At 49.3% G+C, this 55146-nt stretch overlaps 2 protein-coding genes across 2 annotated transcripts; one reads left to right on the top strand and one right to left on the bottom strand.

Moving 5' to 3' along the window:
* Positions 1–2927: 2927 nt before the first annotated feature.
* On the bottom strand, positions 2928–17586 carry LOC136509036 (splicing factor U2AF-associated protein 2-like). The gene is made up of 11 exons (XM_066503833.1): positions 16992–17586; positions 16547–16678; positions 16256–16467; positions 5451–5489; positions 4803–4892; positions 4613–4715; positions 4450–4530; positions 4274–4350; positions 4012–4092; positions 3682–3773; positions 2928–3370 (listed from the first exon to the last, which is right to left on the bottom strand). Exons 1-11 carry the CDS (start codon positions 17089–17091, stop codon positions 3244–3246), a joined length of 1134 nt encoding a protein of 377 aa, XP_066359930.1. The 5' UTR covers positions 17092–17586; the 3' UTR covers positions 2928–3243.
* A 3248-nt stretch (positions 17587–20834) lies between these two features.
* LOC136508676 (amino-acid permease BAT1 homolog) lies at positions 20835–23600 on the top strand. The gene is made up of 8 exons (XM_066503420.1): positions 20835–21024; positions 21139–21399; positions 21672–21690; positions 21816–22035; positions 22170–22351; positions 22465–22754; positions 22852–22981; positions 23126–23600. The coding sequence occupies exons 1-8, from the start codon at positions 20924–20926 to the stop codon at positions 23471–23473; spliced, it is 1551 nt and encodes a 516-aa protein (XP_066359517.1). The 5' UTR covers positions 20835–20923; the 3' UTR covers positions 23474–23600.
* Positions 23601–55146: the final 31546 nt, after the last annotated feature.

The following is a 55146-nucleotide window of genomic DNA, read 5'->3' on the forward strand; positions in this document are numbered from 1 at the left end:
TGAGTGCTAAATTATAAGCACTACGCAACGAAAAAATCCCTGTCTTCTCTGGTTGCCAAGCAACAAAATCCTCCATTCTTCTTGTTGCAAGCCTGATTCTGGAGATGGCATCGACATCTGCAACATTGAACAAAAAAAACTCGACCTACAGGGGGTAAGCCACCCCCTGGGCATTGCTGCAAGAGAGAAGACCTTCTCACATAGGCCGAGAAAACCCCCGAACCCCTGCCCTACCCTGACATAGGGGCACCGTTGCCCTGTGAGAACCGGGCCAGGCCTTTTGACCTGTGCTTTGGCCATGGGACAGACAAGGGGATTTTTTTAGTGCCGCCGAGGCCATCTAACCAGTTCAGCTAGGCACCCTTTGGCGATGGGAACCCAGTGAATCCTGCACCTCCCTCTTCTGGTTGAAACTCGGTGTGAGAATTCTCTGGGGATCCATGGGTCCCTCCAAATTCGAATTTGTCTCCCATCACCCACCCTCCAGATGGCTCCTTTTTTTAGCAGATTTAAACCATGCATAATCGCCTGCCAGATCGAAGAAGGGTTAGAACAAAAAGCTGTATCAAGCAAATGACCGCGAGGGAAGTATCTAGCTTTCAACAATCTTGCACAGAGGCAAGAAACCAAACTGACTTACAACTTACAACAGGAAGTGTACCGTATGCTTTACTTACAACTTTAGCATACGTGCGTGCCAATATTATAATGGTCACCGAACGGATCGATCAATCGGATTAGAAAAATGTGAGTGAAGACTAATTGACCTAGCTAGGGCAAGTGCTAAACCGTAACAAACAAATTAAGCGGTGATCCATATATAGCCAAACAATCTTATATATATCATGATGAGCTCTTTTATGGTGGTTGGGGATGCTTCTGAGGGCCTCTAGGTCCCTACGCAAAATAATCATTTTAGTTAATTTTATTCGCCTAAGGGTAATATGGTTATTGCACAACCCTCACACTCCCCCCGCCCCCCATGCCGAAGAGGTTAGCTCCCCCAAACCCCACGCACTCACGCGACGCAAGGCTGCTCTCTCCCTCGCCCTAGCCGCCGCCGTCGTCCTCGCACGGCGTCGCGGCGTCCGCCCTGCCCTCTCCGTCGCTCGTCATAGCGGCCGTCCTACTCTCGCCCTCGCTAGTTGCGGCAGTCGCCCTGCCCTCGCCCCCATTGCCAAACGCCGTCATCGTGCCCTCGGCCCCGCCGTCGCCGTACAACCTCCCGGCCGACGCTGGTGTCGAAGGCGCATCTAGCTTCGGCACCTACCCAGTCATCACCACTACCGTTGGGAACGACGGTGAGGAGTCCAAGATTTGGAAGGCGCCCCCCAGCTTCGTTGACGCCGCGTACGCCCATCTGCCTTCCTCCGATTCCCTCGCCGACGACCGCTAGGTACGCCCTCTCTAGCCCTAGGTCCATCCCCCTTGCCTTCCCTACCTGCTGTGCCCAAACCCTAGTTACAGGATGCAACCATCTAACCTCAGTTCTGTCAGTGTTAATTCATGATTCTCAGAGTCTAGATGAAGTGCTGTTGTTGTAGTTATTTTTTTCAGTTACCAATTTGTTATCAGTAAGACTGTATGGGGCTGCAACCTGAGAGAATGAGAGAGATAAGACTTTCAGTAGTGTGTAATCCACTTGAAGTGCTGGGTGTGTAATCTTCTACTCATGAAGATGCTGATTTTGTACTGAGATAGCACCTGCAACTTTTCTCAGCACTAGGATTTGGAATTTGGTGTTACTTTGCTGAAAAATTATTTGTACAGCACTAGGACATGACACAAATTTGCTGATTAGTACAGTCAGTACTCCTTACTACATCCAAAAAAACCATTTTAGCATGATGATCCTTTTAGTTCACTCATCATTGACCTGTGATGTGATCCTTTTTTGTCATTAGAAAATGATCTTGGAAACTTGAGATGATGATTCTTTTAGTTCTCTCATCGTTGACCTGAGTTGATGATCTACACTTGGAAGTCATAGCTATATGTTATATGACTGTTATTTCTGATGAATGAAACCGGTCATATGTGCTGGATGTTAGCTCCATTAGAGGATGTAGGTCGCTTCTGTATGCAAAATGAATATGCACATACCATATGCTTCATAGCAGCCATGTCTTTCTTCAATTTGTCTAATTTGTTCTGTGGAATTTAAATTTGTTTAATGTTGTTGATGGATGCAAGAGGAAATGTCAGATCTTGAGTCTTTGCTGGAGTACAATGAAATTGTTAGGAAGATGTTTGCTAATGAAGAAGGATTTATATAGATCGAACCAAGCCTGTATATATTGAGATCAATCTCATCGCTTTATATATTAAGGACAAGGCATATATATATATATATATATATATATATATATATATATATATATATATATGTATTTTGGCGCCTATCTTGTGTTCAGACTTCTGACCAAATGATAGATTGTTCTGACTTCTGACCAAATGATAGATTGCCTAAAATGATATATCATGCATGTTGTAACTAGATGGGTCTATTATGTTGTATCTTGCGCTCCCATCTTATAACGGGAACGAGTGTTGGTGTATGTAGCTGTAATAAATACATCATCAATACAAGACATGGATTTAATTTAGATGTAAAGTACGAAGATAGATAGAAAAGAGGCAAACAAGATCAGCGTATTGTATTGTAGATTGTGTGCATTCCAATATGCAGAGCCCAGGGTATTTTCAAGAGGGCTGTATTATCTCAATTGTAGTAACTGTCTTGAATTTTAGTAAAACCTTTCCATTGAGTTGTACTAAATGAAAAGAAAAGACAGCATGACATGCGTCATGAAACAAAACATTCGCTGATCGAATCCTACATCTTGACAGCCGTGTTCAGGTCAGGCTCCCTTCGGCTCAAGCTGTGGATGTTGGGAGCGGGCTCAATTGTTGTACAAGTCAAACAATTCAGTCAGATTGGAATTTGGAAGGGCGCTATTCACTGCCACTGGTTTAAATTCTCCTGCATCACTAGTAAAAATCTTATCCAGATTTCAAGAAAAAATTATGATACTTTACCAAGTGTTTCATGTTAACATATGCAAAATCGTGCATATCCCCTGTCTCAGTAACAAATAACATTGGAGTATATACCAGCTCATGCCTGATGCCCAACTATCATTCTATTATGAGGTTAATCAAGCAAATGAAAGGCCGAGCTGAGCTAGCATATGAGAGGCCATATGCAAAAACTTCCGGCTCTCATGCTATGTTGGTTATCCTCTACGTGGACTCTTCTAACTCCTCTCCAAACTGATCAAGTCTTGATACCTCTGCATCATAATCACGGATAAGAGAGTGGTTAATGGAACCATCATCTTCGCTTGCATGGATTTGCCGCCCACCAAACCTGCAAGGCCAAGAAAAGGACAACAAATGCTATCAGAACAGATCAATCTGGGAGCACAAATGTCAGTTGCTCGGCATTCGTTTATATAATAATAATCTTCTGCGCTTTGACAGGCAAACATGCACAATTCCAAGAGTGACCATCGGATTTTTAGTTAGATACTTAGATGACAAAATTTTCTCCAATATTTCAGGCTAAAATCAATGAGGAAATGATAAATTAAAGGTTTCTGAGGGAAACAAACAGGAGGTGAAAGCCAGAAAACCCATTTCAGCATTTGTTAACATCACATCAGACATGTGTTGACCTACCATCTTCCATTCATCTTCTCTATGCCTTTGGCACCATCTTTCCGGTCTTTGAATTTCACCAGTATGACACCCTGTGGGTGATTTTCACAGACCTGCAAGCACAATCACATGAATTTAGCAAAAGCAGTTTGGTGAAGGATAAAATAAGAACAATTTGGTGAGTTATGCCTGATCCATGCCAGTTTGGCTTTAGAGAATTTCTTTTTACAAAATGTACGTATCCAGCTCACAGTATATTGAAAGATGAAAAGTTTGTTTTGCAACAAAGCAATTGGTAGAATTTGTTTCTAGACAAGTTCAGAAAAGCAACATATCTGTGGCTAGGTGTACCTTGACATTATCCACTGGACCAAACTTGGCACATTCCTCTCTAACATCTACCTCAAGCTCAGAAAGAAGGTCTTCATCAGCCTGCAAGGTCAGAATATTTTTGGTTAATCTAATAAAAATGAAAAGAAAGTTGCTATGAAGCATGAGCCTTATGAGAGCAATCTGAAATAATCTAATGTGTAAACAAGTACAAGTATGTCCTGTCTCTAGGATCAAAAGAGCGCAGATTGAAGGCGGCATCAAGCATAGTTCAGCTACTTACTCTCAACTCAGCAGGAGTGAACATGTGCCGTAAAATTACTGTAGTAGGAATCATCACCTTCTTATCATCATGTCCACCTAGTTTGAAAAATTATCAAGAAAGCAAATGAAGTTAGATCCCAAGTTAGAGTTACCTAATGATTAAAATAACTACCAAATAACAGCAATCAAAATTACCCCATCCAAGCATTTTGTCTTCAACCTTTCTGATCTTCCTTTTCTTTTGCTTGTCAGTTTTCTTTGCAATGAAAACATCACCTGAAACACATATGCAGCATCAGTAATAAACTTTGTAGCTGATGGAAGAGTATTTGGTTTTAGAACAATTATGAGATTATACCTTTCTGCTGAAATCTGGCTGGACTTACAGACATCAGAGTCTTAACACCAGGATGGAATGATGTCCCATCCAACAATTGAACTGCTAAAGCTACAGAAGGCTCCTGGATCATCCGGGGGAAAAAAAGACATGTGAAGAAAAGAAACGCATAATAAGTCCAAATAGTCTGAGCAGTTTAACAAGGAGATACCTTGAAATATGTCACCAAGGCGTCACCCTTTCTCCTCCCAGTTTCCTTGTCAATATAGATCTTCACCCGAGGCTTTTTAGTCTCCGGGTCCTGTGGTATCAGTTTATCAACATTTAAAGGCGCATGCTTTTAAAACATATTATTGATAAGAGAAACAAGTCAACAACGATAGCTATTCAAAATAAGATATCGAGTAAATATTGTAATATCTTTTCAGTTTACTTAAGCAACCAATAGTATTTGATTAATTAATATTAGCCATCTAAGATAACCAATGGGCGTCTGTGACAATATCTAGTATCATAATGCATGCTGTAAGTTTGGACAGCTGAAATTTGCTAAATGATCTATTCAACAGTGAAATACACAAATTCAGGGTTGAATAGTTTGCAACAATTAACAGCCTTGACATGAATAATTGAAGGCCCCAATATCCCATGACTCTGATAAGTCAAATTACAAAGTTCCTTTAACAGTATGCCGATTAGTTACTTTCACAGATGGTGGCTATATATTAGTCCAAGCAACAATAAAACTAAGTCATTTCACAGGTGTGACGTGTGAAAAATGAAAATAACACCAAGAATAAATAACAGACAGGCAGACACAACAAGTTTGTCTCAGCAACACAACAGACTAAAAGCATACCTCCTTTATTATTCCACACTTGGAAAATACCTCCACAATCTGCAAAAGGAATCCAGTATTAGAAGTTCAGAGCAAGCAATTTTTTTAAAAAATAACCAACTAATTAAGAATGTGTTAAATGATGATTCAAAAGAATGACTTCCATAGGTGATAGGAGAGAAATAAAATGAGGCTACCAAATTAGTTGATACGAGCAATTTACCTCCTCTACTGTGACATCATCAGGCAAACCAGTTACATAGACATGTGTGTTGACTTTGAGATCAAACCAACTGTCTGGAGGTTTGTTAGCTTCCTGTCGGGGACCTAATACCGGGGTACCCCAGAAGGTGGAACCAATAACTACCGAACGTTAAAAACTTCTGGACGGATAAGGACGTCGTAGCGTCCCTTGCTCGAATGACAGGAGTTTGGTTCCGCCTCGCCCGACGCCTTTGAGGTAGCTCTGCCTCGCCCGAGGGCTCAAGGCTAGTCTCCGTCTCGCCCGACGCCTATGGGGAGGGCTCGGTCTCGCCCGAGGGCTGAGGGATAGACTCCGCCTCGCCCGACGCCTTTGAGACAGCTCTGCCTTGCCCGAGGGCTCAGGGCTAGTCTCCGTCTCGTCCGACGCCTTTGGGGCGGGCTCGGTCTCGCCCGAGGGCTGAGGGATAGATTCCGCCTCGCCCGACCCCGGAGGGGCGGGGTCGGTCTCGCCCAAGAGATAGGGATTGGTCTCCGTTTCACCCGACGGCCAGGAACGAGCCTCGCCCTGCTCGATATCTAAAGACTGGTTTCATCTTACCTGACAACTTCTCCCCGTTCCCTCATGATGATGGGTACAGGGCAAGACAAGATGTTCGGGTCAACCATGGCTCCAAGGACTATACCCTGCGCCTTGGCAGGAAAAGTACTGCCAGGGAACGACGGGACAGGAGCTTTAGACCCTTCCGGGCGCCGCAGAGCCCGAAAGGTATTACAGGTGCGTGCTCCTCGCCCTGTAGAGTTGTAGGCGCCGCCTTCAGCTCTGGGACACGGAACCCAACGAAGATATACGACAACCGCTACGCTCCAGAAAAGGATTTGCTATCTCCACGAACGACGGATATTCCGTCACCACGCTATGGACCCAAGGGAGCGGCGCCCGCTTCCCGACCCCTCAGGTCCACCAAGTCAGAAGACCTTGGCCACGGCGCTACTCCGGACCCCGACCCCGCGTCCCTCCGACGAAGACTCATAGGAACCAGAAGGCGTGCGGAGCAAGGCTGGGGGAGGCTCATAAGTCAAAACCACTGTACTGCAGTCCATACCCTACGCAGGGCAGCATTCTGTAACCAACCTGACATTCTACAGAGACATCGACAGCATTGTAGGCGCTTATCTTCCTTCGCACTCATCAGAATGAAGAACCAGGCCGGGTAGACGTGAGCCACAAGAGTAAGTAGAGTACGTATCCTAAAGCACTCACCCTTGTAAAGCCAGCCCCTTCATCTATAAAAGGGGATGCGCTTCCTCCATCAACGGGACGGACTTTTGACCGAACAATACAAGCCACACACACACAGTCAAGCTGCTACCAAGCTCTTGACCTCCTTTCAACCCTTCCATCAGAGACATGGGACCAGTCCCTCTCTCGATCATTTGTACCCCCTACTACGAACCGTTCACGGTGCTAATAACACGAGCAGCAACAAACTGGACGTAGGGACATTCGGCCCGAACCAGTATAAATCTTGTGTCCTTTAGTGCACCATCCGAGCCTAACGCGCATTACTATAAATTTACTTGCCGGTGCTTGTACGAAACACCGATAGTTGGCGCGCCAGGTAGGGGCCTTGCGCGTTCCAAATCAAGCCTCGGATGGCCACCCACGCAATCAGCTGGGCCCCGGGCGCACATGTGCGTTTCGGTGACCTAGATTTTATCATCACACTAGGAGGAGAACTGGCGCTGACCCACACGGCCGCACAGTCTCTCCCTTCCATCAACCTTAGCCGTCTGAGGCTTGAGGGCCCGCGGGGCGACTCCCTTGGACCCCAGTTATCCAGGGAGCCCCCGCGCAGCATCACCCTTTTTCCGGAAGGCCACGTACGAAGCGCCCCGACAGCGTTTCCGTTCGGTCTCCGCAACGCCGCGACGACCGCTGGCCACCTTCTGGCACTACGCATGGTTCAGCCGCCTACGGACAGCGAGTTCGTGGGGGTAATCGAACACGATCCGGAGACACTCTACGGGCTCCTCGCGGAGGAACCAGAGTCGTCCTCCAGCTCTGACTCCAGCAAGGGGAGCCATCACCCTTCCCGGGAATGCTTCATGACGCAAACCCCCGAGGGGCACGTCCAAAGCGTCTCCGGAGAAGAGACAACCCCAACAGGCAACCCCGACGCCAGGATCGAGGCGGAGACGGCGGCTCCATCCCACGTAAGGATGGAGCAACTAAGAGCACGAAAGCTGGAGATCGATGACGCCGGACAACAGCTTGTCCGGGAGTACCGAAACATCGAGGAGATCAAGCGTCGCAGAGACGGTGGGCACGCACGCGCCTCGGCCGTGATGTGCATCGGAGGATCCTCACCGATGATGGGACTCTCCCTCACTTCGCTCAGGCAAGCCAGAACATCGCCGCCGCGACGGCCTTGCTTCACGGCCTCCCAAAGGCCGCGACGTCTGAGGATCGCCGGGCCCACAGGGAGATTCGCACGTTACTCAAGCGCGCGGCTGCACAGCAGGCAGAAAGCTCGTTGTCTCGGCGACATGAGCCCGACACCAGCTAGCGCACGCCCTCGGTACGTCCTGCCAAGGATGCGTCCGTTCACTAGACGCCGCCAGGCGGCAGGCAGCGCTCCGCTATCCCGGTACATCAACGTCTCGGCCACAACCGTGACATGCGCAGCACCATCGACGCCCGCAGGCGCACCCACGGCGACGAAAGAGAAGGAGCCCGTCGCGGCTATCATCCTCGACGCGGCAGACGCTACGACAGCGGCGAGGACCGGAGCCCGAGCCCCAGCCTGCCAGGCCCTCGGGCCTTCGGCTGACACATCCTCAACGCCACGTTCCCCCCGAGGTACCGACCGCCCACCAATATCCTAAAGTATTCTGGAGAGTCGAACCCCGGGCTTTGGCTCGAAGACTATCGGCTTGCCTGCCAAGCCGGTGTTGCGAGTGATGATAATTTCATTATTCGCAATCTCCCGCTATTCTTGGCTGATTCGGCACGAGCGTGGTTGGAGCACCTACCGTCCAACGACAATCAAAGTTGGGCGGATCTCATGGAGATCTTTGTGGGTAACTTCCAGGGCACATACAAACGCCCTGGAAACCCATGGGACCTCAAGAACTGCCACCAGAAGGCCGATGAAACCCTCCGCGGGTACATCCGGCGCTTCTCCCAGCAGTGCAACGAGCTCCCTAACGTTGCCGACGCCGATGTGATAGGGGCCTTCCTATCCGGGACAACCTGTGAATCCCTGGTCCACAAGCTGGGACGCAGGGGCCCGCGGACCACTAAGAAACTCCTGGACATCGCCACCAGCCACGCCTCAGGAGAGGAGGCGGTCGGAGCCGTCTTCGACCGCACCGACGGCAAGGCGAGGCGGGACGAGGCCGCCGACGAAGACGCCTCCGACCGTCCCGCCAAGAAAAAGAATAAGAAGCAACGGCGCGACAACTCGCTCGTGGCCGTCGCCGACCGTAAAGGTGGCCGGAAGCCCACGGAAGGCACTCCGAACCACTTTGAAAAAATGCTCAAGGGGCCATGCCCAAACCACGCTTTCCCGGCCAAGCATCTATACAAGGAATGTGGCCTCATGCGCAAATACTTGTCCGGGGGTCTCAACAAAGGGGAGCAAGGGAAGGAACCTGCCCCAGTACAGACGACGTCGAGGAGAAGGACGACACCTTTCCGACTCCGAACGGCGCCCTGATGATCTTCGGAGGATCAGCGGCCTACGACTCCAAACGCCGCCAAAAGGTCGCGCGCCGCGAGGTCTATACGGCCGAACCGGCCACGCCTACCTTCCTCCGGTGGTCAAAATCCACCATAACCTTCGACCGGGCCGACCACCCGGGTGCCGTCCCACACCCGGGAAGGTACCCGCTTGTCGTTGACCTGATCGTCGGCCCAAAGCGGCTCACAAATGTACTGATGGATGGAGGCAGCGGCCTCAACATCATGTACGCCAAAACGCTCGATGAGATGGGCGTCGACCAAACGAACCTTTGTCCCGTCCGAGCACCTTTCCATGGCGTCGTACCTGGTAGGCAGGCCATGCCACTGGGGCAGATCGATCTGCCCGTCACTTTCGGGGATCGGTCCAATTACAGGACTGAGACCCTCACCTTCGACGTAGTGGGGTTCCCTCCAACTTTTCACGCCATCCTGGGACTACCGTGTTACGCGAAGTTCATGGCCGTCCCCAACTATACGTACCTTAAGCTGAAGATGCCGGGCCCCCGCGGGGTCATCACCATCGACACCTCCTTCCAGCGCACTTACGAGTGCGAAGTCGAATGCTGCGATCACGCCTCTGCGGTCGTCGCCTCCAAAGAGCTCATCACCCTCAGGGAGGTTGCCGAAAAAATGCCCGACGCCAAGACAACAACCAGGTCATTCAAACCAGCCGAGGGCACCAAGGAGGTCCTCGTAGACCCCAGCAGCTCCGAGGCGAAGAGGGTACTACGCATTGGTACTACGCTCTCTTCCGAATAGGAAAGCGCGCTCGTCGACTTCCTCCGCGATAACAAAGATATCTTTGCGTGGAAACCCTCGGATATGCCAGGCATCCCGAGGGAGGTCGTTGAGCATACCTTAAAAATTCACCCAGGCTCCAAGCCGGTGAAGCAACGCCTGCGCCGCTTCAACGAGGAGAAACGCAGGGCCATCGGCGAGGAGATAGCCAAACTGTTGGCCGCAGGATTCATTAAGTATACCACCCAGAGTGGCTAGCAAATCCCGTTCTTGTACGAAAGAAGAGTGGGAAATGGAGGATGTGTGTTGACTACACGGGCCTCAACAAGGCGTGCCCAAAGGACCCGTTTCCTTTACCACGCATCGACCAAATAGTTGATTCCACCTCAGGGTGCGAAACCCTCTACTTCCTTGACGCATATTCCGGCTACCACCAAATCGCGATGAAAGAGTCCGACCAGCTCGCGACGTCTTTTATCACCCCCTTCGGATCGTTCTGTTACGTTTCAATGCCGTTCGGTCTGAAGAACGCTGGGGCAACTTACCAGCGCTGTATGCTCAACTGCTTCGGGGACCTCATCGGGCGGACCGTTGAGGCCTACGTCGACGACATCGTAGTTAAGTCCAAACGGGCCAACTACCTTGTCGCCGACCTTGAACAAACCTTTGCGAAACTCCACGCAAACGGCATCAAACTCAATCCCGAAAAGTGTGTTTTCGGGATCCCGAGGGGCATGCTGCTCGGCTTTATTGTCTCCGAACGAGGCATCGAAGCCAACCCGGAGAAAATCTCAGCTATCACAAAGATGGGCCCGATCCAGAACATAAAAGGGGTTCAGCGAATCACAGGGTGTCTTGCCGCCCTCAGCCGATTCATTTCGCACCTCGGCGAACGAGGACTTCCCCTTTATCGACTCCTAAAGAAATCTGACCACTTCGAGTGGACAGCCGAGGCTCAGGAGGCGCTTGACATGGTTAAACAATTTCTAACTAAACCGCCGGTCCTAGTCCCTCCGTGCAACGGAGAATCCCTCCTGCTCTATATATCGGCCACCACGCAAGTGGTCAGCTCCGCCTTAGTGGTAGAGCGAGAGGAAGAGGGGCACGCCTTCAAGGTACAGCGCCCTGTGTACTTCATCAGCGAAGTGCTATCCGACTCCAAAACCCGTTACCCCCAAATCCAGAAACTCCTCTATACCGTCCTCATCACCAAGAGAAAGCTACGCCATTACTTCGAGTCACACCCTGTGACAGTCGTGTCGTCTTTCCCCCTAGGCGAGGTCGTCCGTAGCTAGGATACTACAGGAAGAACCGCAAAGTGGGCACTCGAGCTAATGGATCAGGGCATTACTTATGCCCCCCAAACAGCGATCAAATCTCAGGTGCTGGTTGACTTCATCGCAGAGTGGACCGAGGTCTAGATGCCACCAACAATCGCCAATCAAGAGTACTGGACGATGTACTTCGACGGATCGCTGATGAAGAAGGGCGCCGGCGCGGGACTAATCTTCGTATCTCCCCTCGGGGTCCGCATGAGGTACATGGTTCGGCTCCATTTTCCCTCATCAAACAATATCGCAGAGTACGAAGCGCTCATCAACGGCCTACGAATTGCTATCGAGCTGGGCATCTGACGTCTCGACGTCCGAGGCGACTCCCAGCTGGTCGTCAATCAGGTCATGAAGGAGTCGAGCTGCCACGACGCCAAGATGGAGGCATACTGACAAGAAGTCCGACGGCTGGAGGACAGATTCGACGGCCTCAAGCTCAATCACATTCCAAGGCGCCTCAACGAAGCAGCCGACACGCTCGCGAAAGCAGCATCCGGCCGAGCCAGTCCCGGCAGGCGTCTTTGCCAGCGATCAACACAAACCCTCGGTACGCTACACGGGGTCGGAACAAGCCGACGATGGCCCATCTAGGCCGATCCCAGGGGCCGATCCGCCAATCGCTCCGCCCGACCCCGAGGTTATGGCGCTTGAAGAGGACCCAGCAGCGGAGTCCGACACTCCCGACGACTGGAGAACGCTTTACCTCGACTACCTCCTCCGCGACATACTACCAGCGAACAAGACGGAAGCCCGACGGCTCGCGCGACGCGCCAAGTCCTTCGTTCTTGTAGAGGGCGAACTCTACAAACAGAGTCACATCGGTATTCTGCAACTCTGTATCCCTGGCGAACAGGGGAAGCTCCTGCTGGGCGACATCCACGGTGGAATCTGCGGTCATCATGCCACACCAAGAACCTTGGTTGGAAATGCATTCCGACAAGGCTTTTACTGGCCCACCGCAGTAGCCGATGCCGAGCAAATTGTACGCACCTGCGAAGGGTGTCAGTACTACGCTCGGCAAACACACCTCTCGGCCCAGGCACTCCAGATGATCCCCATCACGTGGCCCTTCGCGGTCTGGGGGCTCGACCTGGTTGGGCCACTCAAAAGGGCGCCCGGGGGCTTCACCCACCTGCTTGTCTCCATAGACAAGTTTACAAAATGGATTGAAGCTCGACCAATATCCACGATCAAATCCGAGCAAGCTGTGCTATTCTTCCTCGACATCATCCATCGCTTTGGAGTACCGAACTCCATCATCACAGACAACGGCACGTAGTTCACCGGCAGGAAATTCATTCGATTCTGTGATGAACAACACATATGGATCGATTGGGCAGCCGTCGCACACCCCCGGACGAACGGGCAGGTCGAGCGCGCAAACGGCATGCTCCTTCAAGGCCTCAAACCCAGAATTTTCAACCGGTTGAACAAGTTCGGCGCGCGCTGGCTCGCTAAGCTCCCGGCCGTGCTCTGGAGCCTAAGGACAACTCCTAGCCGGGCCACCGACTACACACCCTTCTTCATGGTCTACGGTTCCGAGGCCGTTCTTCCAACGGACCATGACTATGGAGCACCAAGAATCAGAGCATATGACGAACAGGGGGCCGAGGCATCCCACCAAGACGCCATGGACCAGCTAGATGAAGCCCGCGACATCGCCCTCCTCCGTTCGGCTAGTACCAGCAGGCGTTACGACGGTACCACAGCCGACGGGTGCGGGGTCGAGCCTTCAACGTCGGAGACCTCGTCCTCCGCCTTGTGCAGAGCAACAAGGACCGCCACAAACTCTCCCCGCCCTGGGAAGGGCCCTACGTCGTCGCGGAAGTACTTCGCCCAGGCGCCTACAGGTTGAAAACCATCAACGGCGAGGTCTTCACCAACGCCTGGAACCATGAGCAGCGAGGCTCGTCTTCATCGACATCCCCTGTTTCGGCCACTGCTTCGCCGCGCTCACCATCACCAGCTCCGGGGGAGCCCGGGAACACGGTAGCAGCAGCTGGCACTCCTCCACCGGCCTCACCAATGGCGCCATCAGCCGCGACATCATCTTCCCCTACTGCCACACCGCCACCCGCTGATCAGCCCCACGTCGAGCTCATCACGCCGCTGGAGGATGACGAGGATCGTCTGGACATGTTCTACGTCGACGAACCCCTCCGCTACCGCACGGTGACGAACATCATCGGCGATGAGTCTCCACCAGGGCTGGCACCGCATCTCTTCGCCCAGCTGCACTTGACTCATGCTGGCGAGCCAACCAATTACGCCGAAGCGCAAGGCGATCCAGCTTGGGAGGCCACCATGAAGCAGAAGCTCCAGGCTGTGGAGAAGAACAAGACCTGGGAGCTCGTTGATCTGCCTGCCGATCACCGCCCGATCACCCTCAAATGGGTCTTCAAGCTGAAGGACGAGAAGGGGGCGGTGACCAAGCACAAGGCGCGGCTGGTGGCACGAGGTTTCATCCAGCAAGAGGGCGTCGACTACGACGATGCGTTCGCCCCAGTGGCACGCATGGAGTCGGTCCGCGTCTTCCTCGTGCTGGCGGCTCAAGAAGGATGGCGGGTGCACCACATGGACGTGAAGTCCGCGTTCCTCAACGACGACCTCAAGGAAGAGGTGTACGTGCGTCAGCTGCCTGGCTTCGCCGTCGTCGGGAAGGAGGACAAGGTGTACCGCCTGCATAAAGCCCTCTATGGCCGGTGGCAGGCACCGCGCGCCTGGAACTCGAAGTTGGACGCCACACTCAAGGAGATGGGCTTCCACCAGAGCGCGCACGAGGCGGCGGTGTACCAGCGGGGCAGCGGGCGCACTGTCCTGCTCGTCGGCGTCTACGTCGACGACCTCATCACCGGCGCCGAGGAAGAAGAAGTGAAGAAGTTAAAGGCGCAGATGAAGAACAAGTTCGACATGAGTGACCTCGGCCTCCTCTGCTTCTACCTCAGCGTCGAGGTGCGCCAGGATGCCAGCGGCATCACCCTCCGTCGGGCTCACCACGCCAAGCGGATCCTCGAGCTCGGTGTTATGGTTGGCTGCAATCCCGCCCACAAGCTAATGGAGAAGTTGCGGCTCAGTAGAGAGAGCACTGTGGAGGAGGTGGACTCCACGCACTACCGGCGGCTTGTCGACAGCCTCTGGTACCTGGTGCATACCCGGCCAGACTTGGCGTTCGCAGTCAGGTACGTGAGCCGGTTCATGGAACGGCCCACGGTGGAGCATCTACAGGAGGTGAAGCGCGTTCTTCGCTACATGGCCGGGACCCTGGACTACGGTCTGCACTACAAGAGGGCTCCTGGCACGGCGCGCTTCATCGGCTACTACGACAGTGACCTTGCCGGCGACATCGACACAAGCAAGAGCACCAGTGGAACCATGTTCTTCCTGGGTGACTGCTTGGTCAGCTGGCAGTCCATCAAGCAAAAGGTTGTGGCGCTGTCAAGCTGCGAGGCAGAGTACATCGCCACCACCACTGCAGCAACACAAGCTCTGTGGTTGTCTAGGTTGCTCGGGGAGCTTCTTGGCAGAAAGGTTGATGTGGTGGAGTTGAAGGTGGACAGCAAGTCTGCTTTAGCTCTAGCCAAGAACCCAATCTTCCATGACAGGAGCAAGCACATTCGGATCAAGTACCATTTCATCAGGGATTGCTTGGAGTAAGGGAGCATCAAGGCCAACCACATCGCCACTACTGATCAGCTGGCAGACATACTCACCAAGTCACTGGGCAAGGCCAAGTTCCAGGAGATGAGGAGAATTGGTCTGAAGCAGATCACTCAGCACTAGGCTTAGGGGGAGATTGATAGTTAAGCCTAGTTGCCTGTATCTTACTTTTCTGTAGCTACTATTCATTGTCATGTAGTTTTTAGGTTCCTTGGCTTCCAAGTAGGAATCAAGGCATCTACTTTACATAGCAGAATATGCTAAGAGTAGGTAGAGGTAGCAAAAGCCACTTTGCTCTATATAAGCAGTGGCAGACCATCTTGTATCAAAGTATTGCAACTTCATTTCAATCCAAGCGGCTTAGTGGCCAAGCTGCCCTCTGAGCTTTCTACCAAACCTGAGATCCAATTTCTTATGGCTGGGCATCAATAACCAATACAAAAAATAAGGAATTCTAAATCCATTAGCAAGTAAACTGCGATTTATACTGGTATTTGCTGGAACAGAGCATAGATGCTTTTGTCTTGTATTGAAACTTCAAAACAACATGAAAATTAACACAAGCATTGATGTTTTCAATCATCAGCAAACCACAAGAAGGACTATGGTGAAGAGCAAGAAACTAAAGAGAAGAGGTCAACCTTTATGAATTAATGGCTTAGTATCATATAGGCTGTTTCAGAAACAGAGCTTAAAATCTTCCACCAACATAGGTAGTTTTGGCAGCAAGTATGAACAAGATCAATTGAACAGTAAAGATCAATACAGGGCTCAGATCAATTAAACTCCTTCCAAATCTTACGTGAGTGAGAAGACTATAGGTGCCCCCGGAATGTATTCCCAAACTAGTAAAATCCTTGAAATGATAAATAGTTCCACAAGAGCTTCTGAGTCTAGTAGGTGATGCGTGATAATTTCCACTGCTCCATTGTACTAAGAAATGACAGATAAGTTGTACAATTGATATATGCCACATCCAATACAAGTTTCTATCAGATGGTCTATGCTGATTATTCATAAAGAAAGTACAGAACACCTAAGGCTCTAAATTGAGGAGACTATTTCAATGGTGGAAAGTCAAGAAATTCACTGGTGGAACTAGGCAGTGTATGTAAACCTAGAGATGGCAAGGACAGACGAGCAGAACTTACTTGAGGAACCCATGCCCTCAGAGTACGGTCCCACTTGTAAATGGTGCCATCATCGTCAGTAAATTCCTCCTCTCCATCCAGAGGGGTTGCTGGCCGCTCATCATCCTGCGGGCCCACATCACCATCTTCAGCGCTGCCTTTCACTTCCTTCTCGGCCTCGGTAACCTCCTTTTGGAATTTCGCGAAATCATCATCGACATCCGGAGCAGCAGCTGCACAGAAACCCAATGGATGAGAAGGGAGCCTTACAGAAATTCTGTTGCAGGCACAGCACAGGGCAATGGCACTAACCTTGTCCAGATTGATCCTTTGCTGCTGTGACTATAGAATGTAACTCAGGGATCGACGAGAGCGGCATCCATTCCTTCCTCCCTTGTGCCCACAGCATTGTGCCCTCGTTGAGGTAACCGTTTGCAAAATGCTCTGCGAAGGGAGCAAAATTATGCTTCGCGTTCAGAGTTATTTGGGGCAAACATATAAACCATAGAATCAAAATTCTACAAGTTGAAAGGCGTGAAACCGAAACCTTCTGGGCGAGATTATCTACCCAACGATTCCACTTGAGAGATCCTGAATGAATAAAATAAGCAAGAGGCTTGCTTCACCATCAGGGAAGGCAAGCAATTCCGCCTAGCTCACGGACTCAACCCTAAGCGGCAAGGCCCGACCCCAGCAAGAACGCAAGCTCTAGCCGTGAAACGCACTGGACTCCTACGAGAAGGCGGGAGAGGGTCACCTCGCAGCTCCACAAGCGCGTAGGGGCCAACGCCCTGCTGGTCCGGGCCGAGCACGTACCAGCCCACCTCGCCGGCGGCAGCCGCACCGCTAGTCTCCATCTCCACGGGCACCTCTCCAAAGCCGGGACAGAAGGGGAAGCGGGTGGGTACTGGGGGGGTGGACGAGGACGCTATTTCGTGGAAACGGGTGGCCGGCGGCGGGGAGGGATGGTGGCGGAGGCGAGGCGGCGGGGAGCGATGGAGAGGCGGCAGGGGTCCGTCAAGTCAAGCGGAAGCGGAACGACCGGTGGACGGGGAAGACTCGAGAATAGAAGAGAACCACGTGTCGTATCTGGACGGCTGAGATCGCCCCCAGCACCCGCGATCCAACGGTGGTGGGATTTCTGGGCTTCATTATCTGTCTTGACAAATTAGCAGCCCACTGGCTCACTGCTGGTGTTCGGGTTCGCCCCGTTTGGACTCTGGATTAGAAGAAACCCGTGTCTTATATTTGGTATGTTTATTTGAAGTCAAATACCAGTACATTTCGAAAGCTTTTTCTGGCCATCTATTTGTAGTAAAAAATGCAAAAATTATTTGTGCAGATTGTCATGAAGCGTTTCTCTCCATAGTTGTACCAAACATGACCATTATCGATTATGAGATCTTGACAGTTATTAGGATCTAGCTTGTTTGGAATAGAACGACATTTTTTTATCAAATTCATAAAGTCCATTCAGTTAACATGTAATTTATCATTAATTGACTATAGAAAAAAATTGTGAAAGAATTTTCACTTATGAATTGCCCTTTTAATTTAGGGCCGGACAAAAGTGCTCCGACCGAACTCGTTTTCTTTTTAAAACAAAAATGACTTGATTTTGAATAACTTTTGGCTTCTGTCTCTTTTGAAGTGGGGTCTCAAACAATTCAAAAAAAATGATAAATAAGAGTATGTTAATTGTGAAGAAAGCTCGAGAAAAAAAGATGCAGTTGACTTATTATCCAACGCTATTTAAATTGGGCTGGTGGGATGTCTAACATTGTTGCATCACCTAAAATACAAAATTTTCCTTTTTGTTATTTTTAACGAGGGAGTGATGTTTATTTTTCGTGGAACATGCAGGCCAGAGATTCCTAAACACAAGAAATGGAGACCGGTAAACAAGGCTGGATATCTTGGCAAATTCGTACTTTTTTTAACGAATCAGGAGAGCTACCGACTATATTAAAAAGGAGAAACCCAGACTGGGCAAATACAGTAGAGCAACAAAGGCTCCCTAGAGAGTCAATCAACCACAACAACAACAAAGAGAAAAAATCCGGGCCGGTTGGATTGGGACCTCCACACGCGCTAAACTCAAACTCAAAGAGAAAAAAAACTCTGGGCGGTCGGATTAGGACATCAACACGAACCGAATAGAGCCGAAACTCAAGAAGCCGCACACCGCACCGCCTCCAAACCACTATCAGTCGGTCACCACATTGTATCGCCATCCCCCGGACGACGAAGACGCCAAGACGAAACGCCGTCGTCACAGCTCACGCCGTCATTGCCAACGAAGTCCCACACCGAGGTAGCCCGCTACGAAGCAGAGCTAGTCGGCTCAGGCCACTACAAGCCGTGTAGCCGTACCGCAATCGAATCCGCTTGCGCCGCCTCTGAAGACGTTGTCCCATGCCGGACGAGCCACTACCAAGTAGGGCTAGCCGCCGTAGTCTGCTGCAAGCTGCCGACACAATCATGAGCGGCTGCCTCTGGCGCTCACCAAGTCAACCCCGATCACCGAGATCCATACGCGCACACTGTCGCTTCCAGCAACCTAGCTGCCCTACCGAAGGTAGAAGTGCCACACTCCAACTCCAGCAACCATCAGAGCGCCTCCTTGCACCAGGATGATCGCCGCTATGCGGGACCGCCCGTCGCCACTCCACGCAGGTCACCTTGGCAACACATCTGCTAGCCACCACCTCTCACGTCGGCCTCCACGCCAACTCTGTGGGCACCTCACACGCCAGCCTCTTTGCCATCTTCGTGATCACAATTGGCACATGGTCCCGCTAGACCGTCGCCCTCCACTAGCCCTCATTCGCTGCATCAACACACTCATCATGGCTGCCTTCCACCACCGTGGACACCGGTACCTTGAATCCTCAGGTAGGTCTCCACCTTCCTTGCCACGGCACCAGCCGCCGCCACAGCCTGTCAGGGCACCACCTTCCAAGCGACGCCTCCAAGGAGGGGCACGACGCCGTCGTCGCCTGACCAGAAGGTCAAGGTTATACACCTCGGAAGGAACACGCCGTGCAGGAGGAGAGGGCCTTTCGATAGACGCTTCCAAGGAAGTGAACGGCGCCCGAAGGCGTCGCCGTCATCGACCCAAAGAATGGGCAAAGCTTTCGCCATGGCGCCTTGTCCCCAAGCATGACAGTGGTCGGCCCGTCCTCGCTGCGGTAGCCTTCCCTGCTGAGCCCGCCGACAGTGCCGGTAGCCCCAGGTCATAGGAGGAACAGAGGACGCCTTCATTGTCAATGTCGCCGAACTGTGAGAGGCTGGTGTACCCCGCTCGACCGACGTCTGCCTCGCCGCCATGACGCTGTAGACACGAAAAACGAGCAGGACATCGTCGTCCACGCCACCACGGCGCCGACGTCGCACAGCGAGAGTAGCCGCCCACACCACCACGATGTCTGACAGCGCACGCTGCTGGCAGCACCACCATTTGGCCGTCACCTCCGCTCCTCCCACACTGCCACCACCATGGCCTCCGTGTCCTGCACGCCGGCAACGCGCCGTGGCCGTCAAGCTCGGTCCCCGCCTCCTCCATCAACCGTCCATCCCAGCCCTGCGCAGATCCACCCGAAAGGCCGCCGAATCCACTCACGGAGGCGCCGGATCTGGCCCCACGGTGCCCCGCCGCAGCCGGACCTCGCTGCCACCGCCACTCAACAGGCCGCCTCCGCTGACCCGGTCTGTGGAACAACAGATGCCATGGGGACGGCAGATCCGGTCATCGGAGCACCGAGGCAGCCTCCCTCACGCCGCTCTGACGAAGAGTGTCCTTCTGCCGTCCTCATGGGCCTGCACCTCCGGGCACCCGCTCCAGCGACGGCAAGGAGAGAGAGAGAGAGAGAGAGAGAGAGAGAGAGAGAGAGAGAGAGAGAGAGGGAGGACGCTCGACGGCGGCGCGGCAAGGAGCCCCCGTGTCGCCTGCAGGAGCGACGCGGGGGAGAGAGATTGGTTTCGCTCTCCTACCATGCTCAATGCCCCCATTCGCTTCGCTGAAAAAACAAGTCAAAACACTGTTCCAGCTGATTTGTTGTGAGAGAAAAAAAAACTGTTCCAACTTAAAAAAACGGATTAAAAGAGAAGCGGATTAAAAGAGAAGCGAACGGAGCCAAAAGCAAATTCGTACGGAAAGATGATGTCTGTGAAGAGATGGCATACGCTAGCTGCGCTCATCAGGACGTACTGTATGTCAGTGTCAGGAACTCAGGATGAAGAAGATTCTACTCCTTGGCAAACACATACAAAGCGGTAGAGACATTAGAGTAGAGCAGACTGAAAAATGGAAACATGATTGAAACAAAGTTTCCGGAGAATCGGGATCGAGCGCACGATGATCGACAGACCAGACAAATGGCAAGGAACATGGCCCCCCATGACTACGGCAGAGACCGCCTGCACTGGATGTACTCTAGGAGTACTGCTGTTTGGATTTGGATTGGATCATTCAAACTGTCCGTCAGTGTCTCCTGTTGACTGGTACGGGGTAGATAAGATCCCATGTCCCCACCGTATCCGGCACGTTGACTTGTCCTCTCTTCAGGACCAGCGTAACATCCCCGCCGGTCTCCAGTTCGCCACCACCAGCCAACCAAAGTCCACACTCCACAGAGCTCCCTCAGCTCCCACCAACCCCACGGCGTAAGCGGCAGCGGCGGCGGCGCCATGACCTGGAACAACCCCCCTCCCCGTCCCTCCGACGACGACGCCGACGACGGCCGCCTCCGCGAGCTCGGGTACAAGCAGGAGCTCAAGCGCCACCTCTCGTACGTACGCCAACAACGCCGCCGCCTCTCCCTCCATCTCTGCTAGCTACATCGTCAGCTCGAGCGTTTGTTTGACCATTCCCTGCTTCCTCTTGCTTGCTTTGCCGCCCGCAGGGTGCTGTCCAACTTCTCCATCTCCTTCACCGTCATCTCCGTGCTGACGGGGGTCACCACGCTCTACAACACCGGCCTCGCCTTCGGCGGGCCCGCCACCATGACGCTCGGCTGGTTCCTCGCGGGCGCCTTCACCATGGCCGTCGGCCTCTCCATGGCCGAGATCTGCTCCGCCTTCCCCACCTCCGGCGGCCTCTACTACTGGAGCGCCCGCCTCTCCGGCCACCGCTGGGCGCCCTTCGCCTCCTGGATCACCGGATGGTAGGTAGCTACTCTTCCACTGTATGACTTGTTCCTTTTACATTAAAAAAATGGAATCTTTATCTGTGATCATGAAAAATGGTAACTTTATTTGCGATCATGAACGCTGCTTTGATCTTGGCTTGGAGCACTCTTGTTCAGTATGTATGCGTTCACAGTTCACTTGAGAACGTACCATTGTCCTGTTTCCAATTGTTCACTCTGAAACCGCGACCTCAGTTCTTTCTAGCCTCTAACACGTATCGTTTCTTTGCCTCTGTTACTACTTTCAGGTTCAACATCGTGGCACAAGTAAGCAAGCAGAGTATCCCGTTTCTGAATCTCCATTCCTCCAATCAATCAATCTTCAGTCTCAGCTCTCAGCCACTGCTTATTCGATATTCGATCCAATCCACCTCTCTTCTCAATTTCTGCAGTGGGCAGGCACTGCCAGCATCGACTTCTCGCTGGCACAGCTAATCCAGGTGATCATCCTTCTCAGCACTGGGGGCAACAATGGCGGGGGTTACTTGGCGTCAAAGTACGTCGTTTTTGCCTTCCACGCAGGGATTCTGCTGAGCCACGCCGCCATCAACAGCCTCTCCATCACTTGGCTATCTTTGCTCGGACAGTTCGCTGCGCTTTGGAATATGCTAGGTAGTAATGTCTGACTGATGTCTCTATAGACTCTGCATCACTTCAATTGCAAAGGCAAACAAACATATTTTACTAGTATTTACTTTGCTGATGAGATGTGCATGCCATGATATCTGTCTGTCCTGTTTTTTCAGGTGTCTTTATCCTGATGATTGCTGTACCAGTTTTTGCTACTGAGAGGGCCAGTGCAAAATACGTTTTCACCCATTTCAACACGGATAACAGCGCCGGAATCCACAACAACCTCCACATCTTCGTTCTGGGTCTCCTCATGAGCCAATACACGCTGTCAGGATACGACGCATCTGCACACATGGTAACAGAAAGAAAATCCTGCTAGCTAGTGTCATGGAAACTTACTAGTTACTATGGTAATTAAGTAGCACTGTCCTAACACTGAATGTGTTTTGGCTCTATGATATGATACAGACCGAAGAGACGAAAAACGCAGGCAGGAACGGCCCGATTGGAATAATCAGTGCCATCGGTATATCGTTGGTAGTAGGCTGGGGGTACATTCTTGGCATCACGTTTGCAGTGAAGGACATCCCCTTCCTCCTGAGCCCCGACAACGATGCGGGAGGGTACGCGATCGCTCAGGTGTTCTACCTCGCCTTCAAAAGCCGGTACGGGAATGGTGCTGGAGGAATCGTCTGCTTGTGGATCGTCGCCGTCGCTATATACTTCTGTGGCATGAGCTCGATGACTAGCAACTCAAGGTGATACTCTGCTGAACTTGTCATTGAGATGTCTGAAGAACTCCATAGTGGAGCAACCATGATTGATTACTGCTGATGGCCGCTGCCTTTTGTTCAGGATGACTTATGCGTTCTCAAGAGATGGGGCGATGCCGTTTTCATCCATCTGGCACAAGGTTAACAAGCAAGAAGTGCCGATAAACGCCGTCTGGCTCTCAGCTTTCATTTCCCTTTGCATGGCATTGCCGGTAACTGAACTGAATCTTCCCACTAGTAGCCTTCAGAATTGAGGTTACAGACTTACAGTTCACCTAGCACGCAGCCTCTGATCAGATCAATGCAACGCATGATGATTCACCTTGCTTGTTTGTTTTCCAATCACCCAAATGCAGTCTCTGGGCAGCCTGGTCGCGTTCCAGGCGATGGCATCTGTCGCGACGACCGCGGTCTACATCGCCTACGCGCTGCCGATCCTCTTCCGTGTGACGCTGGCGCGCAACCGCTTCGTACCAGGCCCCTTCAGCCTCGGCCGGTACGGCGTGCTCGTGGGCTGGATCGCGGTGCTCTGGGTTGCAACCATCACCGTGCTCTTCTCGCTGCCGGTGTCGTACCCGGTGACCAAGAACACCATCAACTACACTCCGGTCGCCGTCGGTGGGCTCTTCACCCTGATCTTGTCGTCGTGGATCGTCAGCGCAAGGCACTGGTTCACGGGTCCCGTCACGAATTTGGGAGGATAGAGTGGTGTTGAGTTGTGTGATTTCAGTAGTATGCAATGCTAAGTCACAACCATAAGACCTTCTAGGACGCTCATTGGAAGCGTGTCATGTGTATGGTTAAACTCTTCTTCTTAATTACAATGATACGTAAATCTTTTGTATATTTGAGAAAAAAAAAGTAGTATGCAATGCTAGGGGGTGAACGTTGACTGTTGAGGTGCACGGTTTCAGATGGTGTATAGTGACTGCTGTTAATTGTAGGATTAGATGTTTAAGAGTGCTGATAGTGCAGCAAACAACCAGCAGTTCTTGTACTAGCTCAACACCGTTTGATGTAACGTCATACATTTTTTTTTCTAGAACGTGCTTAGCACGTGTTTCGCTAAGAAGAAGTTTAGAAGCATACACGCCCTACATCACATACAGCGAGATGCCATTAGTGATGGGGTTCAACACAAACAAAATGCACCGCAGAGCGGTGGAACGCACACTGGTTTGATTAACTAAGAAACTAATTCTGCGACCAAAATGTCGGGTCAGCGCTGCCCACTAGGCATGCTCAATATCGGGCAGCACCATGCCCATGCGCGTTCCAGCCATCGGGAACAGCTCACGCATGGCAGCCTGCTTGGAGGCGGAAAGCGGCCCGGCAAACGTTTCATGGAACTTTGCCACAATGGCCGGATCCGGCGTCTGCGACCCGTTCGCCGGCTCGCGTCTCCACTTGTTGAGAAGGACGCGCTTCGCCTGCTTCTCCGGGTTGGGGTCGCGGTGGATGGACTTGGTAGCCAACATGTCACTGTGTCTTGGGACAAACACGGAGTCGTCAGGACACGATACACGACGGCGCGGGGAGGATGCGATCAGCGGTTCCTCCAGTGGCAGCTTCAGGGATGCGATGAAGCTCTGCAAGGAGGCCACATGTACTTTAGGTGATCTAATAGGTGCCGCTGCCGCTGCCGGCTAAGCGCTTGGGGTCGCGACTTGGGCCACCTCATCGGGCACGGTCACAATTGTGGAGGGCGCCGGAGATTCCTCCATATCCTCGGCCACAGGCTGTAGTACATCCTCCAGCCCGAGCCCAGATGCGGAAGTGGTGCCGTTGTCAGCCCCCAACGCGCCACAGTTCTCGACGTCTACCCTGGGTTCATCTAGACCTGGAAGTACTAGGCTCACAAGCCCCCAGCACTCCCAATGACGCTGGGGCTGCCACACCCACCGACAGCGACCCAGGGCACAGACAGACTTCAACCAGCATAGGGTCAAAGGTTCGTTGCGGAGCCTCCGAGCGACGGTCCACCACGAGCTCTTACTCCCAACATGCTACGCCCCTCTGTTCATCACCTCCCTGCAGAACGACAGCAGGAGAACCCGGCTTTGACATCGTGCCCCACTCACAAGACATGGGGTCCCAAGGGATGTCAGCCAACTGTGACCTGGTCTCCACCAGGGTGGAAGTGAGGGAGCTAAATGAGGGGACCCACTCCAGCTCCAACGACTGCCCAAAGTCTCCGCCATCGACACCTTCGGGAAGGGGACCGCTGGAAGGGTCCAAGGAGGCCGAGAGAGCAGACGTCGAGTCGTCCACGATGTGCGGATTGGGCTGCTGTGATGACATCCTTTGCGGCACCCCACGGTGACCGTCGAACGGATGCAACAGCGGGGGACCTCGCCTGCCCTCCCTAGCAGCCGCCGCGAGAGAACAATCATGGGCCCGATGACCTTCACGCCGGCAGTTGAGGCATTGCGATAGGAAAGTGCACGCCGCCTTGACGTGATCGCCTGCCAGGCAGTTGAAGCATATGCCTATGAGATTCGGAGGGACTGGCCTTGCCGGCCATGGCAGCACCCGACGGTGATTGTGCACCTAGCGGAAGCCCTCAGCATCAGGCTCCATGAACATCCTCGTGGGGTGGACGATGATAGAGGCCAGGCGTCTCTCTAGCGCCAGCTCAATGCCTCACACAGCGCCCAAGGAAGCCTCATTTGCGCCAGATCGACAAGGGCAGTGACTGACAGACCAGGGTCCTAGGGGTTCCCCATGGGTGTAACACCCCAGGTGTTTGTCACCAGTTAAGCAATGGGTTTGAGCTCAAACATGACTTGTTAAGTGGTGATGAAGGTGTCAAGATCAAATCTACAAGAGTGAGCTCCAACTTAAACTTGGACAACACACCCTTACTTACATGTGTACCCTTGTTAAGATTATGCAAGAGTAATGTTAAACATGTTTATTTCATGTACATTACATCAACATGCATCCATCTTGACCAGTGGAAAAGTTTCAAGAAGTTTGGATCTAAAAAGTTACATGAAATGATGAGTTACATTCTTGCTTGAATTGCACCATTAAGTGAATGGAATTATAGGTCATCAACCAAACCTTGCTACCTTACCCAAATGCCTCTAATTGAAGTCTACAACAAAAGTCATGGAGAGTTCGTGTTGAGCAAATGTCAAGAAAAGGACACAATTGGTCGAAAACCCTAATTCCAGGGTTTAACGAGGTGCTGATTTGACCAAGATGAAGAAATAGTTTCTCTACCAGATATGAAGTTTGACCGTTAATAAAAGTTGAATTTTGAGTGGAGTAAAACAAACTTTATTTTTGGACCAAGACCTGATTCAACTTCTAAGTGGCTCAAACAGAGGACTCAAGATGGAATCAGCTGCTATTTATGGGCCCTAAATAATTGTAAGTCCGGAATTCATCGTCATTGACATTGGCGTTTCGCGTTCTCAGATTTTTGTTAAGCAACTCAAGTTGAGCCAAATATATAGCCTGTTCGGGAGGCCGTATCGTATCGTGGATTATTTACTGCTGGCTGGTTTGGTGTGAGAGAAAAACACTGTTCCCGGCTGGAAATTTACGATCGTTTACGAGCAAGCGAACAGGCTGATAAAAGTTGGAATATATGTTTTGGAGAAGGACATACAAAAAGTCAGAATCAATTGGACCACGTTTTGACCAAGTAATTCGAGCTCAAGCAGAGAAAGGCTTAATCCTTGATTAGTCACTAACACTGTCAACTTCGAGCTTAATTAGGTGCTAATGGAGAGCTCTAATGGCTAGGCACCCTTAATGAGTTTTGTAGATCATTAGGTGGGCTGCAACTTCACTTTTGGGCCCAAGGTCCAAATCAGCCCGTAGCTAGCCCAAATTGGCTCCCACCTCGCCCACACCGACGCGCGCTAGGTGTTGGACGATGGGCCCCAAAGGGGACACGCGGTTGCCATGCTCGCCGCCCCTGCTCCATGCGTCGGGGACACCCTGCCCACGCTGCGCCACTACCAGACACTGTCCCGCACCGAGCTCCACTCCGCGCTCGCCTTCTCTTCCCTTTCTCTCGCTCTCGCCGTCACTGCTGCTCCTCCATGGCCGCTGCCGCCATAGCGAGCCATCGAGCAGAGCCCAAGCTGCTGCTATAGGCGCTGCTCCCTCTCCTCCTCCTCTGCATAGCTCTACGCCCGCCTGCTCTATCACCGCACGCTGCTCTCTCGCTAGCGCTGCTGCTGCTGTCGCTTGCAGCCACACCCGCCATGGATGCCGGAGCAGAGCTCAATGCCACCCGCGCCACCTGTCCCCTTTGTGCCTCCTCTATCCCAACTAGCCTCACCTTCGTGTTCCTCGAGCCACCCCATGCACGCCGTGCCTCTCCTCCGAACGCCTCCACCACCGTGAGCGGCTGCTGCCGGCGAGGCTGCCGCGACCGTCGCTGGCTCATGTGGCCGACCCTCCACCAGCCGTCTCCGTCCGCGATTGGACCTCCTACGGGTGCATCTAGGCACGTAGATGCTCTGAGACTCTTCCTTCGCCGCCAACGAGCACCACGGCAGCTAGAATCATGAGCTCCAGCGAGCTGCTCTGCTTCTGGTCGGGTGAAGAAGAGGAAGGAGCTTCTCGTGTAAATAGGAAGTCTTCTAGGGTGTTAAGTGCAGAATCCAAGACTCATACAAATAGTGTTGTTAGGACTTGTTTGCTTGATTTAATTAAAGTTTCTTGCAAGGTCCTCTGTGCAAAATGTGTTTTTCCTTTTTTCCTTTTAATTGGCTAAAGCTCTGAAAAATCCTAATAAATTGTAGAAAAATCCAAAATAGCAACTGAGGACTTTTGGAATCCTTGTAAATAGATCTACACAATATAGTCATAATATGATATGTTTTAGTAGAAAGTTTTCACTGTTTTTATTTATCTATGATAATTAGGGTTTTCTAGGAAGAAATTCATATCTAAAGTTGTGGTGCTCCAATTGCTGTGAAATTTTTATGGTAGGCTACTGATGCTATGTGTGTGCTGTGGTAAAAATTTCATGCCCATTGGATGCATCATGAATGAGTTATTGATTTATCTTGTTTAGGGTTTGATAAATAGCTTTAAATGGTTTTAAATAAGTTATAATTTTTATGATGAGGTAAAAATGGAAAATGTTGTTCCATTACCTTGGTATGATGTTGTTGTGTCATGTTGATACATAATATGGCCATGCATTTGCAGAAAATATTGAATTTCATATTTATCTTGCTCTCACATGATTTCTTGCAATTGCAATTTGTCCTTTTTGTAGTAATTAAATTACAAAACCTGAGCATGTGAATTTTGTACAGTAATCATGTTTGGTCATCATCTTCCTCTCATAAAAATGTCAGGCCCAAACTAGTTGTTCTCATATGGCACTAAAAATAATATATATGTCATTCTATGGAAGTTAATGAAAGTTAATAACAAATAGGCATATGCCTAAGCCATGAGATGCTACTTTAATTACACTAACTTTGTGAAATGTAGTTGAGCTATATGGATGTCTGTTTGACCCTTTGAATGATATGTGTATGAAATCTCTGTTGGGGAAAACAAGTGAAAACACCAACATGCTACCTTTTGAAATTTGGTTGCATGTGTACTTTTTGTGGTGCAATCATTTTCGAGATGATAATAATGTTTTCTGTAAATATGGTGAATACAAAAGTTGTAGGTAACTTCATAATCTAGCTTGTGTTAAATTTTCATAACCATAAGCCCGATGGTTTAGGAGCTATATATTTTACAAGTTTATTGTCTGGTTTTGCATGCTCTCTGTGCAGATCTGAATGATTGTGTTGTTTGACTTAGCTAAGCTTTGAATCATATCTTGGGGATACTAGAAGAAGTGTAGTTCTTTTCATGAGCTTTCCAAATTGTTAAAGATCACACCTTTTGGTGGTCTAAATCTCTAGTTATGAGCTTATGAAGTGGAATGACAGAATCTGTTCTAATCTGGACAGAGATGCCTTCTTTGTGATGTTGATTTACCGAGGTCCTTCGTAGCTCTCCAATTATATAAGTGAAAGTATGCACGTGTCAATGTATTAGCGGGAGCAGCCATACTTGATCTTGTATAAATTGGGTGGTTCTATCACAATGGGGGTGATACTTGGATGGGCCCTGGGATGGCCCATGATTTGTTGAAGGACGCGAGACAAGGTGACATGGACTTCAAGCTATTCCACATCGACTTAGTAGGCTTACTATGAAAGCTAGATTACGTAATAGGACTATGACTCTTCTCTTATAACCAATTCGGACTAGATACGTGCCCTTACCCTCTCCCCTATATAAAGAGAGGTACAATGCACCCCCTTGTAATCCTAACAATCATACAATCAATCCAACGCAAAAGGCTACACACCGACTAGACGTAAAGGTTATTACTCGACAAGAGGGCCCAAACTAGTATAAATCGTTCATCTCTTTGCATTTACTATCGAGTTCTGCATACACCAAAGCCCTTCAAACATCATCCTAGGTACCACCATGACGGGTTGTTGGTCATCAAACACCGATAGCTGGCGCGCCAGGTAGGGGCTTTTGGTGACTTCACGATCGAGAGCTCGGCGGACCTCGATGACATGATTTTCTCGGTGGGTATCACCTTCATCTTCAGCTCCTGGATCTGCAAGGTAGACGACACCGGTGAGCTCCAAAGTCATGTCACGGAGATCCTAGCACCTTAAGCTTCACTAGACGTCTCGACGACCACGCTGGATCAAGTCGCCGAGAAGTTTTCGCACCTCTCAATCTCTGATCCAACTCAAACTCAGGAGGTCACCATCAAACAAGACTCCTACTCGGGCACATCACCTTTGTCTAGGCTTGGGATCCCATCTGAAGCCCAACACAAAGACCTAGTTCGTTTTCCACTCGGACTAAAAAATTCAGCTTCAATCTATCAAGATACAATCAGCTACCTCATACAGTTTGAGCAAGAGATCCCTCTTATAGGTGAACAGAGAGGTTTCGTTCTATCCATCACACCCAAAGGAGGCATCATCCATTGGCTAGGTGCTTGACCTGACACTTCTTTAACAGATCCATCTTGTCTAGTCGGCATGGTGGAACTCTTGCCTTATCAGGACGACAGAACTCTTCCAACAGACAACAACAATCACGGTTCTATAGAAATCTTGGACATCACGACGACTATAGAATCTAGAACTCACTCGGCCATGAGGTACTCTAGAGAAGTCTTTATGGCTGGGCAACCACCTCAGATCCATATGCCTAACCCACTAGATATCCAAGATGGAGAGGAAGCCTTGTCTAACATCTCCCCGGACATTGCGCCACCCAAAAAGAGACGGATGAGCAGAAGACGGCTAAGGAAAGGAAGAACAGAGCTCAATAGGCTCGGCGCAACCACGCCCAACACCACAAGGAAGAGTGGCAGTGGTATCAGTCAGCTTGTCAAGATGTTGAACGACGACGCTTGGCTACAGAGGCAGCATATGAATAGCGTCTATGGGATGAAGGAGTAGAACGATAGCGCCAAGACCATGATGCTGTCAGAGCCTCTGCATCACGTAACCTTGAGCCTGAGTTAATGGAAGTAGCTGGTCACAGGGTCTTCACTACGCCCTATGCCAATGTCTATGCCCTGGTAGAAGAGATGGCGGCCATAGAAAACCCTACTCTAGATCAGCAATGACTCAAAGTCATTCTAGAATCCACAGCCCTTCAGATGCAGGCTGCAAAAGTGACATCCCAAGCTAACCCTTCCTAAGGACCAGAGGCGCGGGCACCAGCCCACTCTCATCTAGGACCATAGGGTAACCAAGGAGGAGAATAGCGAGTACCAATCCACTCCCGTCTAGGGCCGTAAGGTAACTAGAACAAGAATCAGGGTGCTACACATTCGGCCTATCATGGGCACCAGTACAGCAATAGGGAAGGCAGAGGTGAGTCTGAGTATAAAGAGGCCGCAATCTCAATGGACAGGTTCCCATGTTTCTCTGATAGACTACTCTCTGTCTGGCTTCCCTACAAGTTCAAGTCGTCCAACCATACCAAGTACGACGGGAAGACATAACCCAACCAATGGTTGCGCATCTACTATCAGTCCATTGAGTTGCCAGACATTGACGACGACATCAAAGTGTTATATTTTCCCATGGCACTCAACACTGTGCCTCTCACCTAGTTTGATAAGCTACGAGCCAACTCCATCGATACTTGGGCACAGCTTCAGCGCAAATTTTGTAAAAAAATTTGCGGCGTCCTCACCCACCCAAGTACTCGGAACAAGCTTAGAACTTGCAAGCAGAAACCAGATGAAACCTTCTAGCAATATTATCGCTGCTTTGCTGAGTTGTGAGCCCAAGTCTATGATATCACAGATAGGGAGGTGATAGATCACTTCGCCAATGGGATCAAATACAAGTGGCAATTTGAAAAATTCTACGACGATAATCCAGAAACCGCCGAGGAATTTAAGCGTACAGTACAGAAGATGATTGCATCTAAAGGGTGTACTCATGAACGATTCCCACACGGCCAATAATACAAAGGTTACGACCTCAGAAGCAATCAAGGTGGATAGTCTGGCAGAAAGAGAGGACCCGACAACACCATTGCTTCCATGGACAGGTCCAAGAATTCTAACAAAAATAACAAGAAGTTTGAAGACCTCAAGAATTTACCCTGCCCTTTCCACAAGAACGCCAAGCACATGGTGGCCGAGTGCAGACAACTTCAAGAACTGGGTTTCTACGACAAAAGCAACAAGGGCAAGGGTAAAGCTGATAACAACAAAGATGAAGACGACAACGCTAACCCTGGCTTTCAATAGTCTAAGGGCCAAATTGTAGTAATCTTTGTGGGGCTACTGACTTCAGCAAACAAGCGCTCAGGGAAGTTGGCTCTTTAGGACATCATGGTAGGAGAGCCCTTAACACCAAAGTACCTTAATTGGTCCGAGTACCCGATCTAGTTTTCTAGAAAAGATCAATGGACTAGCGTGACTAACACCGGCCACTATCCACTCATCTTGGGTCCAACAATAGCCGGCATGACAGTCCCAAGGTCCTGATCGATGGCGATGCATGATTGAATATAATATTTATAGATACGCTGAAGAAGATAGGCCTGGACTTTACTAGCCTACTCACCCCCACTAATGTCCCTTTCTATGGGATAGTACCCAGCAAGGCTGCCATGCCACTCGGACAGATCATGCTCCCGGTAACATTTGGCAACCCAAACAATTTTCAAATAGAGTTCATCAAGTTCGAGGTGGCTGACTTCAAATCATCATACCATGCTATCTTTGGTCGATCAGCTTTGTCCAAGTTCATGGCCATACCACATTGCTCATACCTCTTGCTCAAGATGCCAGGCCCCAATGGCGTACTCTCCTTCCGAGGCAACCTTAAGCACTCATGTGACTATGACACGGAAGCTATCTAGATTGTAGCCAAAACACAACAATCCTATGAAGCATAGGAGATTGACAACATTGCATAGCAGACTAAGCCAGAAGACATGGAGATTCCGACTAAGAAGGTAGGAATCATTGCACCACCCTCTAAGACGGATACCATCGAGATTGATCTGGGTACTGGTGATCCCTCTAAGATGGCTATCATCAGCGCCCACCTTTCCAAAGAATATGAACTCGCGCTCACCAACTTTCTTAGGGAAAACAAGAATATCTTCACATGGAAGCTGGCTGATATGCTGGGTGTTCCGAGAGAGTTGGCTGAGCACAAATTGGATTTAAACCCCGGCTCCAAGCCAGTCAAGCAACATCTATGATGGTTCTCACCAGATAAGAAAGTGACAATCAAGAAGGAAATCTCCAAGCTATTGACAGTCTGGTTTATTAGGGAAATCCTTCACCCTGACTGGCTAGTCAATCCTATACTTGTCCAGAAGAAGAACTCGAAAGAGTGGTGCATGTGCGTCGACTACATAGATCTCAACAAACACTGCCTGAAGAATCCCTTTGGCTTACCTCGCATTGATCAGATCATAGACTCTATGGGCAGGTTGGCTCTTTTATCCTTCCTTGATTGCTACTCGGGCTACCATCAGATTGCCCTCCGTAAAGAAGATCAGAGAAAGACATCCTTCATCACTCCGTTTGGTGCCTACTATTACACGACCATGTCCTTCAGGTTAAAAAATGCCGGTGCAACCTATTAGCGGGCTGTCCAGGCATGCCTAAGCGAATAGATCGGTCATAATGTAGAAGCCTACATGGATGATGTCGTCGTCAAGACCAAGGACCCTTCTACTCTGATCGCAAACTTGAAGCAAACCTTTGACAATCTTCGTGAGTACAAGTGGAAGCTTAACCCAACAAAGTGTGTGTTTGGAGTTCCTTCCGGATAGCTATTGGGTTTCCTCATGAGCCATCGAGGTATCGAAGCTATCACAAAACAGATTCAAGCAATCACTCAGATGACTCAACCTCACTGCGTCAAAGATGTTCAGAAACTGACAGGGTGCATGGCTGCTCTCAATCATTTCATCTCGTGACTCGGGGAGAAAGGTTTGCCCCTCTTCAAGTTGTTGAAAAAGTTGGGCAAGTTTGTGTGGACAGCTAAAGCTGATGAAGCCTTCTAGAAGCTTAAAAAGTACATGTCCACCTCTCCAATACTTACTCCACCCGAGAAGCACGAACCACTCCTACTCTACATTGCAGCTACTACTATGGTAGTCAGCACGGCAATAGTTGTGGAGCAGGCTGAAGAAGGGCACGTATATAAGGTACAATGGCCCGTCTATTATATTAGCGAGGTGCTATCAGAATCCAAGGCCAAGTACCCACATGTGCAAACGCTCCTCTATGCCCTCTTGATCACTTCTCGTAAGCTACACCACTACTTTGACGAACACAAGGTAATAGTGGTATCCGACTTCCCACTTGGCAATGTCCTACGCAATCAGGATGCAACAGGACACATATCCAAGTGGTCAATCGAACTCAGAGCTCAGAACATCGAGTTCGTCTCCCGCAAGGCTATCAAATCTCAACTCTTGGTTGATTTCATAGCCGAGTGGACCGAAGCCCAGCAGCCTACTCCGACAGTTATCCTCGACCATTGGAAGATGTATTTCGATGGTTCCCTCAAGCTAGGAAGCGCATGCGCTGGCGTTCTCTTCATATCTCCAGATGGAAAGCAGCTTAAATATGTCCTACAAATACTTTGGCCTGCTACCAACAATGAAGCCAAGTATGAGGCCCTCCTTCACGGCCTCCGAGTAGCAGTCTCACTCGGCATCAAGTGTTTGCTCGTCTATGGCAAATCCTCGGTGGTCATCAACTAGGTCAACAAGGATTGGGACTACACCAAGGAGACCATGTATGCTTACTATGCAGAAGTCCGCAAACTTGAGAAACACTTCCAAGGTCTAGAAATCCTCCATGTTATGCGAGATCTCAATGTTGCGGCTGATGTTTTGGCCAAATTGGGATCAGATAGAGCCTAGGTACCCCATGATGTGTTTGTTCAGGAACTCCAAGTCCCTTCAATCAAACAAGAAGTCTCCACATCCATCGGTACTCCGACTCCTGATATCCAGGTACTAGCATGGATGCAAGTATTTATTGATTACATCTGAGACCATAAGTTGCCCGATGACAACATAGAAGCAGAGCAGATCATGCACAAAAGCAAGAATTATGTCTTTATCGGGGATAGGCTCTAGCGATGGGGCTGAAAGCTCTAGTTTGGTTTTGGTGAATTGATGAAATCCTAAGTGTTAACCTAGTTTATCAAGTGATCATGAGATAGGTAGCACATTCCAAGTGATGAAGAAAATGAAGACCATGACATGATGATGATGATGATGCCATGCTGATGACCAAGCACTTTGACTTGAAAAGAAGAAAGAGAAAAATAAAAGGCTCAAGGCAAAGGTATAAATGGTAGTGTCAACATAGAATTTCGTCCCATGCCGAGGACACATGCAGCAAGCCAGAACAGTCCGCTCGATGGAGCAGATCCGCCTAGCTTCAGCGCAGAGGTGGTCGATCCTACACAATCCTCTCGAGGCGTGCCAGTCAATTTGACCCTGCAATTGACAAGGAGAGAAAGTTCATCAGTAATTAAGGGTGGAACTTGCCGGTGTTGCCAGACAATCCCGAATGTACGGCTGTGAGAGCCAATATGGAAGGAAATCGGCTAAATAGCCGATCCCAGTATATTCATGAGAATAAGTCAGCTAGAGCTCATGGGGTTGTGTGAAGAAGAATCGGTTATCATTCAGAATAAATATCATTTAAGCAAACATTAGTCAATGGCAATAAGATATCGATGATGGTCGGTTTATATTGAGCCAATGATTACAAGTAACCAAACTCCTATTTATGTAAAGAAATAATTCAACATCACTTAACCATTTAATAAAGATAAGTCTAATGAACATGTTAGATCTCATCTATCACCATGACCAGTGGGGCATGAGACAGAATCATGTAGGCTGTAGAAACAACAATAGACTCGATGACCCTAACTCATTACTAATATCAGTGGGGCATGAGGCAGAATCATGCAGGCCGTAATACAATAACAAGATCATAGGGCTAACACATCTTTCAACTTATCTCTACTTCAATGATCTCGTGATGTGAACTGTTTGTGAAAGCACTCGATATCGGCTAAACAACCAATTCAGGCATAGCGCACAGTTAATGTCATGCCTTCTCAGGAACGGATCTATCAACTAACGATCCCCACTCCACGGTGCTAACAGTGGGGTGAGAGGCAGAATCCCATAGGCCGTGATAACGGGCCATGGAATGGTTCTCGCTAACCAATAGATCTACTCAAGATCAAACATGCCTTAACCGCACACTATGCACGATTAAGATTGATATAAAACAACCAATTAAAACATAACTCATCGTTTAAGATGTAGATTAGATCAGTTTGAGAGTAGCAAACAATGGGTTAAATAAGATATAAGGCCAATCCAGATCAATCTTAATCGGACAGAGTGATATTGCTGTAATTAGATAAATAATGAAAGCAATAAGCAATATCGGTAACTTAATGAATCTACCAAAGACTGCCATTCAAAGGTAGAGCCGATAACTTGACCTCGATCTAGTTCAAGAAGTGGGGTGTGAGGCAGAATCACACAGGCCATACTTGAACTAGGCAAGAGTCGATAACTAGCCTATACTAGAGTCACAGTGGGGGTCGACCGGATCGATGTAGCCATACGAACAGACGTATAAACCATGACGGTACTTATAGAAAAGCAGTGGAGGTCGACCGGATCGATGCAGTCGTACTTGCTGAAGAACTCGACAAGATCTACTCTACTCCTACGCCTAAGGGGTGGCCGGAGCCGAAAAAAGTAATTGACTTATATTTGATTGATTGTTGTCCCTTACAATAGCCGGGGTTTGGTATTTATACCTGAAGCCTAAACATGAATCCTACTTGAGCACAATTTGTTACAGACTTTGGCATAAAAATGAAAAAAATTCCTAATTTAAGATAACTTGGACTCTAATCTTTCCCTTTTTGTAGAGTCCAACATGTTTTCGTTCTGGCGTCGAGCGTAGCCTCTGTCGTTATCTACTAGCGCTGTCCGAAGAAATCCGATTCCTAGATTTCACATCTGAATCAGCTATTTCTAATCCGCCCGCAACTGATCCCTTGATGATACGATCCTAGGAGCTTCTAGGTCCCTGTGACTCTCCTTCCAAATTTTGGTGTAAACAAGTAGGAACCATTTTGTTTTGGTGATCGAGACACTTAGTGAGTGTGATCACATTTAGGATCGATAGCTGTACTATTAAGAGGGGTGAAACTCGTATCGGAATGCGGTTATCAAAGTGCCACTAGATGCTCTAACTCATTGCATATGCATTTAGGATCTAGTGGAGTGCTAACACCCTTGAAAATGTTTGTGAAAATATGCTAACACATGTGCATAAGGTGATACACTTGATGGTTGGCACATTTGAGCAAGGGTTAGGAACTTCACCGATGGAGTGTCCGCCCATAGAGTGCGGATAGTCAGACGGTGCCACCGGCGCCCTAGATAGAAAAGACGGAGGTCACTGTAAGTGACCTGATGCTGGTCTCAGTTTGATCGGTGCGTCCGGTCAGTGGTAGCAGAGGGCGCGTAGTGTCGGTCTCTGACCGGACGCTAGGTCACTTAGTGATCGGACACTGATGGGCTACGTCCGGTCCTGCTGACGTGGCAGTAGACAAAGGAGTCACTGAGTGACCAGACGCTGGGTGAGTCCGGTCAAGCATGACCGGATGCTAGGGTTAAGCGTCCGGTCACTTTGAGCTGCTGCGTCCGGTCATCACTTGGCCATTGAGATCGGGGGATCAACATTTGAAGAGAGGAGACACATGGCACGCATCGCGTGACCGGACGCTAAGGTCCAGCATCTGATCAATATGACCGGAGCGTCCGGTCACCCCGTGTTATGCCCAGTGAAGGGGTACAATGGCTCTATTTCGTGGGGGCTTCTATTTAAGCCCCATGGCTGGCTTAAGCTCACTCACTTAGCCATTTACATTGACATAGCAACCTTGTGAGCTTAGCAAAAGCCCTCCCACTCATCTCCATCCTTGATTCATCATCTTTGTGAGATTGGGAGAGAATCCAAGTGCATTGCTTGAGTGTTTGCATCTAGAGGCACTTGGTGTTCATGTTTTGCTGTGGGTTTCGCCTGTTACTCTTGGTGGTTGCGCCACCTAGATGGTTTGGAGCAACGGGGATCGTCAACCGGAGGGTGGTGATTGTCTTCGGCTCCTATCGTGGTGATTGTGAGGGGTTCTTGACCTTTCCCCGGTGGAGAGCCAAAATGTACTCTAATGGATTGCTCGTGGCTTGTGTGATCCTCATCTTGTGTTGGTTGTGCGGCACCCTATTGATGGTTTGGCGTGTGATGCCAATTAGTGCGCGAACCTCCAAGTGAGTGAATCGCCACAATGAGGAGTAGCTTGCCAGCAAGCAAGTGAACCTTGGTAAAAAATCATTGTGTTCATCATTTGATTCCGAGGTGATTGGTCTTCATTGGTATTCATTCTTGTGATTGATTGGCTCCTTCCTTGACATGGCGGTATAAACAAATTGCTCACTCTCTTTACTTTACCGCAAACTAGTTGTCAAGCTCTTTAGTGTAGCTAGTTGTGAGAGCTTGTTAGTTTGGTTAGTGTGGCTCTTTAGTTAGCCTTTGAGAGCACATTAACTTAGTGTAGTGTCATAGCTATTGTGTGGATAGAAACTATATAAACTAGAATTGTGGTAGGTGGCTTTCATTTTTAAATAGGCTAGCGCAACACTTGCTTCGCCTCATAATTGTCTAACCGGATTGTTAAGTGTTGTTGTAGAATTTTTAATAGGCTATTCACCCCCTCTAGCCATAGGACCTTTCAGGGGCGCATCATCTGGTGTTCTCCTCAAATGCATTACACCTGAAGAAGGGTAGAAAATCTTGGAGGAAATTCACTTTGGGTGTTGTGGTAACCACGTAGCCTCTAGGACCTTAGTCAGCAAGGCTTTCAGATCCGGGTACTATTGGTCTACAACACTGAAAGACACAGAAGAGTTAGTGCAACACTGCAAGGGCTGTCAGTTCTTCGCCAAGCAAGCCCATGTCCCAGCTCACAACCTTATCTGCATCCCTCCATCATGGCCTTTTTCATGCTAGGGGCTTGACATGATTGGACCTCTCAAACGAGCATCGGGTGGTTTCAAGTACATCTACGTGGCTATTGAGAAGTTCACTAAGTGGATAGAATACAAGCCACTCATCAAGTTCAACACCACAAAGGCGGTCGAGTTCATGCAAGACATTATGTACCGGTTCGGTATGCCCAATTAGATCATTACAAATCTTGGCTCACCCTTTACAGCTATCGAGTTCAGAAGTTGGGCTCAAGATTGTGACATCAGCATCGACTATGCTTTCATAGCACATCCTCAAGCGAACGGCCAAGTAGAGCGGGCTAACAGGCTACTTCGAGCCGGACTAAAGCAAGGCTATTCAATGAGATTAAAGACTACGTCGGCAAGTGGATATATGAGTTACCCAAGGTAGTTTGGGGACTGCGCACTCAGTAAAGTAGAGCGATAGGATACTCTCCCTTTTTTCTAGTTTATGGTTTAGAAGCCATCTTGCCAGCAGATTTGATATGGAACTCTCCTAGGGTTGAACGATACAATGAAGACGAAGCAGACAAAACCCGGTGGCTAGAAATTGACAGTGCCGAAGAAATCAAGCTTAATGTACTCTTCCAGTCTGCCAAGTACCTGCAAGGCCTACGATGTCACTACGACAAGAATGTGCACACATGTACCTTTCAAGTCAGAGGTCTAGTCCTCAAGCATATCCAGAATACGTTGGGACGACACAAGCTACTTAGCCCCTAAGAAGGCCCTTCATTGTCTCCAAAGTTACTCGACCAGGCTCCTTCAAGTTAATCACAGAGGACGGTGATCCCATGCCTAACTCCTGGAACATCGATCAACTATAGAGATTTTATGCCTAATATTATTAAGTAGCTCAGATGTTTCAGTAAATTCAGTGTTCTAGCCTTTCTACTTAAGATTCTTTGTTAATTATACAGTCAATGTTCTTCGCTAGATGAATCTGTCTTTTTACTTTTGTGCAAGATACACAACTTTCTAGTTGTCTCTCTTTGTTGTAGCCTTTGTTACATCATATACGAGATATACAGTTGACTAATTGCACGGCTATACATCTCTCAATATGATAAATTTACTCGACACATAGTCCTTATTCTGTATACCAAGTTCTGGGCTATATTATACGAGATACGCCTCCTACTCGGATGGCTTACATCTCCTTGGTCGGGAGCCAATTACCGATATTTAGTTTAACTATTGCATGTCATCCTGGGTAGGGTGATTCCTAGAAGCAAGTAACCTGAGTCATTGGCTACGGGACGTGATCCTAACTGCAAACAATCGTTATAAGGGTTCCTTGAACAAGTGACTTCGAGCACTTAAAGTCGACGGAAGGGTCTAACATGATTCTAATCATAGCGACTACATTGATCACTTTTTACTTGGATACTCAGTCTTACACGCCTTTCTAAAGGACTCCACAAGACAAACTTACAGCCTAAGCAAACTACAATCTTACTCAAAAGATTACCAAGTCTAAAAGATGCTAACTTTGCACAGACAAGTTAGCTGAAATAAACTGTCTTCGGCGTTTAAGTACCCCAACAAGACGCATTACTTTTTGAAATTTATAGGCTAAGTTTTTCATTCAACTAACAGCCTATGCAAGCAAAAGAACATTGCTTCTTACAATGTGCCTACCCGGCACATATGCTTTACAAGTTTTTTCAAACTTACACAGCTTATTCGTCAGGCTTCTCCATCCTAAGGTCTAATTCATTTGTTATGGTGGTTGCGAGTCCATCGATTTCCTCCCTAGCTCTTTCCATGGCAGCAAGATGGCCTTCATCATCATAGTCTGTGGCTACCTGATGAAGATCCACAGCCGGGTATAGCACTCGGAGCGTACTGAGTACATTTCGCACGTAGACCTTGGTGGCTCCATGTACATAGTTCTCAAAGTGGTTGGGGATTTCTTTCACTATATCCACCCACCTTCTTTCACCATCATCTGGCCTACGAAAGAGGAGGGCGAGTGGCTTCATAGTTTCCTAGAGCGTGTTCTGCTCTGACTGCGTCCTCTCTAGCTGGGCCTTCATGTCGGTCACTGACTTCAAAACCCGCATCAGATCATGATCAGCTCCTCGCTTTATCAGCTTAGCTCGAGTGAGTTCTTCACTCGCTCGTTCTGTTACCACTTTAGCCTGATTGTACTGAGTCCTTAGGGCTTCATTGAGATCCTTCACCTCGCCCTCCAGTCACCGAGTTTTGACCTGCTCGTCTGCAAAGCGGAACACTTACGATCATTATCATGATCATCGAGTACTACATTTAAGAGTTACAGGGAAGTCGTATAGTTCTCTTGCCTTTCAACTTGGTATCACAGAGCTTGTCCTTCTCTGTCATCTTCAATAAATATTTGAAGGCCTCGCCTTTCTTCTTCTCGGTAGTCGCTTTCTGACGCTCGGCTTCACCAATATGAGAACGGAGGATAGAGAGGGTCTCTTCATGCCGCTTCTACGTAGATTCCCACTCGGCCTCCTTCTTGGCCTGCTCCTCCTTTAGCTTAGCAAGCTTTGCCTAGATTTTTTGGACCTTGATAGAGGCCTTTAGCTCCGCACCCTAAGCATACAACTATTTTTGGAACGAGAATTTAGAAGATATTTACAGCAGAAAATGACAAAATGCATTTACTTACCCTCAACAGGCCGTCGAAGACAGAAGCTTGGTTTAGCAGCCCGGACCATGACCACATCAACCCAGCGAACTCTGGACTATATGCCTGGAGCTGGGTACCCGGTCTAGTAACTGGGATAACATCATCCTCCTCTGCTTGCTGGGCGCTTGTCGTCGGCACATCTGGGGCAGGAGCACTCGGTGTAGTGGCGCTTGGGTCAGCCCTCGCACTCCGCACATCTTCATCAATAGTAGCCTTCATAGCCTCTAGCCCTAGCGGCTAGTGCGCTTCATCATCAACAGGCATGGCTACCTATGGTTGTGGCACCTCCAGACCATCTGTAGTACCTGACTTGCCTGTGAAGTGCACCAGCCGCTGGGGTCGGAGGGTGTGGAGGTGCCATAGCCATAGGTAGTGCCAGGGTGACGTCGTCCCAGTACCCGGCGACTGATGATGAAGTTGTGCCTTAGATGTACCATAGGACACCCTATGCAGTACTCGGCTGACGATGAAGGACATTGAGATCCTTCACCTCTGGCCCCAGCGGCTGGTGCACTGCATCATCAATGCCACGTGCGCTTCACCATCAGCGGACGTCAGACCCTGCGCTCGTGGCATTTCAGTGGACCTAGGTGGAGACACAGGCCCGCTTGCCTGGCCTTTTTCCACTCGGTCACCATCAGTACACGGGTTCTCTTCAACCCAGGGCTCTTCACTCTACGCCCGGGTACTCAGTGTCTTTTGTAACAATTTATGAGTAGCAGTCAAGTGGTGTCCGGGGAACGAAGTAGCATACAGAGGAAACTTTGACACTTACTTGGCACTGGATCTCTTCTTTAGGGTGGGCTTTCCTAGTTATATACCACTAAATGATCAACCCAGCTCTAGGCTTGATACTGATGCTGACAGTACTGAGTCCTCCTGATGACTCGCAGTGCTAGCATCCTGTCCAAGTGCAATCCCGTCACTCTGAGTTGGTACCCGGGTGCTCAACAGGTCTGGTGGAGGCATCCTGCCAAGAGCAATTCAACATCACAAAGTATATCTATGTTAGAATTCAATAACATAATTTTACTCAAAAAGAATACTTACTGTCTGACAGAATACGAGGTGTCTTCCTCCTCTTCCAGCTGTTCCTCCATAGCGTCATGTGCAGTAGCAATTCAAGAATTGGATTTAACACAAGGTAAAATTCAAACTACATGGAGATAGTTCAGACATCTCTTACCTGGTCTCAGCGTATAAGATCGACGGGGCCTCTTAGGTACTGACCCACTCATGCTAGCGGCAGCATCAGCCTCCAGTGACCGCTTCCCGCTTGCAGCTGCCTTCCTCGCACTCGGATTAACGTGGACTATGAAATCATTCGGGTTCCTCGAGTTGCTGTCACCCTCTTGCTCCATAGGGATGGTGGAGGCGACGCTCCCTTCGTCTGCTCCGCAAGACGTCGCTCCACTTCCACCAACTCCTCTAGAGTCAGGACGCGGAGGACGGGCAGGCAAATCATTGAAATTTCACCCCAACTCCTGCATCAACACACAGAAGTCAATTTTTCACAATATTAAGATATTTACATATCACAATGTCAATATACTTACAGCGGCCGGTGGATTCTGATGATCACGCTCTAGATACTAGTATGGTATCACCTGTGCCGACCCAAGCACGTTCTGAATTCTCTCTAGAACTTCATCCTCCATCAATTCATTAGTGGTTACTCGGGCAGGGTTCTCTGGCCCAGTGTACTCGAACCCATAGTGTATCCTCTCCTGCAAAGGATGTACTCGACGCCTGATGAAGCTTGCACCCACTCTGACTCCACTAAGGCCTTGGTCCTTCATGGCTTGGATTTACTTGAGGAAAGGATGAATCCCTTCAAGTTCTGTCACATTCAGTGTCTCTTTATCCTAGCGGTTGTTGGGTACAGGTGCGGTGTTGATATGCACCTCTAGGGGGGCACATGTTCCCCACATAAAATCACTCAGCCCTCTAGTTCTTTATAGAATCAACCAGGGTATAGTGGGCATACTTGTTCTTCCTCCCCACGCGGAATTGAATACCGGCACCCCCCAAAACACTTGGATTTGTGGCGTCCGGGTGTGGTTTTAGTTTGCAAAAGTAGCGGAAAAGAGTGATAGATGAGGATGCCAAGGAAAGTTTCACAGAGATGAACAAAGATCGAAAGATGTAGGATGGAGTTAAGGTTCAAATGATTCAGGGTTATGCCATAATAGTGCAAAAACCCATGCAAAAAAGGACTTGCTAGCAATCCTAACCCATCCTCGATGAATGGCACAAAGAGAACAATGTCACCCGGCTCAAGATTGGGAATACAGTGCTCTCTAGGCACCTTCCATTCCTCAAGTTTCTTCTCTGGCAGATAGCCCTATTCGTGGAGCTTTAGGAGATCCTTTGGCTTCGTGATTGGCGCTGGCCAGATTTGAGCAGCGGCGGCCATCTCTAGCACCTCCAACGCCCTCTTCTCGGCGACTTTCTTGGCAGTGGCGCTTGAGTTCTTGCTCTTGCCCATCACACAGAGGTTTTACAGATCTAGGGTTTCAAGGAGCAAGATTGGAGGCGCTCATAGAAGCACGGGGTCTTAAATAGAAAGCGAAATGAAACAGAGAAAGATGCCGCTCAGATTGGTTACCTTTTATACAAGATTCCCACTACCGTGTGGCCTGATAATCACACGTGACAGGTGCGGCGCTTTGGTTTTCCTACCATTTTAATGACGCCGCGTGGATTGATACGACAGCTGCACGCCTTTTTAGGATTTCCAATGCGTTACAATGTGTTTAGACTTAACCTTTGGATTCATTTCTTCCAGGTACCTGCCACGCTACGACCATTATCTACATGGCCACATCGTGAAGTACCCGGATGATTAATGTAGTATTCGGACAATCGGTTGATAGTATGCACTAAACAACGCAGTACTCGGATGAAGATTTTTTATTTAACAACCATCCAATGGATATAGAGTTGCACACTTTACAAGATTCAAGAACACTCAGAATAATGAGCGACTATTTATTTAGAAAGTTACAAGTATTGGATACAAGATCTTTTCAGTCAATAACAAAGACAACACCTACTCGGATATAACAGAGTACTCATACTCTAAGTGCTTCTCAGTGGGTACTTTTGTACCCGATGCACTAGGATCCAAGAGGAGAAGAGTAATGCATCTAGGAAGATAACAGACTGTCCGACTACCCTTGGGTAGACTGTCTGACTATGAACATTTGTTGGCCGACTACCCTTGGGAGCATAGCTACTGTAAGAGGAAGCCTACTAGCTAGTATGTAGGATGAGCTACTCGCACATCTTGCCACCCAGTCGACGCCATCTGTACACATTCGGGTCCGGGTATGACCCTTCATGGACAGACGTCGATAGGCACCCTAGAAAAACTAACATGGAACTATTGGATGTGCCACTCTACCAGCCGTCACAAGACTTCTTCTAGTTGTAGCTCCAGGCTACTCTACTGTGCACAACTGCGGGTTTAGCCTACCTCTAAATCCTCTCACAAGAATTCTTCTAGTCACTACAGCTCTCGGTTATACCAACCGAGTACTCCTGGAGGCTGGCCTACTTCGCTCACCTCCATATTTGCAAACTTTAAACTCAGAGCTACCTTGCTTCTTCTACAACTGAGGTTCAAGTGCTCGCCAGGAGGGTTTTTATAAGCATTTTGGTGGTATTTGTGAACTAGGTTCATGAGGAGTACATGGACAAGCTACTGACTTCCTCATAGGTCCATGTGCGACACTACAATGGTACCGTGCGTCCCACTACACCTTTTCAGTATATCGACGACCTTATCTCAACTCATGTGAAGCAACAGTACACCCGGTAGCACCTTTGATGGCATATTCTCATGAATATCCTGAGCATCTTTGGACCAACTGTACTAAAGCTTTGCATGTGACTTGGACATGTCTTACCTACTTCTGTACAAGCAGACATGACAATAATTTTTGCTGACACTCGCATCCTCGAGTACATTATTTTCAGATCCTTATCTCGAGTACAAGTACTTGGACAAAGGCTTGGGGGCTGCAGGGTACATATCCTCTATGGATGTTTTTTCTTTTAGACCCTCTAACTCTTTGTTTTGCAAACAACAAGAGGCTCGGTGGCTATACTCAGTGAGTGCACTTTCTGAAAAGTGCACGTCACCTAGAGGCTTTACAGAGCACCTCATGGCTTCACTCACAAAAGCACTCGGACTACGCTTGTTTCTACTCGGTAAGACCAGGAGGAACAAGAAGGCTTCCAAGTTCAACCATGACACGCTCGAGGGCTTAACGGACCAGGGTCCTAGGGGTTCCCCACAGGGGTGCTACTTGAATGGGCCCTAGGATGGCCCACGATCTGTTGAAGAACGTGAGACAATGTGGCGTAGACTTCAAGCTATTCCAGATCGACTTAGTCGGCTTACTATGAAAGCTAGATTTCATAATAGGATTACGACTCTTCTCTTGTAACTAACTAGAACTAGATACGTGCCCTTACCCTCTCCTCTATATAAAGAGAGGTACTGTGCACCCCTTGTAACCCTAACAATCATACAATCAATCCAACGTAAAAGGCTACACGCCGACTGGACGTAAAGGCTATTATTCGACAAGACGGCCCGAACCAGTATAAATCTTTCATCTCTTTGCGTTTACTGTCGAGTTCCGCGTACGCCGAAGCCCTTCGAACACCGTCCCGGGTACCCCCATGATGGGTTATCGGTCATCAAACATCGACAGTGACGCCTGCCCGTGCGCCTGCGCCTGTGCTTGCGGCTCCCAAGATCAGCATCGGGGCGGAGAAGCGGCGTCGGGGGGTTTCGGGGACTCGCTTTTCGAGTCTCAGGTGAGCCAGCACACGCAGGGCCACACCAGACCCACCCGCAATCCTCTCCCAACGGGAAGGAGGACAGCGGGGAGCGCGTTGCTGCTTCCTATGACGAGGCCGCAAGGAGCGCCTAGCGAGCGTGCGGCCACCGCTAGGCCTGCCCTCGGGAGCGGGAGCCTGGGACGACACTGGCTCCCAGACCGGAGAAGGTCCCCGTGGCGACAGCTTGCAGACCGCATCGAGGTAGGGAGTTGGTGAGGCCATCGGCGTGGCCTCGTTGTCGTAGTCGTCGCAGAAGCCATCGTCTACCCACCGGCGGAACTTGGAGCGGCCCTCCGAGGCACCGCTGGGGTAGAAGGGTGCGGCATTGGGAGAGAGGGGCGAGCCATGGCCGCGGGAGGCAGAGCAGGCCACCGAATCCTTTGGCGGGCTCGGGTTCCGCTGCTGCCCAAATTCACGGGGTGCTGGAGATGAAGCCGGCGACGGGGGCAGGGGCGGCGTAGAGGGGCCACAGCGCTGGGGAGCAGCCCGCGGAGGTGGAGAGGCACCCAACGTCGGGGATGAGGGCCTGGCCGCCAGATCCGTCCCCGCCGGCGGCGGGAATGGCGTAGCAGCCGGCGGCGGCCTCGCATGTGCCATCCCCCGCGCGCGGCTGGGCAGGGGAGGGGGTGGCTGAGGGGAGGGGAGGTGAGGGGGAGGGGGAGGCGGGTGCCGGGGCTAGGGCGGCCACTGGCGCCGGCGGCGGTGGCGCGGCGGTGGCCGCCAGGGGCGGGCGGGCTAGGGATAGGAAGCGTGGATCAGTGAGGACTACCTCTTAACAGGTCCTTGTCACGTCATACATTAAGGTTTGGCAGGAGAGTTCCTTCTCCCCATAGATTTAGCACACATACATACATATAAAGAGTTTACAATTGATGTCTAAGCAAGCATTAAACTTTGATGGCATGGTCAGCTTGAGGCAGGCATACTCGCAGCCGCGTCTCTTCAGAGAAGTTGAAGAAAGCGTCGACATCGAATTCTAGCGCAGCCACCGTTGGCTCCTCTGCTTCGGCTGACAGCATATCCTCCAGGACCTTGGCGAAGTCGTCGTCGTCGTCTTGGAGCGTAGCCGGTGCTGCGGTTACTGTTTCTTCATCTGCTTCCGCTGTCCGCATGGCGTCTTCAATTTCCTTGTCAAGTTCGTCCCAGCCGTCTTCGTCTTCGTCTTGAAGGGCAGCAGACACCGTTTGCTCCTCTGCTTCGGCTGTCGACATGGCGTCCTCCAAGGCCTTGACCAAGCCGTCGTCCTCGTCGTCTTGAAGCGCAGGCGCAGCAGCAGGGGACTCCGGTAGATGAGGTGCTGCAGCCGCTGTTTGCACCTCTGCTTCATCTCTCAGCATGGTGGCTTCAAACGGATCCAGTATCCTCCTCTGCTTCGGCAAGGAGGCGCGTATCACCTGGGGAGCTGGCAACGGCACCTGCTCCTTGCGCTGCGCAAGTGACCGCGGTGGCGCCGGCATTGGCAAGCGACGCGCCTCCACCGCAGGAGGGATCGGAACTGGCAGCGCCGGAGCCTGAATTGGAGCGGGAGATGACTGTGTCACCGAGGCAGGCGGCAAACCGCGGCGAGGCGCACACGGCTGTGGTGGAGCGAACGACACCTTCCGAATAGCGGCGAGGTGCGATCGGGTCGAAGCTGGCGACGCGGGAGGCAGAGCTAAAGCGGGCGATGGTTGTGGCGTCGAACCCCGGCGAGGCGCAGATGGCTGTGGTGGTGCGAAGGGCATCTTCCGAACAGCGGTGAGGGGCGCCCGGGTCGGAGCTGGCAGCGCCGAAGGCTGTGGTGGTGACAAGGGCACGTTGCCACCTGCCGGACCCCGCATTCTCTTGGGGCACGGTGACATGGCGTCCTGCGGCGGCGCTGGCCTCTTGGCCGCCACCGGCTGCGTGATGACGGCGGGCGCAGCAGGCGGCGGCGTTGCGAAGCAAGCATCAGACTCCTTATACGCGTCGGAGTTCGGAGCGGCCTTTGGAGACACGTACACCTTGCAGAGCGCAAACTGCATGCCGCCATCGCCGGCCCCGTCCAGACCGCACGACGAGTACTCCTCCATGAGCCAGTCCGTCAAGACGCCACGCTTCTTGTACCGGAACTTTCTGAGCTCGCCGATCTGGACATCCTGCTTGTCCTTGATCTCCACGGTGCTCTGCCCGGCCCAGGAGCCGGGGCCGGCTGCGCGCACGCCTTTCTTGATGACGGTGAAGAAGAAGCGATTGTGGGTCCTCGGCATGGGGCGGAACCGGCGGGCGAGGTCGGCGGGGTCGCAGGCGTAGACCTCGGCGTGGTGGATGACGGGGCGCACGACCTCGTGCAGCGCCCCCGGGTCGCCGGAGATGAGGCGGGGCAGGTAGTAGGTGATCGCCTCCTGCGGCGTCGGGTTGAAGCGGAAGCCAAGGCCGTAGATCTCCGGGCCTAGGGCCGGTGGCGCCATCTCCGCCGTGGGATTGTGTTGTGCGGTGACGGTGAGAGAAGGCTGGAAGAGCTGAGGTCGGAGGAGGCGAGGCGAGGCGAGGCGAGCGATGTATTTATAGGCGACGCGGCGGCTGCGGGACAGCGGGAGCCGGATCGGAGGCGGTGCGCTGTAGCTGCTGCGTGTCCGACATCCCAATTTGTGAACTCTGATCTGGTCGGATTCGCGCGTCTGTACCCGTATCCGACTTTGACTTGAGTTCCCGCGAAAATTCTGAATTAAAGTCCTGCGTGGAGGCGTACGCGTGATGAAGAGCAAGAAAAAAAGGCCTACGTTATTATTTTGTTTCTGGAGTGCGCGCGTCTCGAGTACACTGGTAGAGAACCGAGCTTTACTCCCGGTGGGGAACCCCCTCTAGTCCCGGTTCCCCACCCGGGAGCAAGCATCCGGGACTAAAGGGGGGGTCCTTTAGTCCCGGGTCAGGAACCGGGACTAAAGGAGGACCTTTAGTTCCGGTGGGTAACACCAACCGGGACTAAAGGTGCCTCCTGACATGCCACGATGGCCGGCACCTTTAGTCCCGGTTGGTAATACGAACCGGGACTAAAGGTTTTTTTCTTTTTTCTTTTCTTTTCATTTTTTTGTTTTCTTTTCAAAATAGGTTTTCGAAGTCGTATTGTACGCTGCTAATTATACATTTATATGCGCATATAGTATGTTTCGGTTCAAGCACAATGAACGTATTAAATCACACAATTCAAGCATAGAAATATATATATATATATATATATATGCATGCATCATATATATATTTACATGCATGCATGCATATGTGTATTTTACATTATATTATTTCATATGCATATATTACAAAAGATTGCATTATAGTTGTTGTGACATAACAAGTTTCTTCTCATCCTCTAGCTTGGCTTCAATGGCAGTGTTGGGTCGAAGTAGAACTCGCCCTTGGAATCGATGACCTGCTCATTAAAAAATCCGGCTATAGACTCTTGAATTGCTTTGATTTGGTCTTGCCGTATGACCTTTTCCTCCAACCATCGAGTCTACAGGTTTGAATTAAAGGAAAATAAATTAATATATGTACATATATATATATATATAAAGACATAGTAACACAATCAATAATAATAATTAAATGAATATATAGTGTATTTTTAACGTACTTTGAGTCTCTCTGTAGGAGTTCTTTGGGAGAGCACCTTGATAAACTTGCAAACATAGTAACCACAGTAGTTGTTCCCCTGTTCCTGCCTCAGACACCACTTTACGAGAAAAAGATTTGTCATCCAATCTGGTGATCCGGTGAAAGCTATATGTTTAATTAATAAAGATGATGCGATTCAGGGGACTTACTTTCAATGGGATTACATTCAGTGGCGCTTTGCATTTTTCCATGTGTTGCTTCTCAATAAAGGTTTTCCAAACACTGCCCAATAAAAAATTTGCCACGTCATCAGATATAGTTAATCATCATGTTTGTGTGTATATATAGTTGCTAGAGATCCCGAAATTACCTCTGGATAATATCTATCATATCTTGGTAGTCTTGTTGTGGTTTTCTCATCGAGTCATAGATTATCAAGTGACTTTTCACCAGATCGATGTCCATCAATATCCAGTGATTGCTGCATGTGTTTATAGGATATAACGCATAACACTCATTAATTAACTAGAATCAACATATGAGCCATTAAGGCTATGACCGACATGATTAACACTCACTTGAAGTTATAGGGAAAGAGTATATCCTTCTTGTGGCGTTGGTTCACTAAGAAGTTCATGATGTTACTCTCTGACTCAGACTTCCAATTAGTCATTGGAGTAATTGGGTCTTTGAATACTATATGGGGATCAACAAAACCAATTTCATTGCAGCCTTCCTTTCTGAGCTCTGTCATTGTAAATCTGCATATATAGTACTTGTTAGGATAATTTATATGCATATGCACACATATGATGAGTTTAATAATAGATCGAAAGAATTATTACTTACAGGCAATAGCAGCTAATGATAACTTTGTCCAGAGAGGTAAGGTGGCATAGTTGATGAAATTCTGCAAAGTCAACATACATAACATCATCGCCACGGAACCAATGTTCGTCTCTAATTCTGACACCAACGCAGAAGTCTCCACTGGTAGACGCCTGCATGTACCACTTGTTTAGCAGGTACATTTGCGTCCCCAGATCAGATAAGGCTTGAGGGTTGTATAGACTCTGGCCTAGTACAAATTTTTTCTTCCAAATATCAACCTCCGCCGCACTCTCAATTTTTCCATCACCAAACATCTGGTAAAGGTCGAGACCAGTCTCATCAAGAAATTCACCAAGGTGATCCAAATCGACATCCGGAGGTATGTTTGCCTGATGCATTAATCCTAAATTCGAACCATATTCATTACCAACAACTAGCGGGGGGATTGATTGGTGCGCTTGTTGTCCGAGTTGGGCAACTCCTTTCCCTGCCCGCTTCTTTTTCTGTGCCGCCTCAATTGACTTGGTGAGAGTGCGGTCATAGTCTGATAACGTTGATTTGGACGGCTTACGAGATTCCCGCTGTTGATGCTGGTAAGAAGTCACCTTTTTTCTTAAAATATCCGGAGCTACGAAGAAGTACGGTTTCTCTGGGTTTCTCCTTGCTTCTTGATTCATTTTAAGTTTGTCATAGAATCTAGACATGTCTTTTTTATATGCATCAGTTCCTTCTTCCTTCTCTTCAGATATTATTTTGGGAATAGCCCTTGGTTTCACGGTGGCTTTCTTTGCAGGCGGGGACTGATTCTTCGTTTGAGGGGCTGGCCTCTTGCTAGGCTTCTTGGTAGGCGGGGGCGGGGGAGGCGTTGGAGACCTCCTTGGAGGTGTTGGCAGCGGCGTTGGAGACCTCCTTGGAGGTGGCGGCTGTGGCGTTGGAGACCTCCTTGGAGAGGGTGTGGATGCAGCCTCGTCTTCCAACACAATGTCATCGTACAGAGCACTATGATGATCTAGCGATTGAACAATTGGATTTAGGTTGGGGGAGGATCTGCTACAAAAAAAGGAATGACATATTATTATGAGCAGATTGTTAATTATTTAAGCCAATACAAATTAATGATGTAGTGTTTTCATCCGCACGTACCTATGGTGAGGTAGTTCAGAAGGAGGTGGAGCCGACATCCCTGGAATGATGATGTAGCGCTTGCGCCATAGAATGAATGTCTTCTCCGCTTCTCCTAGAGTCTTCTCGCCATCACCTCCAGGAATGTCAAGAGGCAAATCACTAAAACCTTTTTCAGCTTTATCTACCGAGATGGTGGCATATCCTTCTTGGATTATATTCCCATGAATCCTTGGTGTCTTGGTTCGGTCGATAGGATTAACAAGACCGATAGCCACCTTGATTGTGGAATTCTCCTTCGGAATGTGTAGCTCACACGTTGTACAAGGTTCAGTGACGTCATCCACAGGGAAGCGCAGTCCTGTGTCCCCTTGATTTGGTATCTCCGTGGAAGCGCAGCTGCTTTTCAACTGAACAGATTGGCTAATGTTGATTCCTGGCTCTGATGCCTGCTTGCTTGCACTCACTGCTATTTGCACTTGCCTTTTGATTTCCTCCTGCATTCTCGCTTCAAGGTTTTTTTCCCGCTCCTGTGCTTCACGCACCGCTTCCTCCAACCTCTGGAGCCGGTGTGCCTCTTCTTCCTTCTTTCTCTGGCGACTTCTGTAGGAAGGTCTGTCCTGAGGGAATCCATGCTCCCACGAGACACTTCCTTTGCCTCTAGTTCGGCCACCATGTTCAATAGTCCCGATGGCGTATGTCAGCTCATCCTTCTCTCTGTTGGGCCTGAACTCACCACTAGCAGCAGCTCTCTGAGCATAAAACAATCTTTCTGCTGCTTCTTGCAGTCTTGCGCCATAAACGCACTTCCCTGTCTCCTGGTCTAGTGTTCCCCCATGAGCGAAAAACCAATTCTTTGCACGTTCTCCCCACTCGAGTGATTCTGGTCTGATACCCTTGGCAAGAAGGTCTGCTTCCATTTTGTTCCACTTCTTAATGGCAGTCGGGTAGCCACCTGATCCCAAGGTATGGTGGTATGTCTTCTGTTGGGCATTACGTTGGTTCTTTATCACCCGACTCACACCCTCTTCTGAAGTCTTGTACTGTACAAACTCATCCCAATAGGGCCTCTGCTTTGAGATCGGGCCTGGGACAGTAAAATCTGGTGCTATGTTCTTCTTGACATACGTCGTGTATAGGTGTTTCTTCCAAGTCTGAAACTGGGTGGCCATCTTCTTCATTGCCCAATCCCTAACTCGCTCCTTCAATTCATCACCATCTATTATATCATCATAATCATCTGTTTGGAGCGTGAAATGTACCAAGACATCATTCCAAATTAACGCCTTGTCACGATCGGAGACAAAACTGATATGAGGAGCATTGGTCTTCTTCTTCCATTCACGGGTACTAATCGGGAGCCGGTCCCGTACAAGGTAACCACAGTGGTGCACAAATTTCATTTTATTCGGCCCCCCCGGTTCTCCTGTATCCACATTGAACTCCGAGATGATGAAGCGACCCTCCAATGGCTTTTTGGGACCTCGAACATTTTTACTCTTCGTTGTAGTTGTTGATGTCGATCCAGAGGGCTACAAAACATAAACATTATTTTTAATGTCATGAGCACACATAAGACATATGATAATATATATATATAGCTAATAATAAAAAATATATACTTGGCCAATATGTTGTTGCTCATTTTGTTCAAGAGCTAAGTACTGACTCCCGTCATCTACATCCTCTTGCACGTTATTTTTAGCACCATCATCGCCGGCAACTTGAGTGCCAGTGTTGATCAAATTCATCATCAACTCCTCCTCATCCATATTTCTCGGGTCGGCCATCTAGCTTCAAAAAACAAAACCAATATATAGTACGTCAAATCTTTGCTTATTACATGCGTAAAATCTACAAACAATATGCATTATTAAATCTTGCCCCTCGATCACGGACGCAATTCGCCACACTAGGACGAACTACGTCGGTACTAGGGCGAATTAGGGCACGAGAAAGGGCGGTGTGACAAGAGTGGCGGTGCTCCACTCCGCCGTATATATGTCTGTACACATGGGTGAACGAGGGCGGCGGTGCTCCGCCGTATACATAGAAACGCATGGACGAAATGCATATGAATACAAATGACGTATATATACGTGTCGGCGCGGTGGCCGGTGTGCTGACGACGATGACGTGAGGCGGGCTGGCGTGCTGACGACGACGACGACGTGAGGCGGGCCGGGGCGGTGTCGGTGCGTGATGTTGTGATCCTATGTACCATGTGATCAACCATGTAGTCATTCATCATATGAGAAAATTCTATGTTAATAATATAAGTATAAGCCATTATGAAATGTAAGTATACGTGTCTTATTGCTCATATAACCATTACTATTTCCGAAATGATAAGAATTTATTTTCTTCTTCTACAGGCGATCTCTGATGCTATGATATAAAGTTTGAAGATAGTCTTCCCGGAAAAAAATATGTAATGCTCATATTACTTTAGCAACATTAATATATTATATCTGTATATTCAAAGTTCACAAATGAAGAAACATGTGATATTTTTGATAAACTAAAAAACGCTTAGTTTATAAACTGGGTATCAAAATTGAGTTCCTATTTGACCATTATATATCCTACAACAAATCCTTCAAAAAAAAGACCCTACATGAATATATTTGGATAAAATTTCGTTAACAAACATTGATCTATGAAGATAGAAAAAATTCTTCTATTGAAACTGCATCTTGAAATAATGGCATATCATATAGTGATGAATATATGGCGGTTGATGGGCTGGATCATTAGCGGATGGTTCGTAGCGTTGTTTCCAAATAATATATAGCGTGTTTATTATACAAGCCATGGATTTACATCGATCTAATTAATTTCTAAAGTAATTTCATTGGTGATCCTTAATTATACTTGTCATTTAGGGTTCCAAATATTCAAAACTTGCCTTAAGATATATTTTTATTTAAAATCATTTAGAGTTCCAAATATTCATTTTTAGTTTCTATAGATTTTGTGATTCAAAATTTGGAATTTTCAATCGACCTCGACCGTTGACATGGCTTACACCAAAGTTGTAGTTTTCGACGTGATCTATAACTCGGCAGTGGAGGGCTCGGACGAATGTACAAAGAGATCGACGAATATATCACCTCGAAGCTCGGCAGTGTACGTACTGGAGGGCCTCGGGCCGGCGCGGTGGGGCAACGCGCGGTGGAGGGCCTCGGGCGCGGAGGAGGGCGCGGTGGAGGGCCACGGGCAAGCGCGGAGGAGGGGCACGGGCGCGCGCGGTGGAGGCCGCACGAGGAAGAAGACGGCGGCGCCGGTGTCACGGAAGGCGAACGGACGCGGCGCGAGGTCGAAGAAGAGGCCGGGCGGCGGTGTTCGACGAGGAAGAAGACGAGCAGATCGATCTGCCAGGCGCTGGAGGTTATATAGCAGAGGAGAATTACTCCCGGTGCCAGCCACCAACCGGGAGTAAAAACCCTTTACTCCCGGTGCGTATTACCAACCGGGAGTAAAGGTTCCTTTACTCCCGGTGCGTGTTACCAACCGGGAGTAAAGGTATACCTTTACTCCCGGTTGGTAACACGCACCGGGAGTAAAGGCTTTTTTTGGCGGGCCACGAAACTGCAGCCCACCTTTACTCCCGGGTGGGCTTCCCACCCGGGAGTAAAGGTGGCCTGCAGTTTCGTTTCCCGCCTGTTTTAAGCAATAGTCTTGTTAAATACAATAGAAATGCAATAGTTTTTA

The sequence above is a fragment of the Miscanthus floridulus genome, chromosome 15, assembly GCF_019320115.1.
Source record: "Miscanthus floridulus cultivar M001 chromosome 15, ASM1932011v1, whole genome shotgun sequence".
In the NCBI taxonomy this organism is placed as follows: domain Eukaryota; kingdom Viridiplantae; phylum Streptophyta; class Magnoliopsida; order Poales; family Poaceae; genus Miscanthus; species Miscanthus floridulus.

What these genes read in the sequence shown, in the direction of transcription:
- LOC136509036 (XM_066503833.1), bottom strand. Translation starts at nt 17,091, where the DNA reads ATGGAGACTAGCGGTGCGGCTGCCGCCGGCGAGGTGGGCTGGTACGTG. An exon ending in CCTTGGTGACATATTTCAAG is followed by an intron (nt 4,716 to 4,802) that starts GTATCTCCTTGT and finishes CGGATGATCCAG; the next exon opens with GAGCCTTCTGTAGCTTTAGC. An exon ending in AGCCAGATTTCAGCAGAAAG is followed by an intron (nt 4,531 to 4,612) that starts GTATAATCTCAT and finishes TATGTGTTTCAG; the next exon opens with GTGATGTTTTCATTGCAAAG.
- LOC136508676 (XM_066503420.1), top strand. Translation starts at nt 20,924, where the DNA reads ATGACCTGGAACAACCCCCCTCCCCGTCCCTCCGACGACGACGCCGAC. An exon ending in ACGACGCATCTGCACACATG is followed by an intron (nt 22,352 to 22,464) that starts GTAACAGAAAGA and finishes GATATGATACAG; the next exon opens with ACCGAAGAGACGAAAAACGC. An exon ending in TCGATGACTAGCAACTCAAG is followed by an intron (nt 22,755 to 22,851) that starts GTGATACTCTGC and finishes CCTTTTGTTCAG; the next exon opens with GATGACTTATGCGTTCTCAA.